This window comes from Culex quinquefasciatus, chromosome 2 (assembly GCF_015732765.1).
Source record: "Culex quinquefasciatus strain JHB chromosome 2, VPISU_Cqui_1.0_pri_paternal, whole genome shotgun sequence".
In the NCBI taxonomy this organism is placed as follows: Eukaryota; Metazoa; Arthropoda; class Insecta; order Diptera; family Culicidae; genus Culex; species Culex quinquefasciatus.
The window spans coordinates 175981055-176053143 of NC_051862.1; the positions used below are offsets into that span (position 1 = coordinate 175981055).

General features: G+C 34.7%; 2 protein-coding genes across 3 annotated transcripts in view; one reads left to right on the plus strand and one right to left on the minus strand.

Annotated features, from left to right (window-relative positions):
• The window catches only part of LOC6040013 (exocyst complex component 3), a 2379-nt gene extending 2131 nt beyond the window's left edge, over positions 1 to 248 (minus strand). The window contains exon 1 of the mRNA XM_038256462.1: positions 1 to 248. This exon is cut by the window's left edge and continues 819 nt beyond it. Coding sequence (XP_038112390.1) covers positions 1 to 153 — 153 coding nt within the window. The 5' untranslated portion in view covers positions 154 to 248.
• A 13391-nt stretch (positions 249 to 13639) lies between these two features.
• Positions 13640 to 42947, plus strand: LOC6040014 (CCR4-NOT transcription complex subunit 1). Of its 2 annotated transcripts, none has more exons than XM_038250091.1 (9): positions 13640 to 14374; positions 22093 to 22314; positions 28217 to 28397; positions 28460 to 32949; positions 33011 to 34552; positions 34610 to 34851; positions 34911 to 35121; positions 41937 to 42085; positions 42155 to 42947. In XM_038250091.1, the coding sequence occupies exons 1-9, from the start codon at positions 14273 to 14275 to the stop codon at positions 42282 to 42284; spliced, it is 7269 nt and encodes a 2422-aa protein (XP_038106019.1). In that variant the 5' UTR covers positions 13640 to 14272; the 3' UTR covers positions 42285 to 42947. The 2 variants fall into 2 exon arrangements, with proteins under 2 accessions (XP_038106019.1, XP_038106020.1); XM_038250092.1 differs by having other exon boundaries at positions 28460 to 32943.
• Positions 42948 to 72089: the final 29142 nt, after the last annotated feature.

Below are 72089 nucleotides of genomic sequence, written 5' to 3' on the forward strand. Positions count from 1 at the left end.
AGTCTTCAGCATCGCTTCGATCGAAACTTTTTTGCGGTAGACACGGTGCCGATACTGTTCCACCTTTTCCAGCTGTCCCGGCCGCTGGAACATGTTTTTTATTTCCTTGATGGCCGCTTGGCGGGCCTCTTCGTCGATTTGTTTTAGGTCCATGGTTTAAACGCAGAAATTTTGACTAAAATAGTGGAAAACACGAAAAATCGGGAGGATTTGCAAAACTTTTTCACTTTTTTAACATAACTGTCAACTATGTGACGTAAACAAAATGGAACACGTTCATAAAACATTTTATACACGAAAATTGAGAATGCTTAAATTGATGTTTTTGCGTTATTTCCAGCAAAACAATTTAAATAGGCCAATGTGGACTGCTTGAGCTTGAGTTAAATTCTTGAATTCTTAAATTCTCAAATCTAGATTAAATTTTCAAAACAACCTATCCCTCATGGGTTTCCTATGCAGATAGGGCCTTTTGAAAATTTAATCGAGAAATCTAGATTAATTGGAGCCTAACATTTCAAAAGGGCACAAAACTTTTGTAAACAATAGTGTATCCCTTTCACTCAAATGACAGTTTGCATAAGGTGTGAGAGGGATACACTCTTGTTTACAAAAGTTTTGTGCCCTAATAAAATGGAAAGCACGAATTTTTCATAACAACCTTTCTTTAATGGGTTTCCTATGCAGATAGGACCTATTAAAACTGTAATCGATAAATTCTTAAATTCTTAAATTCTTTAATTCTTAAATTCTTAAATTCTTAAATTCTTAAATTCTTAAATTCTTAAATTCTTAAATTCTTAAATTCTTAAATTCTTAAATTCTTAAGGGTGCACAGCAACGAAGGAAGTTGTTGTCTTCTTATTTCAAAATTGTCAAACTTACGGACCCAATCCTGCAACATCGAGATTGTAAAATTGGCCAAACTTTGTTGTAAATTACTTTGTGGACAGTACTTTAGGGGATGAATAAAAAAATATGTCGATAGTGACCGTAGTTTTGAAGATACTAAAATGTCTGTAACAAAAATCTGGGTGCAAAAACTCTGGTTGATGTGCACCGTTAAATTCTTAAATTCTTAAATTCTTAAATTCTTAAATTCTTAAATTCTTAAATTCTTAAATTCTTAAATTCTTAAATTCTTAAATTCTTAAATTCTTAAATTCTTAAATTCTTAAATTCTTAAATTCTTAAATTCTTAAATTCTTAAATTCTTAAATTCTTAAATTCTTAAATTCTTAAATTCTTAAATTCTTAAATTCTTAAATTCTTAAATTCTTAAATTCTTAAATTCTTAAATTCTTAAATTCTTAAATTCTTAAATTCTTAAATTCTTAAATTCTTAAATTCTTAAATTCTTAAATTTTAAATTCTTAAATTCTTAAATTCTTAAATTCTTAAATTCTTAAATTCTTAAATTCTTAAATTTTAAATTCTTAAATTCTTAAATTCTTAAATTCTTAAATTCTTAAATTCTTAAATTCTTAAATTCTTAAATTCTTAAATTCTTAAATTCTTAAATTCTTAAATTCTTAAATTCTTAAATTCTTAAATTTTAAATTTTAAATTCTTAAATTCTTAAATTCTTAAATTCTTAAATTCTTAAATTCTTAAATTCTTAAATTCTTAAATTCTTAAATTCTTAAATTCTTAAATTTTAAATTCTTAAATTCTTAAATTCTTAAATTCTTAAATTTTAAATTCTTAAATTCTTAAATTCTTAAATTCTAAATTCTTAAATTCTTAAATTCTTAAATTCTTAAATTCTTAAATTCTTAAATTCTTAAATTTAAATTCTTAAATTCTTAAATTCTTAAATTCTTAAATTCTTAAATTCTTAAATTCTTAAATTCTTAAATTCTTAAATTCTTAAATTCTTAAATTCTTAAATTCTTAAATTCTTAAATTCTTAAATTCTTAAATTCTTAAATTCTTAAATTCTTAAATTTTAAATTCTTAAATTCTTAAATTCTTAAATTCTTAAATTTTAAATTCTTAAATTCTTAAATTCTTAAATTCTTAAATTCTTAAATTTAAATTCTTAAATTCTTAAATTCTTAAATTCTTAAATTTAAATTCTTAAATTCTTAAATTTTAAATTCTTAAATTCTTAAATTCTTAAATTCTTAAATTCTTAAATTCTTAAATTCTTAAATTCTTAAATTCTTAAATTCTTAAATTCTTAAATTCTTAAATTCTTAAATTCTTAAATTCTTAAATTCTTAAATTCTTAAATTCTTAAATTTTAAATTCTTAAATTCTTAAATTCTTAAATTCTTAAATTCTTAAATTCTTAAATTCTTAAATTCTTAAATTCTTAAATTCTTAAATTTTAAATTCTTAAATTCTTAAATTCTTAAATTCTTAAATTCTTAAATTCTTAAATTCTTAAATTCTTAAATTCTTAAATTTTAAATTCTTAAATTCTTAAATTCTTAAATTCTTAAATTCTTAAATTCTTAAATTCTTAAATTCTTAAATTCTTAAATTCTTAAATTCTTAAATTCTTAAATTCTTAAATTCTTAAATTCTTAAATTCTTAAATTCTTAATTTAAATTCTTAAATTCTTAAATTCTTAAATTCTTAAATTCTTAAATTTAAATTCTTAAATTCTTAAATTCTTAAATTCTTAAATTCTTAAATTTAAATTCTTAAATTCTTAAATTCTTAAATTTTAAATTCTTAAATTCTTAAATTCTTAAATTCTTAAATTCTTAAATTCTTAAATTCTTAAATTCTTAAATTCTTAAATTCTTAAATTCTTAAATTCTTAAATTCTTAAATTCTTAAATTCTTAAATTCTTAAATTCTTAAATTCTTAAATTTTAAATTCTTAAATTCTTAAATTCTTAAATTCTTAAATTCTTAATTCTTAAATTCTTAAATTTTAAATTCTTAAATTCTTAAATTCTTAAATTCTTAAATTTTAAATTCTTAAATTTTAAATTCTTAAATTCTTAAATTTTAAATTCTTAAATTCTTAAATTCTTAAATTCTTAAATTCTTAAATTCTTAAATTCTTAAATTCTTAAATTCTTAAATTCTTAAATTCTTAAATTCTTAAATTTTAAATTCTTAAATTTTAAATTCTTAAATTCTTAAATTCTTAAATTCTTAAATTCTTAAATTCTTAAATTCTTAAATTCTTAAATTCTTAAATTCTTAAATTCTTAAATTCTTAAATTTTAAATTCTTAAATTCTTAAATTCTTAAATTCTTAAATTCTTAAATTCTTAAATTCTTAAATTCTTAAATTCTTAAATTCTTAAATTCTTAAATTCTTAAATTCTTAAATTCTTAAATTCTTAAATTCTTAAATTCTTAAATTTTAAATTCTTAAATTCTTAAATTCTTAAATTCTTAAATTCTTAAATTTTAAATTCTTAAATTTTAAATTCTTAAATTCTTAAATTCTTAAATTTTAAATTCTTAAATTCTTAAATTCTTAAATTTTAAATTCTTAAATTCTTAAATTCTTAAATTCTTAAATTCTTAAATTTTAAATTCTTAAATTCTTAAATTCTTAAATTCTTAAATTCTTAAATTCTTAAATTCTTAAATTCTTAAATTCTTAAATTCTTAAATTTTAAATTCTTAAATTCTTAAATTCTTAAATTCTTAAATTTTAAATTCTTAAATTCTTAAATTCTTAAATTCTTAAATTCTTAAATTCTTAAATTCTTAAATTCTTAAATTCTTAAATTCTTAAATTCTTAAATTCTTAAATTCTTAAATTCTTAAATTCTTAAATTCTTAAATTCTTGGAGTTCTTGGGATTCTTAGATTCTGGGATTCTTGGGATTCTTAGTTGGGATTCTTGAGTTCTTAAATTCTTAAATTCTTAAATTCTTAGGCTGGGTTTTGGGTTCAAATTAAATTCTTAAGGGTGCACAGCAACGAAGGAAGTTGTTGTCTTATTTCAAAATTGTCAAACTTACGGACCCAATCCTGCAACATCGAGATTGTAAAATTGGCCAAACTTTGTTTGTAAATTACTTTGTGGACAGTACTTTGGGGATGAATAAAAAAATATGTCGATAGTGACCGTAGTTTGAAGATACTAAAATGTCTGTAACAAAAATCTGGGTGCAAAAACTCTGGTTGATGTGCACCGTTAATTCTTAAATTCTTAAAGTTCTAAATTCTTAAATTCTTAAATTCTTGGGATTCTTGGGATTCTTGAAGTTCTTAAAGTTCTTGGGATTCTTGGGATTCTTGAAATTCTTAGAGTTCTTGGGATTCTTAGAGTTCTTGGATTCTTGGGTTCTTGGATTCTTGGGATTCTTGGGATTCTTGGAATTCTTGGGTTCTTAGGTTCTTGGAGTTCTTGGGATTCTTAAATTCTTGGGATTCTTGAGTTCTTAAATTCTTGGGTTCTTGGGATTCTTAGATTCTTAAATTCTTAAATTCTTAAATTCTTAAATTCTTAAATTCTTAAATTCTTAAATTCTTAAATTCTTAAATTCTTAAATTCTTAAATTCTTAAATTCTTAAATTCTTAAATTCTTAAATTCTTAAATTCTTAAATTCTTAAATTCTTAAATTCTTAAATTCTTAAATTCTTAAATTCTTAAATTCTTAAATTCTTAAATTCTTAAATTCTTAAATTCTTAAATTCTTAAATTCTTAAATTCTTAAATTCTTAAATTCTTAAATTCTTAAATTCTAAATTCTTAAATTCTTAAATTCTTAAATTCTTAAATTCTTAAATTCTTAAATTCTTAAATTCTTAAATTCTTAAATTCTTAAATTCTTAAATTCTTAAATTCTTAAATTCTTAAATTCTTAAATTCTTAAATTCTTAAATTCTTAAGTTTTCTTGAATTCTTAAATTCTTAAATTCTTAAATTCTTAAATTCTTAAATTCTTAAATTCTTAAATTCTTAAATTCTTAAATTCTTAAATTCTTAAATTCTTAAATTCTTAAATTCTTAAATTCTTAAATTCTTAAATTCTTAAATTCTTAAATTCTTAAATTCTTAAATTCTTAAATTCTTAAATTCTTAAATTCTTAAATTCTTAAATTCTTAAATTCTTAAATTCTTAAATTCTTAAATTCTTAAATTCTTAAATTCTTAAATTCTTAAATTCTTAAATTCTTAAATTCTTAAATTCTTAAATTCTTAAATTCTTAAATTCTTAAATTCTTAAATTCTTAAATTCTTAAATTCTTAAATTCTTAAATTCTTAAATTCTTAAATTCTTAAATTCTTAAATTCTTAAATTCTTAAATTCTTAAATTCTTAAATTCTTAAATTCTTAAATTCTTAAATTCTTAAATTCTTAAATTCTTAAATTCTTAAATTCTTAAATTCTTAAATTCTTAAATTCTTAAATTCTTAAATTCTTAAATTCTTAAATTCTTAAATTCTTAAATTCTTAAATTCTTAAATTCTTAAATTCTTAAATTCAAATTCTTAAATTCTTAAATTCTTAAATTCTTAAATTCGAATTCTTAAATTCTTAAATTCTTAAATTCTTAAATTCTTAAATTCTTAAATTCTTAAATTCTTAAATTCTTAAATTCTTAAATTCTTAGGATTCTTAGAGTTCTTAGAGTTCTTAGGTTCTTAGAGTTCTTAGATTCTTAGTTCTGAGTTCTTGGATTCTTAGGTTCTTGGATTCTTGGGATTCTTGGGTTCTTGGGATTCTTAGGTTCTTGGGTTCTTGGGTTCTTAGAGTTCTTGGGATTCTTAGGTTCTTGGATTCTTAGATTCTTAGGTTCTTAGGTTCTTAGGTTCTTGGATTCTTGGGATTCTTGGATTCTTAAATTCTTAAATTCTTAAATTCTTAAATTCTTAAATTCTTAAATTCTTAAATTCTTAAATTCTTAAATTCTTAAATTCTTAAATTCTTAAATTCTTAATTCTTAAATTCTTAAATTCTTAAATTCTTAAATTCTTAAATTCTTAAATTCTTAAATTCTTAAATTCAAATTCTTAAATTCTTAAATTCTTAAATTCTTAAATTCTTAATTCTTAAATTCTTAAATTCTTAAATTCTTAAATTCTTAAATTCTTAAATTCTTAAATTCTTAAATTCTTAAATTCTTAAATTCTTAAATTCTTAAATTCTTAAATTCTTAAATTCTTAAATTCTTAATTCTTAAATTCTTAAATTCTTAAATTCTTAAATTCTTAAATTCTTAAATTCTTAAATTCTTAAATTCTTAAATTCTTAAATTCTTAAATTCTTAAATTCTTAAATTCTTAAATTCTTGGGATTCTTAGGTTCTTGGGATTCTTGGGATTCTTAGAGTTCTTGGGTTCTTAGGTTCTTAGGTTCTTGGGATTCTTAGGTTCTTAGTTCTTGGGATTCTTAGGTTCTTGGGATTCTTGGGATTCTTAGATTCTTGGGATTCTTGGGATTCTTGGGTTCTTAGGTTCTTGGGATTCTTAGGATTCTTGGATTCTTAGGATTCTTGGGATTCTTGGGATTCTTAGAGATTTTTTGGAATTCTTAAATTCTTAAATTCTTAGAATTCTTAAATTCTTAAGTTCTTAAATTCTTAAATTCTTAAATTCTTAAGTTTGATTCTTAAATTCTTAAGTTCTTGAATTCTTAGAATTCTTAAATTCTTAAATTCTTAGGATTCTTAAATTCTTAGAGATTCTTAAATTCTTGAATTCTTAAATTCTTAAATTCTTAGAGTTCTTAAATTCTTAGGATTCTTAGAGTTCTTAATTCTTAAATTCTTAAATTCTTAAATTCTTAAATTCTTAAATTCTTAAATTCTTAAATTCTTAAATTCTTAAATTCTTAAATTCAAATTCTTAAATTCTTAAATTCTTAAATTCTTAAATTCTTAAATTCTTAAATTCTTAAATTCTTAAATTCTTAAATTCTTAAATTCTTAAATTCTTAAATTCTTAAATTCTTAAATTCTTAAATTCTTAAATTCTTAAATTCTTAGATTCTGAAATTCTTAAATTCTTAAATTCTTAAATTCTTAAATTCTTAAATTCTTAAATTCTTAAATTCTTAAATTCTTAAATTCTTAAATTCTTAAATTCTTAAATTCTTAAATTCTTAAATTCTTAAATTCTTAAATTCTTAAATTCTTAAATTCTTAAATTCTTAAATTCTTAAATTCTTAAATTCTTAGATTCTTAAATTCTTAAATTCTTAAATTCTTAAATTCTTAAATTCTTAAATTCTTAAATTCTTAAATTCTTAAATTCTTAAATTCTTAAATTCTTAAATTCAAATTCTTAAATTCTTAAATTCTTAAATTCTTAAATTCTTAAATTCTTAAATTCTTAAATTCTTAAATTCTTAAATTCTTAAATTCTTAAATTCTTAAATTCTTAAATTCTTAAATTCTTAAATTCTTAAATTCTTAAATTCTTAAATTCTTAAATTCTTAAATTCTTAAATTCTTAAATTCTTAAATTCTTAAATTCTTAATTCTTAAATTCTTAAATTCTTAAATTCTTAAATTCTTAAATTCTTAAATTCTTAAATTCTTAAATTCTTAAATTCTTAAATTCTTAAATTCTTAAATTCTTAAATTCTTAAATTCTTAAATTCTTAAATTCTTAAATTCTTAAATTCTTAAATTCTTAAATTCTTAAATTCTTAAATTCTTAAATTCTTAAATTCTTAAATTCTTAAATTCTTAAATTCTTAAATTCTTAAATTCTTAAATTCTTAAATTCTTAAGTTCTTAAATTCTTAAATTCTTAAATTCTTAAATTCTTAAATTCTTAAATTCTTAAATTCTTAAATTCTTAAATTCTTAAATTCTTAAATTCTTAAATTCTTAAATTCTTAAATTCTTAAATTCTTAAATTCTTAAATTCTTAGATTCTTAAATTCTTAAATTCTTAAATTCTTAAATTCTTAGATTCTTAGGATTCTTAGGTTCTTAGAGTTCTTGGGATTCTTAGATTCTTGGATTCTTGGGATTCTTGGATTCTTGGATTCTTAGGATTCTTAGGTTCTTAGGTTCTTAGGATTCTTAGGATTCTTAGGATTCTTAGAATTCTTAAGTTCTTGGGATTCTTAGGATTCTTAGATTCTTAGAGTTCTTGAGTTCTTAGGATTCTTGGGTTCTTAGATTCTTAAATTCTTAAAGAGTCTTAAATTCTTAAATTCTTAAATTCTTAAATTCTTAAATTCTTAAATTCTTAAATTCTTAAATTCTTAAATTCTTAAATTCTTAAATTCTTAAATTCTTAAATTCTTAAATTCTTAAATTCTTAAATTCTTAAATTCTTAAATTCTTAAATTCTTAAATTCTTAAATTCTTAAATTCTTAAATTCTTAAATTCTTAAATTCTTAAATTCTTAAATTCTTAAGTTCTAAATTCTTAAATTCTTAAATTCTTAAATTCTTAAATTCTTAAATTCTTAAATTCTTAAATTCTTAAATTCTTAAATTCTTAAATTCTTAAATTCTTAGATTCTTAAATTCTTAAATTCTTAAATTCTTAAATTCTTAAATTCTTAAATTCTTAAATTCTTAAATTCTTAAATTCTTAAATTCTTAAATTCTTAAATTCTTAAATTCTTAAATTCTTAAATTCTTAAATTCTTAAATTCTTAAGTTCTTGGGATTCTTGGATTCTTGGATTCTTGGATTCTTGGATTCTTAGGTTCTTAGGTTCTTAGGATTCTTGAGTTCTTGGGTTCTTAGGTTCTGGGATTCTTAGGTTCTGGTTCTTAGGTTCTTGGGATTCTTGGGATTCTTAGGTTCTTAGGTTCTTGGGATTCTTGGGTTCTTGGGATTCTTAGGTTCTTGAAGTTCTTGGATTCTTGATTCTTGGGATTCTTAAATTCTTAAATTCTTAAATTCTTAAATTCTTAAATTCTTAAATTCTTAAATTCTTAAATTCTTAAATTCTTAAATTCTTAAATTCTTAAATTCTTAAATTCTTAAATTCTTAAATTCTTAAATTCTTAAATTCTTAAATTCTTAAATTCTTAAATTCTTAAATTCTTAAATTCTTAAATTCTTAAATTCTTAAATTCTTAAATTCTTAAATTCTTAAATTCTTAAATTCTTAAATTCTTAAATTCTTAAATTCTTAAATTCTTAAATTCTTAAATTCTTAAATTCTTAAATTCTTAAATTCTTAAATTCTTAAATTCTTAAATTCTTAAATTCTTAAATTCTTAAATTCTTAAATTCTTAAATTCTTAAATTCTTAAATTCTTAAATTCTTAAATTCTTAAATTCTTAAATTCTTAAATTCTTAAATTCTTAAATTCTTAAATTCTTAAATTCTTAAATTCTTAAATTCTTAAATTCTTAAATTCTTAAATTCTTAAATTCTTAAATTCTTAAATTCTTAAATTCTTAAATTCTTAAATTCTTAAATTCTTAAATTCTTAAATTCTTAAATTCTTAAATTCTTAAATTCTTAAATTCTTAAATTCTTAAATTCTTAAATTCTTAAATTCTTAAATTCTTAAATTCTTAAATTCTTAAATTCTTAGAATTCTTAAATTCTTAAATTCTTAAATTCTTAAATTCTTAAATTCTTAAATTCTTAAATTCTTAAATTCTTAAATTCTTAAATTCTTAGATTCTTAAATTCTTAAATTCTTAAATTCTTAAATTCTTAAATTCTTAAATTCTTAAATTCTTAAATTCTTAAATTCTAAATTCTTAAATTCTTAAATTCTTAAATTCTTAATTCTAAATTCTTAAATTCTTAAATTCTTAAATTCTTAAATTCTTAAATTCTTAAATTCTTAAATTCTTAAATTCTTAAATTCTTAAATTCTTAAATTCTTAAATTCTTAAATTCTTAAATTCTTAAATTCTTAAATTCTTAAGTTCTTAAATTCTTAAATTCTTAAATTCTTAAATTCTTAAATTCTTAAATTCTTAAATTCTTAAATTCTTAAATTCTTAAATTCTTAAATTCTTAAATTCTTAAATTCTTAGATTCTTAGGATTCTTAGGTTCTTGGAATTCTTAAAGTTCTTAGATTCTTAAATTCTTAGTTCTTGATTCTTAAATTCTTAAATTCTTAAGTTCTTAGGATTCTTAGGATTCTTGGGATTCTTGATTCTTGGAGATTCTTGGGATTCTTAAAGTTCTTAAGTTCTTAGGATTCTTAAGTTCTTGGGATTCTTAGAGTTCTTAGGTTCTTAGGTTCTTAGAGTTCTTGGATTCTTAAATTCTTAAATTCTTAAATTCTTAAATTCTTAAATTCTTAAATTCTTAAATTCTTAAATTCTTAAATTCTTAAATTCTTAAATTCTTAAATTCTTAAATTCTTAAATTCTTAAATTCTTAAGTTCTTAAATTCTTAATTCTAAATTCTTAAATTCTTAAATTCTTAGAATTCTTAAATTCTTAAATTCTTAAATTCTTAAATTCTTAAATTCTTAAATTCTTAAATTCTTAAATTCTTAAATTCTTAAATTCTTAAATTCTTAAATTCTTAAATTCTTAAATTCTTAAATTCTTAAATTCTTAAATTCTTAAATTCTTAAATTCTTAAATTATCTTAAATTCTTAAATTCTTAAATTCTTAAATTCTTAAATTCTTAAATTCTTAAATTCTTAAATTCTTAAATTCTTAAATTCTTAAATTCTTAAATTCTTAGATTCTTGAGATTCTTAAATTCTTAGATTCTTAGATTCTTAAATTCAAATTCTTAAATTCTTGATTCTTAAATTCTTAGATTCTTGATTCTTGGAAGTTCTTAGAGTTCTTGGATTCTTGAAGTTCTTGGAGATTCTTAGGATTCTTAGATTCTTAGGTTAGTAAGGATTCTTAGGATTCTTAGATTCTTAGATTCTTAGGATTCTTGAGATTCTTAGAATTCTTAGGTTCTTAGGTTCTTAAAGTTCTTAGATTCTTGGGATTCTTAGATTCTTGAAGTTCTTAAGTTCTGGGATTCTTAAGTTCTTAAATTCTTAAGTTCTTAAATTCTTAGGATTTTGAATTCTTAAATTCTTAAATTCTTAAATTCTTGAAATTCTTAAATTCTTAAATTCTTAAATTCTTAAAGTTCTTGGGATTCTTAGATTCTTAGATTCTTAAATTCTTAAGTTCTTAATTCTTAAATTCTTGGGATTCTTAAATTCTTAAATTCTTAAATTCTTAAATTCTTAAATTCTTAAATTCTTAATTCTTAAATTCTTAAATTCTTAAATTCTTAAATTCTTAAATTCTTAAATTCTTAAATTCTTAAATTCTTAAATTCTTAAATTCTTAAATTCTTAAATTCTTAAATTCTTAAATTCTTAAATTCTTAAATTCTTAAATTCTTAAATTCTTAAATTCTTAAATTCTTAAATTCTTAAATTCTTAAATTCTTAAATTCTTAAATTCTTAAATTCTTAAATTCTTAAATTCTTAAATTCTTAAATTCTTAAATTCTTAAATTCTTAAATTCTTAAATTCTTAAATTCTTAATTCTTAAATTCTTTAATTCTTAAATTCTTAAATTCTTAAATTCTTAAATTCTTAAATTCTTAAATTCTTAAATTCTTAAATTCTTAAATTCTTAAATTCTTAAATTCTTAAATTCTTAAATTCTTAAATTCTTAAATTCTTAAATTCTTAAATTCTTAAATTCTTAAATTCTTATATTCTTATATTCTTAAATTCTTAAATTCTTAAGGGCGCACATCAACCAGAGCTTTTGCATCAAGATTTTTGTTACAGATATTTTAGTATTTTCGAAACTTCGGGAATTATCGAAAAAAAAATCCATTCATCCCCTAAAGTACTGTCTACTTAGCGATTTACAACAAAATTTGCCTATTTTTACAATCAGATTGTTGCAGAATTTTGTTGGTAAGTTTGTCAATTTTTCAATTAAAAGACAATTTCTAGATTTTTTTTTATTAGGTCAATTTTCCTTAATTTGGCAGCGATGTCAATTTTGTTTATCATGTGCCTTTTCTTTATTTATCTATTTGAATAATTTCTCATCTTCCCTGTAAATTGCCCTCAATACAATCTATGCTCTATTTATTAACTATTGTTAATTTCTTTATCTACTTCATAAATTACTAGCTTTCTTTTACTATTGATTCTTTACATAGTATATTTCCTTCACTGTCAATTGTTTTGAAATTTCACCTTTTACTTAAGCTAGTGAGGTTCGAGCCCTTACTCAATTTATGGAATGATTAAAGGATTAACACAAATATTACTATTGTTCTTTTGAAAAACTTTTCTAAAATGCTTAGGACCAAAATATTGTAACAAAACACCGTGACAGAAGAAATAGCAACAGATTAACACGATTTAACATTAGGGAAGATTTCAGGACCAAACAATACACAGTAAATAACAATTAGTTTTCGAATTCAAACTAAAAATAAAACATTTTTCGCACACTATAAATGGTAAGTATAAGCTTACATCAAACCCTACGTAATGTACCACCCCCGGCCGAGTTAAAATGCGTAACCGGAAAAAAAGGTGTGCATGCCTGGCACGAACACTCAAAGCGTGTTCTAGCGTGTTGCTCGTACTGACTCAGAGCAAGGGTGATATGTAGGTGTAAGGGCAGTGCGTGTTCGTCGGGAACCTGGTGCATAAGATCGGTCAAGGCCCGTTCTTACACTGAAAATTGCGAATTGCGAAAACCAGGGATGGAATCATCGCAAAAAAACATTTTCGCTTGCGACCTTTCTTCACCAGCGAAAGAGAGAGGAGGTGAATCACGCAAAACAATATCGCTCCCGAAATTCTCAAATAAAAACAATCTGTTGAAGAATTTTTGTGAATTTTCTTGTTAGCACTACTTATGAGCGTCAAATGATTTTCTTTTGAGGGTTCGTTCAAAAATTACGTCCATGAATAGAGGGAGGGGGGGGGGTCTGTGGTTTGTGACAGCCCATGTTAAAGGTTTAGGAAAAGTGCGTGACAGGGGGGAGGGGGGTGGGGTTCTGAAATCCCGAAAATCTCTGGACGTAATATTTGAACAAACCCTGAAGATGATTCTTCAATCGCTGATCAAAACATATTGCAAACAATTACCGCGCGAAGAAACGTCAAACGATTCTTGCTTTTGAAAGCTGTGAGTCGATCCAATTGGGTCTTAGGAATTTATAATAGCTATAATTTAGCTTAGTCCATAACGATTTGGCTTATTATTTTGAGGGTTCAAAATGGATTCGAATTCGCTAATTCGAAGGCAGTCATTCGAATTGGGTCCTAAAATGAAGCTTAGATTGCTGATATTATTGTTTACAGCGATAAAGCTTATTTTTCTGAGTACAATGACCCTTTGTGCGACCACAAAGGGTTTAAAATGGATTTTTAAATCAATTTTGAAAAATTTACCTCGCGGTCCTTCTTGACAGAAAAGCTCCTACTTGACAGCTCGTTCCAAGGGGACCATAGTTAATCCATCGAAAAAATGTTGTCTCGTCAAAAAAAAAATTTGCGTTAAAATGAAAAAAAGTGATCAAAAATGGTTTTTAATTGTGTTTTTTACCGTTGTACATAAAAATTGTCAAAGGGCTTTAGTACCCAATTGACGAATCCGCTCCGTACTCAGTTTTGGGTATGAATCTGTCCTATTCCCTCGCAGCGTACACACCTCCTTGCGATCACCCCGCGAACGCACTCCTCCCAACTGATCGCTCATCTGTCAAAATAGACGAAGAGAAGAAAAAAAACTTACCGTCATGTGTCATCGCACCTCGCCACCATCATCGCGCACTGTCATAACTCCATCCATCCATCGAGGAAGTGGTCGTGTCGTGAATCGGTCGTGAAACTGTGCGCGCTTTCGGAATTGCAAAATCCGCTACCTTGTCACGCCTGCCCGTCGTCGGAAGCGGGTGCAAAGGGTGCGCCAGGTGCGCGGGTGTCCGGTACGTGCGGCGAATCGTGCCCCAATGTGGGCCAAGTGTGCGAAAATTGCGATCGAAAAAAGTCAAAATCGTCCCGCGAGCGAAATTTTCTTCCCCCGCCGACCTCGTCGTCACGAGCAGCAGCAGCAGCCCCTTCAGCAGAAGGAGAGGGAAGAAGGCGACGTCGTGTTTGTGTTGGTGGCGGTGGTCAGCGGAAAAAGAAGAAGACGACGACAACGGTGTGGTGGAGAAACGTCACCACAGCAGCAGCTGGCCGTCAAAACAACAGCGAGTGAAGCAGCAGCTGGTGCTGACGGGCATCGTCGTTTGGGAGCAAAACAAAAGAAGATTCGGAGTAGTTGTAGACTCGGACGTCGGTGGTCCATCGAGATTGCTGTTGCTTCTTCCCACATCCACCGCAAGTGCCAACAAACTCAGAGGGCTTCAACCGCGGAAGCGTTGAACGCGCTCGTTGGCCCCCGTTTGATGGAAGTATGAACCAAGAGCCCTGCTCATACGCCCTCACGCAGATCACTGGCCTGGTAGCGAACTTGAACAAGAAGAACTTTGCCGCGAGCAGTCGCCAAATAGCTCAGGTGAGATTGAAAAATAAAAGCATTCGGAAGTGTCCAGCCGTGTTTGTGTGATTTAACCCCCCCTTCATCGATCATTTACTACTCCTGCAAATTTCATCCAAGTGTTTTGTCGTAATTTTGTGCCTTGAATCATCCAACTGTGATTAACTACCGTCAGAAAAACATCATCTACACATCATTATTTGTTACGGTAGTGCGATTAACACACGAAAGCGTTACGTGTTTGGAGGAATTTCCAGTCGTGGTGCCGTGGCGGATGGCGACGAAAGAAGATGGACGACGGAAATCGATTTCGGAATGTTGTCGTGGGTTGGTGTGGCGAACGGGGGTGATTGTGAAGAGTGGGGGAAATGTGTTGCACTGAAGGAAATCGAAGATTAATGTGTTTTAAGAATTTTGTTACAATGATCACTTTCAGGGAATTCCAAATAACAAAACTACCCCTGCAAAGCGGTAAGTAACACTGAAACAAGTAATATTGTTTAGTCGATTTTTTAGTGACATAAATTTTGCGTTAAATTAAATTAATTAAATAAATATGACGAAATTTTCGTTCATTATTCCGAAAAAAAGCAAAAAAATTAATATATCTAAAAAGGCTGCAAATAAATGTTAAACGAATGTTTGACAACTAAATGTAATTTCTTTACGAACTTTCAGTTTGTCATGGTTTATTTAAAACTCGTTCCAAACCAGGTCCTAGTACCAAAAAGGTTCCAATAAAAATAAGTTTATGCAAAAAATGGTTTATTTGAATTTACACAAAAAATAAACAGAAAACATTATGTCAACCAGTCAGGAAACTTTTTTCTTTTCTATTTAATATGAAAAAAATGATAACCTAAAATAAATTTAATGGTTAAACAATGCGAAGCTTACTGTACACTCAGTTTGTTATGCCCAAATTCGGCAAAATTCTGCCGAAAGCAGAACAACTTGCTCGTCAAAGTTTTTGGCAGAATATTAATCTGCCTAAAACTCGTCAAAAATATTATTTCTGCCAGATTATTTTCTGCAAAAATCTTCACCTTTCTGATTTATTTGCGTTTCTGGAAATTACATTTCCTCAAAAGCACAAATTCTGCACGAATTTTGTCGAACAGTGGGATCATCATTTTTTTTTTTCCTTGACGGTTTCCACGCGAAATCGACCACTCAAAATCAGGACCATTTCCGACCTTAATAATACTTGCTGGAGCGTTTGTCCTACTCAAATCAACAACTCCTGTGCACCAGGGTGGCCACCTCGGGAAAAAACCGGGAAAACCGGGAAAAATCCGGGATTTTTATCCACCGGGAGAAAACCGGGAAAAACTCGGGAATTCGACTGAAAAACCGGGAAAATATTTTAAGTTTAGTTAAAATTTGACAAAAGCCTCTTTAATGCATTCAATATGTTCTTTTCTCAAATAGAATATTGTTCCTGTTATTCTAAATGAAGAATTCGCGAAAACTATGTTTTAATTTGTGTAATAGACTTATGCTTCTTGGCTATGGATGTTTTTTTCTGTTGTATCATATGATATTTTTACTTGACGAGTTTGTTTTTTTTTAAATAAGGCATTTTTTTTCTCTACAGCAGCGGTTCTCAACCTGGGGTACATGTACACCTAGATTTACCACGAGCAGTCTCAGGGGTCCGGAAGAAAAACCCTGTAATGGCGGACATTTGTCCACAAAATATTTAAGAGAAAAAAAAAACAAATTGATTTGAAGCAAAAAAACTAACCAACATATTTAAGGTGCATTGATTTACGGGCGAATTATATTTGACCAATCAGAAAATGTTTTACAAAATATTTGAATGATAAACCTATAATTTGCATTCGTTAAGAAATTTTAAGAATTTAAAGTAAAGTGCACCGATTTAGAGTTTTATCTTTTTGTTTTTTTCTTCGAATATTTTTTTCAAATTTGTAAATTGTGCCAACTACCATTTAATTAAAAACATTCAAAATATTTGTGAACAAAATCTTACGTTTCATTATTTGGATATTGTCATTTTGACCTTTCTTTGCTAAAATATTAGCTTTGCATAAAATTAAAATCAAGATTTTTTTTTATTTAAAGATCAAGATTTTTCCTCCAAAGAAAGCACTAAAAAAAATTCTCAACCATTCGATTTTATAAAGATAAAATAGAATTATTTTTTATTGAAAATAGCTACGACTCCTTAAAAGTACTATTAAATAGCATGTTTAAGTTTGGGCAGTTTCAAAAATCTCTGTTCCAAAAACTATTCGTCCGTCATCAGAAATTGATATAAAATAAAAATAAAAATTAAAATTATGGGAGATGTTTTTAGAAATGAAAAAGTCGATGAAAATTTAATTTACAAAAGGAATATCTCTAAATTTATTGGCATTTGCAGTAGACAGTTTAAAAGAAATACCGAAATTAATCTTTATTAAGCAAACTGATTTGAAGAAATGTACATGGACGTTGTGTAGGGGCCAAAAAATTATAAAAATATAAAATTTCAAAGAAAAAGCCATAGTCTCAACATTTGAATGCAAAAAGTGTTTAAAAATGCATTTTACTAGTTCAGTTGTTTTGCAATTATTAGTCTTCCAAAAATGTAATATTTGATGAAAACTAATATTTCAACAAAAAAAAAACTGCTTGCGAAAGAACGAAAAATTTAAAAAATTCAAAAGATTATTAAATCAACCCAAACATGCTTAAAAATGATTTCCAACGGTAGGGAATGGATTTTAAATAGATTTCAGCTGATTGCACTTAATGTTCCATTAAAATTTAGATGTTTTTTTGAAAAAAAATAAAATAAAATATAGTTTTTGCCTCCTGATTTTTTAAGCAACTTTTAAAAGACAAAAACTTTAAATAAAATTTGTACCAGCCTTATGTGTTGTTGAAAAAATCGCAGCACGGTCATTTTTTACGAATTTTTACCATTTTGTGTTTTGGGGTTTTTAGACAGTTTTTTTTAATTAAAATTATTTTCGAAAATTTATCCCATCAATACATACAAACATAACATCATGATTCGAAATCCGGACACTTAGTAGCAAATCATTTTCATTATAGCTGTCAAAAAATCATGTAATAAGTTGGAAATGAAAAAATATCATCAGGATGTAGTATTAACAGTCAGTTTTAAGAGAATGCATGCAAAATTTGTCTCTTCTAACAATTTTCCATCAGAATTTGAAAATTAAAATGACTTGTTGTGCTTCGATTCCCGGACACTGATAAAAGCTGATTCGAAATCCGGACACTTTTGCTTCGAATTCCGGACACTCGTTTTTGCTAATGAATTGCACAAATTTGGACTGAAATGTTAGTGAATGGCATACTTTAGGTCTCAAAAAAGCTGTTAACATCAAAACAATCGATATTTTATATGAAAATTTGCTAGAATTTAAGGAAATCAAAACCATAAATTTCTGCATTGCCTTCCTGGTGCTTCGGACGCCTATGAAATATTTCACGCGAAATGTTTCGCATTTTTGGTAATCTTATAATTTAATTTAATTTAATTGTTTTGACATTAACTACAGCGTTCAAACAAACTTTAAATGAAAGTTGATGTTAGAATTCATCAAATAACACAGTTTTGACATTCATAATGCGAACTTATATCCAAATAATTGATAAAACAAGATGAGATGTCCAGGTTTCGAAGCGTCCGGGAATTCGAATCATGACGTTACCGAAGCTACTAAGTCGATAAAAAAAGTTTCAAGCTACCGATTTTTTTACATTTGTATGGAACTTTTCTGCTGCCAAAGTTTATACATTTTTGTTTGGACTAATGATTCAAAAATACTTTTTTGGTTAAAATGAAAGTACTCACATAATTTTAGCCAAAAATAATAATAAAATAGCCTGTATATAAATGTAGTTAACAATGTATTTTAGCAAATCTTTTCTACAAAATTAATAAATTATAAATGCCATTTCCTGCTTTCTTATAATAATTTATGTTATTTTAAAAAATAAAAATAAAAAATTTTAATTTGTAAAATCTGTAGAGCATGATGATGAAAAATCCCAATCATAAGGGGAAATAGGAAACAGATAAAAACGGCTTCGTTTTCAACTTACACCCAAAGGATAAATATATCTCAAAATCTGCAACAGTGAATTTGCTGCAGAAAATGTCACATTTTATAACATTTTTTGCAGCAATCCTGTAGATCATTTTTGCCCGCGTGTAAACATTTCAGCGATCTGCAATTCTCACCAACACATATAATGCTGGCCCGTCCCCGAGCAACACTCCAAAGAGAAGAATATGTTGGTGCTCTTTCACTCTCATTTCATCAAGCGTCCATGGCGCGGTGGTAGCGTGTCGGATCAATAACCAAGAAGTTGGTGGTTCAATCCTCGTTCTGCTAAGGGTTTTTTTTGTGAAATACAACCAAAAAGCCGTCGGTAATGTCGATAATTGTCGGTAACGGGCAAAAATGTCATACCCCTATATCGCAAAAAATGCATGAGGACAGTTTTCATGCAGATTCTGATATACTTTCATGCCGCCACGCATCACAATCATGCGACTGCCAGTTGGGTGTACTTACTTTGTATTCAAGATATTAGAAAGCTTTCTTGAGGAGCTCAAACTTTGAACCAAATGTATGCGTTCCAAAAGTATGTTGATACCAACGTTAGCCTAAAAAAATTGTAATTTGGTTTAAAAACATTCCGGAAAATTCCTTCTAGCCTCGGGAGAAAACCGGGAAAAAACCGGGAAATTGAAAATCGAAATGTGGTGGCCACCCTGTGTGCACTCAGTTTAGTAATTCACAATGGCATTTGAATTTTAGGAACTTTTTAAGTTTTAAATTATTTGTAATTACGTTTAAATTGAAAAATTCATATCTTTTCAATGAAAATATTTGCAAAAGCTTAAACTTTCATTTTCAGTAAAAAAAACAGCAAAAAATCAAATTTTCTTCGGAAATCAGGCACCTTTTGATTCAATTTTTGCCATTACCATTCGAAAGAGCGGACAATTTCCTACTTTTCTTCCATAGACACAAAGTTGGAGCGAAAGCATTTTCGAGTGGTTTTTTTTAGATAAAACTTTTTTCGGTTTTTTTACTTTTTTCCAAAAATCTAAATTACATGTTTTATGACAAATTTTTATACCAGATCCCATTTTTAAACATGAAACAAAGTTCTGCTTCCGTGTTTTTGAGTTTTTGCCTTCCTCATCTCTTACTAAGGAAAGGCTTTAAAATAACTCGAGAAATGAACTTATTAATTTGAACTTGTAGACCCACCTTCACGTATACATAGACTCAGCATCACGTTCTGAGCAAATGGCTGTGTGGATGTGTGTAGGTGGGTGGACACAAAAATTGTCACTCAATTGTCTCCGGACTGGATGAACGGATTTTGACCGTATTAGTCTCATTCGATCCGTCTTGGGGTCCCATAGGTCTCTATTCAAAATCAGCAGGTTTAGTTAAGTACTTCAAAAGTTATGCTAAAAAAACGAATTTTGCGTATGTCTGGATGATTGTAAAAAAGGTGGTTTTTGCAAGAAAACCTATCATGTTATACATTTTCAGAAAGGTATTGAAAAAACCATTCTGACAACCCTATCAAAAGTTATTAGCACTTAAGTGTTATTTATCCACTTTATGGAGGCCGGATCTCAGATATTTCAATGAAAATGATGTCCGGGTCCCTTATGCAATCCGTCGTTAGTTAGATAATTGAAAGACCTTTCAAATCCAGAGTTTTTTTTGAAAAGGTCCTATAACCTATTGTCTTTCATATGTTTATAGGACCTAATAAAAAAAAGTCGAGAAATGAGCCTAAAACATCTAAGATCTGACAACCCTATCAAAAGTTATTAGAACTTAAGTGATATTTATACACTTTTTGGAGCCGGATTTCAGATAATGTGATAGAAATATTGGCTGAATCTTCCATCAAACTATCGTTGGATAGGGTTTTTATCAGACCTTGCCGATGAGTCAGAAATATTGAAGGTCTGCGAACCCTATCAAAAGAAATGAGTAATAAAGTTGTTTTGTTAAACATATTAAGAGGGAATGTTGCTATTTTTACTGCATGTATTGACTTTATGAATGTGAGGAATACACCAACCACCTAAAGGTGGATTAAGTAACGTTTTTCATGAAGGACCAGTTTTAAAAACATATAAAAGGAACGAAATAATTACTAAAGATAACCAAAAAAGTGCACTTAAAATAACATTTCCTGAACCACTTTTATTAAGGAAAAATGTTTATCTCACTCGTCAGTGTTGTTAATACCTGCAAAATAATTTGTTTTCCTAAATTTTTTTTTTCCAAATTCATCTGGAAACATCAACTTTCTTCGTATTTATCAAAACTGTTTGCGTAGATTTGTAGCATAAAATACCCAGAATAAATTTGTTGTTGAGATTAACCCATTGATACCCGAGCCTAAAGTTGGTGAAAAAAATGTTTTTCATACCAAAATTACTTTTTTAAATCGCTAATAACTTTTCAGTATCGAGTTTCACAGCTTTGGTATGTTCTACAGAAAATTCCTAAAAAATGTCCACGTGGTTTGTGGATGGTCCCCTAGATATAGATATATTCATTTTTAGGTAACTTTTTTGGAAATAATAGCAGTTATTCATTTTTAAAACTAGTGCCCATGCTTGCTCACTTTTGGAAAAAATATTATTGAAAAGCTTTTTTGAACATTGTTGATACGACCCTTAGTTGCTGAGATATTGCCATGCAAAGATTAAAAAACAGGAAAATTGATTTTTTTTGGGTTTTGATCACCCAAACAACCCACCATTTTCTAATGTCGATATTTCAGCAAGTAATGGCAAGCAAATCGTGAAATTTTCCGATCTTTTTGAAAAAAATATTTTTTAAAATCAAAACTACCATTTCAAAAGGGCCAAACATTCAATACGTCCTTTTTAAATGTTAGTCTTAAAAAAATTTAAAAAAAACAAGTACTTCTGGAGGCTTTCAGAGTTGAGGGACATAAACTTCAAAAAATATTTGCAACATTTAATTTTTAAATTTTAAGTTGCTTTTAATATTAAATACTGTTTACTGTTTTCAGGATTTCGGTTACAAACAATGACACCGACTTAAAAAAAAAAAACACGGGTAAACATTTCCTTCAGTGCAACACGTTGTTTTCCTCTTCATTTTCCGTCTCGCAACATAAATAAACAAATATAAACAAAGCTGGTGCTCACCCTCACTCCCCATTTTCGCAACATAACTTCTGGAGTACGTTCACGCCTCGTTATCGTTTTGCTGGAAACGCTGAAGCTGGTGCTGCCTGTTCCTGTCAAACAACGACGCGCCGCACGCGCGTTCATCCGAAGTTTGGCAGAAGCAGCAGTGCAGCAGCAGCAGCAAACACGAAGTTCATTCGGCCATGTTTGATCGGAAGTGAAAGACAGCAAAGTCGAGACCAAAACGATCGGGGCTGGAAAAACCGTAAAAATCCGTTCCGTCGCGACCCGCCGCCAACCATGGAAGCTTCCCCGACGCGTACCGCGAGTGGCCACTTGTGACGGAGTGTTTGGAAACCGTCCTGAGCCGCGTCACCGTTCGGGCTTTTTGCTGAAGAATTTCGCTGAAGAAAAATTTTCTCTTTCGTTCTTTTTCTTTTTCTCTGCGACGACGACGACTGCTGCCGCTGCTGGAAATCCGGGTTTTACCGTTTTGATTCGGGGTCACCTGCCGCCGGTTCGGTTTGGTTCCCTCCCGCACACACAGTTTGTGAAGGACTTTGGTGTGGAAGCGGACCGTCATCTGCTGCGTGCCCTGTTTTCGGCGATTGACTTTAGCTCGGACGCCCCGCCGAACCCGGCCCAGGCCCAAACGCAGAACGGCCTGCTGATCCGGCTGCTGTCGGAGGAACTGACCGGTCTGCTCACCAAGCCCCAGCTGGTCGGGAACGTCTGCTACGCGGTGGACAATCTGCTGCCGCAGCAAAAGGTAAGCGGAGAAAAACCTGCCGAAAGTTTTCTTCTTTTTTCTTTTTTATCGTGTATGTGCGTGTTCGTGTGTCTGTGTTCATCTTTTTGTTCTTGTTTGTTGCTGCTGCGACTGCGACGGCTGGGAGTTTTCAACTTCTCTCCGGTCGGAGTTTTGCACATAACCTCAATTTTTGCACTCAAAAAAATCCACATGTAGATGCTACGTGAAAAATCACGTAATCCCAATTTTCCCCTCCATAGGTCCGTTTTACGTGACACACGTAAAAATAATGTGAAAGTGTACCGGCAAAAAAAAATATTTCACGTTGATATTACGTGAAAAACCTTATAGTATTTTTCCACTAGGTTTTTTCATGTAGCTTCTATGTGTTTTGGAATGTAACTTCGACGAAACTTCTTTTACTCGAGTGGGCCAAATTTCTACGTGATTATTTTAGTATGAAAATTGATGGCGAACGGTGAAGATCAGAAGCCGAACTTGTGCTCGTCAAAATGTAAATGATGGTAAGTTAAATTAAGTTGAACAGTTTTTTTTATTTATAACTGACGATTATTTCTGACGATATTTCAGTTAACTTCTGGACCTAACATCTTCTTATACGACGGCCACCGGAATTCTGACTGGTTCTAGGCGGTGACCCAGAGATCTTTTCGAAGGTAACAACCTGGCAGTCTCCCTGACGCCGGTATCATGGATCGGAATGGCAATAACGGTGCCACTGTGGTTCTTGGCGCCACCGGAAATGAAATAGCCAACAAGTGGGTCATTCCCGAGTGTGTGTCTCCGACTGGTTCCGCCGTGCGGCCATGCAGACCAACAGGCCCGACTACAAGAGCGATTCCGCCGAGCATGAGCAGTATTTTATCGTGGTGCCTGGAGGTATACCTATCGTGGCGATCCGCGGCAAGGAGACTAGGATCAAGCACATCGGAAGGAGCGATGACCTGGGGGAACAACACGTCCCGCGACCTTGGGTGATCTAACCGTACGCGTTTCATCTGAATGTTTTCCGCAAGAGGCACCAAATTATGTTTTAATTTATGCTGCAGGACTTCAAAGGCAAGATTGTTCTAAAGATGAATAAATAAAATAGTTTTCTGCAAAAAAAATCTTTTTTATATTATTTTTTGAAAAAATGCAACCAACACCAAAATTTTCAACAAAAAAGTTCATATAAAGTTTACTAAAAAAAATGAGTAAAACTCATCGGTTAATTCACTTAGCTTTTACGTGTAAAACACATAGAATCAACGAGAAATAATCAGGTCAAACAAATCCCATTTCTACTAGGGCCACCTCGTAGAAGTTACGTGAAAACTGTAGTGGAAAAAAACCACATAGCTTTTCACGTAACTTCAACGTGAATATTTTTTTGAGTGTGCGCAAATTAGCGGAAGGGTTGCCAAATGCCTAATTGACTTGAAAACATTGACATATTTTTGCAGATCAGATGAATTAAAATGTTTAGGCAAATCTAAAAATCTTTGATATCTTAAAATCACTGGCTTTTATAGACCTTCTGTAAAATATTCTTGCAATCCTTAAGTTTTATGAGCGATATCAACAAATTTAATGCTTTTTTCTGAATCATCTGGGAATGAAAAAGCTATTTCAGTAATTAAAAATCCTAACTTAAATTATAAAAAAAAATTATACCAGCCTTATTTTAAATATAAAAAAAGGAAAAAGCAGAGAAATTCATAAATGCTTAATTATGAATTTCTCTACTTTTTACTTTTTTTAATATAAAATAAGGCTGGTATAAATTTTATTTTTGCAATTCCGTCGTGAAAATACTTACTTTTCCTGTCATTCTTGAACGACGAAATAGCCTACTTTTCTGTACCAAAAATAACAGAATCGAATAGCAACACTTTTCAAAATAAATGTTGAAAAGTTCTACTTTGCATTACTGAAATGGGTGCTGAAAAGTTGAACTTTTCAGCACTTGTTTCGAAAAGTAACACTTTTCATCATTTTTTTGATTTATTGACAAAATACATGAAAATTTGACTTAAAATTTCACTCAATGGGTGTTTTTACGGAATTGCAAAAAATGTTATATGGAACTCGTTGCAAAACTTGATTTTGTCAGCACTCTAAAAAAATCCTCTTTTGGCCCGAAAAATCAAGGGCAAAAAAAATCAAAAACTTAAAATTCAATGGAAATTGAAGTGCAATCAGCTGAAAATAATTTAAAATGAATCATTTTTAGCATGTTTGGGTTGATTTAAAAATCTTTTGAATTTTTGAAAATTTTCGATGTTTGTTATCGCAAAATGTTTTTTTTTTCGGTAAAATTTTTGGTTTCGTCAAATGGAGCCTAACATTTCAAAAGGGCACAAAACTTTTGTAAACAATAGTGTATCCCTTTCACTCAAATGACAGTTTGCATAAGGTGTGAGAGGGATACACTCTTGTTTACAAAAGTTTTGTGCCCTTATGAAATGGAAAGCACGAAATCTTACATTTTTTGAAAACTAATGATTGCAAAACAACTGAACTAGTGTAAAATGCATTTTAAAACACTTTTTCCATGCAAATGTTAAAAGTATGGCTTGTTATTTCAATTTTTTTGTATTTTTTGATCAATTTGGTGTCTTTGGCAAAGTTGTGGGTAAAGACTATTGAGAAAAAAAGATATACGAAAGAAAAAAATCCAAAATTCGTATTTTTTGATTTTTTTTTAATGTTTTAGAGAAGTATGGGCAAAAAATCTGCCGCTGAGTTATGATTTTTTGAAAAAATAGTGAGTTTTGGGAATAAACGATATATTATGCAAAGTTTTGTTTGACTTAATATTTTTATGTAAAATTAAATTTGCAATCGAAAAGTACTCTACAGATTTTTTGATATAGGGCCCCTTTTTCAAGTCACCGAAACTTTGATTTCAGTGATATATTTGCAGTTTTTCGATTTTTAAAAATGGTCACTATTTTGAGTTTCTAGAAGATTAAACCAAAATAAAAAAGGAAACCTGAGAAACCATTTCTTTAAGCAACTTTGAAGAAATTTTGGTTTTTCTTAACATATTTTTAATTGTAATCATGATTTGAGATTTTTCTTCAGTACTGAATTAAAAAGCGAGGATATGTATTACAATTTTGTTTTTTTTTCTTTTTGTCAATTATTTTTAATTAAAATATTGTGAAAAATGAGTTTTTCTCTGTGTCATCTCGGTCATTTTATATCTCTAAAAAGTGATTACTTTTTAAAGTTTCTGCTCCGAATATACATACAGTCCAGACTCAATTATCCGAAGGCCTCGGAAAAAATTCACTTCGGATAATCGAATCACGAAAAAAAACTTTTTTTGTTGTCTTGCTTTTAATTGTTATGCTTAAATATGACCTCAAACATGCCCTAAAGTGATTTAGAATTTTTAAATCCAAGGTTGGGGCCAAAATGGTGGCGGTGGGGTTAAAATACTGAACAAAATATTTGGTATGCTAAAAGGCAATCAACAACTCAAATTTGATCAAAATGGGGTTAACAAACTCGAATTTGATGTTCAAAAATAGAAAATATTAAAAAAGGTTTTTTTTGTTCGTGATTCGAAAGTCCCATACAAACCTTCGGATAATCGAGTCTGGACTGTATTTCAAAATTTAGCAATCTAGCCATTGAAAGAGCTGAAAATTTCTCAAAAGTTTGAATTTTTATCATTGAAAATAGTTACCGAGACTAGAAAAAAGGTATAATTGGTTGACAATAAAAAAAAAAAAATTACAAAATTTAAACCGAATTTTCAACTGCTGAACAGTTCGGTAAACTGAAAGTTACCGAATTCGGTAAAAACTGACCAAATTTCGATACTGAAGTTCATTAATGTTTGTACAACCGAAATTCGGTAAAAATTTGTTAATTTTGACAGATGGTTTACCGATCTTAACTTTACCGAGTTTTCAACTACCGAAGTCGGTAAAAAAAAAATCCAGGTGTGTACTGTAATTTTCGATTGCAAATTTGATTTTGTATCTAAATCTGATGTTTTGTGCCTGATTTTTACCACATTTTACTGTTTTTTTTACCACTTCGGCACCACATTTTACAGCATCTTACCTTCTTATATCTCTTAAAACACACACATAGATTTTTTTTTACCGAATTCTGAGGTGGAAAATCGGTAATGTTTAGATCGGTAAACCATTTGTCAGAATGACAAAAAATACCGAAAATCGGTTGTACGATGAACAATAATGAACCTCATTACCGAAGGTAATGAGGTAAGGTTTTACCGATCTCAGTAATTTTTCAGTTTACCGAACTGTTAGCAGTTGAAAAATCGGTAAATTAAAATTAAATCAAAAATTAAAGAAATGCGAATTTTGGAATTTCAACGTTTAGTGATAAAAACTCTAACAGAAAAAAACTACAAACTGGAGCGTTCGGTACGGTATGTCCACGCATCCTTCTTTCCTTGTAGATTCTGTGAAATGTGATCCGTTCACAAAATCCTCTCCGCGGTAAACATAACGCAGTTGGGCTGGCCGCTTTACATTTTTTTAATGCATTTTCGAATGTACTCAGAAGTACTGAAAATGTTAATATTGACAAAATGAGCTTGGGACTTAATCTGACCCAAAGACTTTCCAGCGTGCTCCCATCGGATTCGTAGCGTCTATGTTAGATTTAATTTAAAAATTCAAATAAAAAACATTTTTTTCACCAGTTAACCTATGTTTTTCTGGGTAGTTTCAATTTATAACCTACTAAAACTTTTTCGAGGACACCAAATCGATCAGAAAATCCCTTCTCATGAAACAGATTTTTGAATATTAGAATGCCTATTTTTTATGACCACGAAAATTGTATGGCTTCTTTTGACATAGAAAATGCCTGGACAATGTTTAATTCAAATAAAAAAAACGTTACTTAATGCACCTTTAGGTGGTTGGTGCCTTCCTCTCATTTATAGAGTGATTACAATCCCCTGAAGTGTCCACATGGTTTATGGATCTCCCCTAACGTGATCGCAGCAACTAAGAGGTCCAAATAAAAATAAGTGACGAGTAAAAAAACAGACTTCCTACAGACTTTTTGTCAAGGTTATACATACACCGCCTTTCAGGAAAATGGCATCCCTCTACATAGCTTTTTTCGTGGCGATCAGACGGGACCATTTGAGGTTATGTAAATTCAGACCATTTTTTAAACTGCTTGTAATTTTAGATAGGTAAGTCAGAACTTGAAAATTCTTAATCCACAAGAAAGGTCTTCTCATATGCTTTCTAAAAATATATAACATGTGAGGGCTTCATGAAAAAAGCACCCTTTTTACCATAATTTTAATTTAATATGGAACAGTTTTTTCAACATAACTTTTTAAATACATGATAAAACTGCATGAATTTAAATAGCAACTTAAGGGACGTTAAGACGGATCGATTAAAACCATTCCGGCCAAAATCGGTTGAGCCTGTGACAAGATATTCCAGTGACATTGATTTGGTACACATGTCTACATACAGCCAAATACACAGACATTTGCTCAGCTGGTGATTCTGAGTCGATATGTACAAATGAAGGTAGGTCTAGGAGGTCTAACCAAAAAGTTCGTTTTTCGAGTGATTTTATAGTCGGCGGAATAAATAGGAATCTTTAGAAAAAATCTAAAGAATTGTTGCTCAGAACTTAAGTTAAAATTTAGCCGAAAAAAAAACAGAAGATCTGACAACACTGCAGAAAGTAACGAGCACTTTAGAACTTAAACTGGCATCCATTTCTTGTGGTATATTCCGATAAAAATATCATATATTTGTAAGGAGCACATTACTCTTAGGGGTTGTTCAAACATTACATCCTGAGATTTTGTGTGAGAGTAAGCGAAAGATTGAGAGCGCTGAATTCTGCTTGCTAAAATACGAAAACTCTAACAACCTCTCTACTCTTCTTGCAGACCCTAAAGTCGTCGCCGCATCTGGTCGCCCAGGTATCGACTGCTCTCGGCTGCTCGCCCATCCAGGAGGGTGCCCTCGCGCTCGCGCTCCTCAACTCGGCCCACTCGGATACGGTGCTGAGTGCGGAGAACCACGGCCGAATCTGCCTGGCCGGGCTCATTGAATCGTACATAAATTTAGGTTCGTTTTGAAAGTTTGAAGTTTCGAGTGAAGCAATTATGAATTTCGTTTATCTCCTGTAGAACCAAGCCAATCCAGCCAGGAGGGAAGTCTCAACGACGTCACCCCGGAGCTACTGCAGCACATTCTATCGGTGCTGTCGCACGGCAAGCATCGCGAATTCGGACTCGCCGACTCGACGTACGCCCGCTTCGTGCAGCAGCTGTGTCGGGACTTTCCGCGGGAGCGCGTTCCGGTGGTGCTAGCGCCGCTGCTCTACCCGGAGGACTCGGAAGTTTCGGCCGAAGCGGTCAAGGCCAACTCCCAGTCGCTGCTGCGGTCGTCCGTAATGGACACTGCCTGGGGCAGTCTGGTGATGGAGATCGGTTACACGTTTACGGCCTCGCTCGAGGACTGCAAGAACCACCTGCTGAAGGTTGGCGGCCGGGAGATATCGGCGCAGGATGTGGCCAAGATCATTTCGTCGATGTGCTTGACGCACGCGTCGCTGTCGGAGAGTAGCATCAATCTACCGACGCCGAGCAGCTTCTGGCCGCAGGGAGCGGATCCCGGGGGGAAGGGAAAGGATGGTCAGAATGGTGGGTCCGGGTCGGAGAACAGCACCTGGAAGCCGGAGATCTTCGTGCAGGCACTGAAGGAGGTGGTTCCGGGCTTGAACTGGAAGGATGTGTGTTTGGCGTTGGACCATCAGGAGTTCCTGATCAAGGACCGTCCCGGCCTGTCGCTGCTGCTGTCGATTGTGAAGATGGGCGTGCAGTCGAGTGGGCTGGGACAGCACTTCCCGGTGGAATGCGTCTACCAGCGATGGACGAATGTTGAAGGTCAGCTGTCGTTGATCACGATGATCCTGAAGAATCCGGATCTGTACTCGTTTGCTGATCACATCTACACGAGCGTGTCCGTTGATCTGCTCAAAACGCCACCCGAGACGGACAACAAGGAGGTGGCTTCGTGGATGTCCCTGCACCTGGTGGACGTTCTGCTGTACATCGCCGACAACGGCTTCTACCAGCAAGTGATGGAGATCTTCAAGATTCCGATCCAGCTCTGCCCAGACATTCTGTTCATGGCACTGCTGCAGATCAACCCCCCCGTCACGATGTCCCGCCAGGAGCTGTTCACCACGTTGATTCCGATCTTCCTGGGAAATCACCCCAACTCCGGAACGATCCTGCACCACGCCTGGAACAACACCAGCTTCAACCCGTCGCTGCGGCACATCATTCTGCACTCGATGAGCGAATGGTATCTGCGCGGCGAGAATGACCAATCGCGACTCTCGCGGATTCTGGACGTGGCGCAAGACCTGAAGGCGCTTTCGAACCTGCTGAACGTGCGTTCGTTCATCTTCATCATCGACTTGGCATGCTTGGCCTCGCGCCGTGAATATCTCAAGCTGGAGAAGTGGCTCGCCGACAAGATCCGCGAGCACGGAGAACCATTCGTGAAGACGATCATCAAGTTTCTGCAGCGTCGCTGTCCGCAGATCATGGTTGGGAAGTTTGCCGACGAGCAGATCCCAAAATCGGCGCAACTTCCACCGGAGACGCTGAGCACCATCCTGACGTGTCTGCAAGCCTGCGTGGGAAATGTTAGTCCGGACGTGGCCGAAGTTATCATGGGAATGTCGCAGTACAATCTGCTGTTGACCAGCAAGACTCGTGCCCAGCAGGCGCCCCAACAGCAGCAGCAACCGCCGCCGGGAGTGCTGCGTCAGCATCGTGGTCTGGAAGCACCCTTCACGGCATCCGCGCTGGGAGGCCAGATCTTCCCGGGACCTTCGGTTGAATCGCTGTCCGGATTGGCCTCGAACATGGCCGGGTTGAACCTGGGAGCGCCTGGAAACAGTGCGTTCAGCTTCGGAAGTGCCCTCGGCAATCTGGTATCGACTCCGGCTTCACCTTCGCGACTGCTGGCCGGTGGTCCCTCGAACAGTCCGTTCCCATTGATGTCGATGCCGCCGACTGGAACCGTTGGTAATATCGGACGTCTGCCGCAAACTCCGACCGGAGACAAGCTGAACATGGCGGGTGCAGGACAAGCGAGTTTCCCCGAGATCGGAGGTCAAGCGGTTTCCAAGGAGGTTGAAGACGAAGCCAACAGCTACTTCCAGCGAATCTACAACCATCCGCCGCACAACAATCTGTCGATCGACGAGGTGCTGGACATGTTGCAGCGCTTCAAGGATTCGCCGATTCGGCGCGAGTGCGACGTCTATCAGTGTATGCTGCGAAACCTGTTTGAGGAGTACAAGTTCTTCCCGCAGTATCCGGACAAGGAGTTGCAGATTACGGCACAGCTGTTTGGTGGAATGGTCGAGCGCAACCTCGTGACCACGTACGTTGCCTTGGGTTTGGCCCTGCGTTGCGTGCTGGACGCGCTGAAGAAGCCGGAAGGTTCCAAGATGTACTACTTTGGAATTACGGCGCTGGATCGGTTCAAGAACAAGCTGCACCTCTACCCGAAGTACTGCGAGTACGTCCACTCGATCCCGCACTTTGACCAGTTCCCGCCGCACCTCATCGAGTACATTGAGTACGGAGCTCAAGCGCAAGAACCGCCGAACAAGACGCTCGGACCGGGACCGCTGCCCGCATCCATCACCCAACTGATCCCCGGCCCCGCGGTCGTCCCAGGTGGCAACCCGCTCTACCGCAGCAGCTCGGTGGCGAACGCTAGCAATCTGACCGCCACGGCACCACCGCCGGTCGCCGCCAAAGTCAGCGGAGTTGGCGCCCAGCTCGGCAACACGTCCGGGCAACCTCCGCGCGTCAAGTCCATTGCGAACGCGACCAACATCGACACGCTGCTGGTGGCCACCCAGGACCGGGAGGAGAAGCTGATTACGCCGCCGGACACGATGCAGGACAAGACGGCGTTCATCTTCAACAATCTGAGCCAGCTGAATCTGCAGCAAAAGTGCGAGGAGATCAAGGAGATCATCCAGAAGGACTACCACGCGTGGTTGGCGCAGTATCTGGTGCTGAAGCGTGCCTCGATCGAGGTCAACTTCCACGTGCTGTACTCGAACTTTTTGGACGCGCTCAAGATTCCGGAGATTAACCGGCTGGTCACGAAGGAGACTTTTAGGAATATCAAGGTGCTGCTGCGTTCGGATAAGGGAATTGCGAACTTTTCGGACAGGAGCCTGTTGAAGAACTTGGGTCACTGGCTGGGCATGATGACGCTCGGAAGGAACAGGCCAATTTTGCACCTGGACATTGACGTGAAGTCGCTGCTGGTGGAGGCGTACAACAAGGGCCAGCAGGAGCTTCTGTACGTGGTTCCGTTTGTGGCGAAGGTGCTGGAGTCGTGCGCGAAGAGCAAGGTGTTCAAACCTCCGAATCCGTGGACGATGGCGATTATGAACATTTTGGCCGAGTTGCACCAGGAGCCGGACCTGAAGCTGAACTTGAAGTTTGAGATTGAGGTGCTGTGCAAGAACTTGAACATTGATGTGGCTGATTTGAAGCCGGCGATTTATTTGAAGGATCCGGAGCGGGCCCAGAACATTGAGTATCAGTTGTCGCAGCCGAAACCGGTGAAGGAGCTTCAACCGATGCCACCGATGCAGGTCCCGGAGGAGATTGTGTCCGCTGGGCCTTCGGGATCGCCAGCGATCCCCGCGATGGACCCATCGCTTGCTGTTACGGGTCCGCCGGAGCCCCGCTTCCACTACTCGGACATAAACATCTCGAACTTTGCCTGCATCAACCAGCACGTGACTTACTCGCCCAACATTGCCCTGCTGCACACGCATCCGCACCTGAAGCAGATCATCAAGACCGCGCTGGAGCGAACCATCACGGATTGGATCACTCCGGTGGTGGAGCGCAGCGTCAAGATTGCGTCCAAGACGTGCGAGCAGATCATCCGCAAGGACTTTGCACTGGACTCGGATGAGCAGCGAATGCGTACGGCGGCGCACAATCTGGGTCGCAACCTGGCCGCCGGAATGGCCATGATCACGTGCCGCGATCAGCTGATGCAAAACATCCAGAACAGCATCAAGAGCGCGTTCATGACTACGCTGAGCCCGGCCCAGAAGGAGGTGGCCGATGCTGCGGCGAATCAGCTGGCGGCGGACAACATGGAGCTGGTGTCGGCGTTCATCCAGAAGACCGCGATCGAGAAGGTCGTGCCCGAGATGGACAAACTGCTGGCGTCGGACTTTGAACACCGCAAGATCGCTCGCCAGGAGGGTCGTCGCTACTGCGAAGCTAGCGTGTTGACCTACCAGGCGGAGCGAATGCCCGAGCGGATTCGGCTGAGCGTGGGAGGCGTTTCGCCGAGTCAGCTAGCGGTGTACGAGGAGTTTGCCCGGAACATCCCCGGCTTCAAGCCGATCACCGACATGGACAACGTGATTTTCGCGCCCAAGATGGACACGATTCCGCAGGTAGCGCAACAGTTCTCGGCGGCGGCCGCAGCAGCTGCAGCAGCAGCCGTTCAGGTCACGCCGGACGAGATCGGTGTGCTGTACGACGAGCTGGCCAGCAAGATGGAGGCGTTCCTGAACGCCGCGGTCAACGTGCCGCAGCTGCAGGTTAGTGTACGTGTTGTACGAAGGTGTTGTTGAATGAATATTAATCAGTTTTGTTTGTTTCTTGCAGGTTCACGTGACCAACATGCACAACCTGTTGGAGTGTCTGATCTTGGCGCGTCGTTCGCGGGACAACCTGACGGCGTGCAATCTGCTGAACAAGGCCGTCGAGGGTATTATGGAGGGATTGATGAACATCCCGGAGCACATCGACCAGATCAAGCTGTACCGAGATATTCACCTGCGGGTGATGCGTCTGCTGCAGGATCCGCGCGCTTTTGGGCCGGTTTGGACCAACAAGGCCATCACGCGGTACATGCTCGAGTGCCGCGAAGAGATTCGCTACAACGTGGAGGCGGTTGACCTGCTGATTTCGTCCAACTTTGTCAACATGCCGCAGTACGACATGATGCTGATGCAGCTGATGGACAACGGAAACAACTACGTCGCGGTGGTGTTTGCCATGCAGCTCGTCCAGACGTACTTTATCGACGAGCGTCCCAACTCGGTCATCACCGAGAACGACCTGTTGAACACGATCGATCTGCTGGCGAGACTGGCCGTGCATCCGCGTGCCCCCGAGGGATTGGCCCACTTGATTGAGATGCTCCGCTCGAACCATGATCCCAACACCTTCCTGGTGGACCGTGCGCTCGCTGGACCGACGTCGTACATCCACTCCGGAATCATCCAGGCGCGAGCCACCGACATTGAGGATCCGCCGGGCTTTGCCGAGCGTACCGAGTTTCTGCTGAAGGACTGGATCACGATCTACCACACACAAGCGGCCGGTCGTGACCCGATCAAGGCGTTCAGCATCTTCGTCAACAAGATGAACGCGTACGGCATCCTGAAGGGCGACGAACCGCTGACCCGGTTCTTCCGACATGCCACGCAGTGCTGCATCGATCTGACGTACCGCAACATGACCGATCCGGGACTGAAAACGAAGATCTTCCAGTGGATCGACGCGTACGTGCGGTTGATCGCGCTGCTCGTAAAGCACTCGGGAGAAAGTGGCAACTCCAGCACCAAGTTGAACCTCCTCAACAAGGTTCTCGGAATCGTCGTTGGTATCCTGCTGCAAGATCAGGAAGTCCACGGAACTGCCTTCCAACAGCTCGGATACAATCGTATCTTCATCATGCTGTTCCTGGAGCTGAGCGCACACGATCCCGTCCTGGAGAACATCAGCCTCTCGGTCATCACCGCGTTCTGCCACACGTTCCACATCCTGCGACCTTCGCTGGCCCCAGGCTTCTGCTACTCCTGGCTGGAGCTCATCTCACACCGTGTCTTCATCGGCCGTATCCTGGCGTCGATCCCCCAACAGAAGGGCTGGTCCATGTACTCGCAGCTGCTGATCGACCTGTTCAAGTATCTGGCTCCGTTCCTGCGCAACGCCGAACTGGCCAAACCCGTCCAGCACCTGTACAAGGGAACGCTGCGAGTGCTGCTCGTCCTGCTGCATGACTTCCCCGAGTTCCTGTGCGATTACCACTTTGGCTTCTGCGACGTAATCCCACCGAATTGCATCCAGATGCGCAACCTGATCCTGTCGGCGTACCCGCGAAACATGCGCCTGCCCGACCCGTTCACACCGAACTTGAAGGTAGGCCACCCGCACCTTCTAATCTCGAACACCAGCCCCTAATCCCTCTCATTATAGGTTGACATGCTGACCGACATTGGCGGCGCACCGCGCATCTTCACCAACTACGCGGCCGCCATCACGCCGCAGAGCTTCAAGAAGGACCTGGACTCGTATCTGAAGGCGCGCTCGCCCGTCACCTTCCTGTCGGAGCTGCGCAGCAACCTGCAGATCTCGAACGAGCCCGGCTCGCGCTACAACATCCCGCTGATGAACGCACTGGTGCTGTACGTCGGCACGCAAGCCATCGCGCACATTCGGTAGGCTTTCATTCGTGCCTGTAGATTTAACTAAATTCTGACAAATTTACTTCTTAAAGTTCGAAGAACCTGGGACCCACGATGGCGACGATCGTGCACAGTGCCCACATGGACATCTTCCAGAACCTGGCGGTGGACCTGGACAACGAGGGGCGCTACCTGTTCCTGAACGCGATCGCGAACCAGCTGCGGTACCCGAACAGCCACACGCACTACTTCAGCTGTGCCATTCTGTACCTGTTCGTGGAGGCCAACTCGGAGGCGATACAGGTGAGAGTTGGTTTAGTTTTGACGAGGAACTTCGTCTTGGGGTTCTATACAGGGTAGCAATCCAAAATTTAGATGAAACCTATGTATTGCTAATTAAAAAAATAAAAAATGTCGAAAGTTCAACAACTTGCTACCCAATTTGGTACTGTCATCAGGGGTGACATTGGGTCTGGGTGTGAGATTGGGTCATACAAAAATGCAGAAATTTGTATGACCCAATTTCACCCCTGATGGTGGTAGCAAATTTAATCTCAAGTTCATCAGTAGAGGAAAATTTAGAAATTTGAAAAAAAATCTTAAATTCATCTGGCAACCTGGCAACTCTGCCTATCCGATGGTGTCTTAGAGCATTTTTGAGGCCATATTTTAGCTCAACGACAAGACAACAAAACATGTTTTTATTTCGTGATTTGATTGTCCAAAGATATTATTATCCGAGGTGAAATTTTCCGAGGATTTCGGATAATCGAGTATGGGCTGGTATATACAGTCCGAATGTTCGGTTATCCGAAAGTTAGTATGGGACTTCAAATAATTAAATCATCAAAAAAATTGTGTGTATTTTTTATTTTCTTCGAGTTCTGCGACTCAATTTTAGTCAAATGAGCAAGGCTCTACAAATTCGGCCGATTTCGACTATTTTATTTCCTATGACCAAAGAAGCCATTTCGTGTCATTGGTTCGCACATATAAGCCTCCATACAATTTTGGCAGCTGTCCATTAGGGTGCCCAGAATATGGGACTTTTTCTCAAAACCTCGCTCCACAAGCTGATTATTGTTTCTTAAGCTATTTTAGGATTCTGGGCTAAATATGAGCAAAATCGGTCAACATTTAAAACGAAGTTGACTTTATAGCTGTCGGCCACCATTGCTAGTACCAACCACTAGTGTCTTCCTTTTTATCTACAAGGACTTCGCCGCCCTGGGCTCCTAAGTGTATGGAAGTATGGCACGGAGCGACGGCGCCGAATACCCATATTTACACAAAGAATTTTAGAGCGCCCGCCGCGGGATTTGAACCGGCGACCTCTGGATTGGAGTCCAGTGTGCGGTCCGATTGATCCACACGGGCGGGACAAACATTTACCCATTGATACTCGAGGGTGAAGTTTGTATGGGAAAAATCCAAAAAATGTATGGAAAAGGTAGTGCGGTGCCTGTGGGGACGTGCAGTCCTGTTTTTTCGTGTTATTTTCCGTCTCTTTTGTGTCGCAGTTCGAGTGCATTGGGTAATTGGTCATTATAATTAAATAATAGTATCATAGGGTGGTGCTTTTCGGGACGCGCATTTCTCTTTTTTACCTTCTTCTTTTTTTCATTGTTTTTTTTCACTCGCGTTCGTTGGCCGATGAGTTTTTTTTGTGTTGTTCTCTTTTTATAGTTTTCTATAAAAAATGAACTAATTTTTTGAGACTAGCAAGTCGTATTGCTGGATTAAGTCCTTTCTATATTATCGATGATTGGAAGGCACGCCGTCGAATATTTTGTAAGGCTTATGATATAAAATCATTTCAATAAATGAAGCCCTTCCTACATCACCGTTGATCGGAAGGCACGCCGACGGAGAATTTCTGGAGAATCGCGGTCGAATTAATACTATATTTAAATCCCTAGATAGCTATCTTTCCGCAGCCGGCTGCCTAAGATTTTTAAAATTTCAACCGATAAACAAATTGCTTATGGTCGCATCACCTACCACAGTGAATCCTGACCTCATACCCATCTTACTAACCCCTCAAAACTCATGTGATACTTTGTCGGAGACGCAGCCGATTTAGCGGTCCCATCACTCAAGTATCGGCTAACATTCCCATCCACTTCCCCGTGTCTTACCTCTGGTCGTGGCCGGCGTCGGTATTGATCAGCATGATAGGGACCTTTGAAAATTGCGAAGGGGTGATGATTGGTTCCTACTTTTCATCTGTGGTCCACGGAGCAATGTTTGGGGGTCCTGGTCAATAACGAAGTAGCAGCTACGGGTAGACACCAATGCTATGCTATGCTATAAAATCGAAAAAATGTATGGAAAACCCAATTTTCTTACGGGTTTGTCTGTAGGGGACCATCCATAAACCACGTGGACACTTTAGGGGGTTTTTGTATGGAGAATTGTCCACGAAGGGGGGGGGGGGTTGAGATTCCCAAAAAAGTGTCCACGTGGTTTATGGATGGTCCCTAGGGCGCGCTACTTCCATCCAAATATTCCCAAAGTTAGATTCTTATTGAAAATTTAATGTTCTACAACTTTGTAGAACATACCAAAGCTGTAAAACTCAATCCTATTAAAAATATCATTTTTGTATGAAAAAACTTTTTTTTCATCAACTTTTGGCTCGAATATCAATGGGTTAGCCTAAACAAATTTCGCCCAAAATTTACACAGATGCTTAAAATAACCCAAAAACCTGTTTTCCGCTTGTGGAGCAGGGGGTCATTTTTTCTGGGCACCCTACTGTCCATACAAAAATGCTACGTAATTATTCCAAAATCTGTAATTTTCGAACGATTTTTCTGATCAATTTATTATTTTTGGGAATGTTTTTGGTATTGATGAGGACTGTTAAAAATTAATTTTTATACTTTTTGTTTTGCAATTTGAGAACTCCCGCGCTCGACGATCCCTTCAATATCGTCAACGAGAGAGTCCTCTGTATAAAATATATAAGAAAAAATCAAGCAAATAAGAGCAAAACGAACTAGATTAAAGTACAAAAAATACACAAAAGATCATTAAAGCAAAAGAAAAACAAAAGCAAAATGTAACGAATAAAGAAAATAGTAAATTAAACATGCCGGAATAATTGAAGCAATATAAAAGCAAAATCATATAAAAAATATTTTGAAAAAAAAAAACGGAGATTCTTGTTCTGCATTAATTTGAGTTGATTTTTGGTGGCACATCCTACTTTATTAAAGAGCAATTCCAGCTTAAATCAGGAATTTTTCTGGTACTTTTGTACCCGACCTTCTCCGATTTCCATGAAACTTTGTAGACATGTTATCCTAGGCCTACACAGAAAAAAATATTTCTGTAAATTTACATCATTTATCATGTACCAAAAGGTATCATGATAAATGATGTATATTTACATCGATTTCATCGGAAATTTACATGAGTTTTATTGTAAATGAGCCTTTCCCAAATCACTTCAAAACGTGTAAATTTCCAATGAAATCGATGTAAACCTACACGACAAAAAATTTTTTTTGCTCCGTTGAGTCTAGAATCTGATACTTTTTCAGATTCTAGATACAACGGAGCTAATTTTAGTTACACGCCTAGTCCATAGCTTCAAAATTGTTTTTTTTTCGTAATAATTGACTTATATTTAAATTTTGGTTCGAAACAAAGCACGGCCAGCTCGGAATTTTGGCCTGAAGTTAGTTTAAAAGTCACCTTACTGGGCCAAATCAGGATTACAGCCTAAATAGAAACAACAGTTTTGTAAGCATTTAAAAAAGCTTCAAATGAGGAAATCGATGCACTATTTTAGTTGATCTGTACCTGTTCTAATCGAATTCAATAAAAAATATCGAAATATAGGGTTAGGAACCTGGCCAAAACAGCTGTCCCAATTCGCCCCAGATGAAAGTACATAAACATATGCAAAAACAGTACCGTCATCGGGGGTGCCATTGGGTCTGGGGGTGAGATTGGGTCATAATAGAGCACTGTTGCTACCATGTGCATTAATGGGTTAATTCTAGAAAAAAACAACGCGTTTTTTACGTGTCAAAGAAAGTATTTTTGTGAGTTTAACACTAAAGAATGTATTTACCTCATAGTTGAAATTTTTAGGCTGAGATTTGGCAGTTCTGCTCCAAAATACAGCAAATTCTGAGACTGCTTCTAAAAAGAATGATGGCCTTTGTTTCCAATGACCGCTGAGTCAACATGGTGATGATCTGGTTTGTTTACAACGCTGCTAGCTCACGAACTGTCACTTGAAAGGGGCGTTGGAAAATAGGTCGAAATGCCATTTTACCGCACAATTATGGGTGAAACGGTGCAACCTTACACTCTAATCCAGAACTGCTTCTAATTTAAAAACATGAATGATTAAATCACTCAGATTATTTTAACGTTCAGCTGTAATCAGCGGAGAAAAGTCAACGAAAGATGTAAACAAAACTCCCGCGACCTCCAGCCGAACAAAAGTTGAACAAAATGTGTTTTGGGAAGAAATCAGTTGAAACTAAAATCTCGTTACCAACTGTATTGTGATAATTGTAATATCTACAGGAGTGCGAGACCGGATAGGGTTACGGAAGTGTCTTACGGCAGCTGGCTCTGGCATATAAATGGAATTTCAATTTTGATGTTATAGTTTTTAGCCTGAAAAAGCTTGTTATTTATGAAGAACTCGCCGTCTTGAGCTGCCGGGCACCTTAAGAAAGTTCTCGACGTCTGCGGGCGCATTTCCGGTACGGGAATGCTCATTGAGTGTGGCAAAAGATACAACTCCGTCTATGGGATGATCAGCTACTCTCCCGGCAACGACGAAAGATCCTCTTTGATTGGTGACAACCATCGCCAACCTTTATACTGGAAAAAAAGCTTGAAATTATATTTTTCGACATCGAATCAAAACACCAACCTACAAGACTTACTAAACTTCGATTACCAATTGCTGTTCCTGGATTATTTGGTAGCCATCCTGGCCTTCCGACTGTGTAACATTCCTCCAGCAAGCCGATTAGCGACGAATCAAAAACACTTCCGTTGACAACGATTTATTTTGATTTGAATGCTAGCGAAAGATAGCCCGGTTGCTGCACTTGAGCTAACAGCGCATAATTGCATAAATGAAAGCGCATTCAATTAAAACCATTTTCACGACCGCTTCCAAACAACAACTGTTTTAAGTTGTCCAGCTGTCACTCAATGAACAGCAAGGAAGTTTACACGTTTCGTAATTTACATATGATGATTTTACATTTATTTCAAGATTTACATGAATCGATTGTCGCCAATAATAGCTAAATCAATTCCATTTACATTAGATTTATGAATTACATGCAATTTTGTTTTACATTATCGCTTTTTACATCGAATTTAGCATTTTACATCTGATTTTATTTGTACATGTACCAAGTTTACATTTGAAACATAGTTTACATGACGTGGAAATTTACATATTTTTTTCTGTGTATATAAGCCATTTTTGTGTATATGGAGCCAATTGTACTCGAAAATAACATTTAAGTAGGGCGTATGTTATTTAAATATTTTTGTAATTTAAAAATTACTGTATCTCGAAGCCGTTGCTTCGTATCAAAAAGTGGTCAAAGACAAACTTGTAGGAAATTTGACGGGCTTTCCGAAAAAACACACTGAAAAAAAATTACACACCACTTCTATGAGATTTTATGATGTTTAAGTATAATAGTTAAATTTTAAGGTGATGCCACGATTTTTTTCGTTCCAAATTTTTGAGGAATAGTATATTTGTTGATCTTACAAAAAGACTCAGAAAAATGCAGAATGGTATGTCTGTCCTAAAAAATACAAAAATCATTTACTAAAACTGCTTTTTTGAAAAGTGGTCTAAACGTAATTTTTTTTTAATACCGATAGTGGTAATCGATTTTCCAGACAATTTTATGTAAAAGTCTCCATATTGACCATTGTCCTATGTCCAATCCTTGGGAAGTTATAGCGGTTTTAAAAATAAAAATTTCGAGGCATTTTTCGAGACGAGATTTGTCTGATCACGCCTTCCGTCGGACGGGAAGTAAATGTTGGCCCCGGACTAACCTACAGGTTAGGTCGTTAGCTCAGTCCAGGTGTAGGAGTCGTCTCCCTGGGTCCTGCCTCGGTGGAGTCGCTGGTAGGCAGTTGGACTAACAATCCAAAGGTCGTCAGTTCGAATCCCGGGGTGGATGGAAGCTAATGTGTAAAAAGAGGTTTGCAATTGCCTCAACAATCAAGCCTTCGGACACCTAGTTTCGAGTAGGAATCTCGCAATCGAAAACGCCAAGGCAATAGGGACGTGGCGTTACATCGTGCTGCCACCTGTTTTTTTTTAAGCGCAAGAGTGTAAAAGTGCTGAGTCATCGTCTAAAAATAGACGGCCTCCTATCTCGCCCAGCAAAATGAAGTCGATAAAGTAGTCGGTTTCGATGAGAAAAAGTGGAAAACGTGGTCTAAAAATAGCGACGCCATCCCCCTATGCTGTAGAGCGAATAATTTGATTTTTTTTGAAAAATAAAAATGTCGAAAAAATAGTGTTTTTTTTGTGGTTTTTGGCAATTTTTATATGACAGAATTGCTTTTTCAGTCTTGTATATATTTTTCCGGAAAGCATGTCCAATTTCCCATAAGTTTTCCTTTGACAGCTTTTCAATTTGACTCGTTTTAATATTTACGTAAGCTTATTTACTATTCAGGTTTCTACCACACTGAAAAAAATATTCTATTTTCAGTTATGAGCAATGTAATTTAGCTTATATCTGTACGCCAATACAACCAATTGAAATGCAGTAAAAGACAAACTTATGGGAAATTGGACGAGCTTTCCGGTAAACATATTTACGTGGATTTTATAAATGTTCTGTAATATGAAATTTTGAGATTTTCTACATGTATGTAACCCCTTAATCTGGCCTGGTTTTATGTTAAAAGTGAACCGATAGATTTAAAAGTGTCCAATTTTGTCGATTTAGTATCAGTGAGCAAGAATGAAATAAAAAAAGTAAAATAGAAAAAAAAATATCTGAATGAATCAACAATAATCCCTTGGTGTTTTGAAAATCACCCATCAAGCCTATTTAACGAAGTCTTCCCTTTTGTTCACCATCCTCTTCTTACAGGAGCAAATCACGCGCGTTCTGCTCGAACGGCTGATCGTGAACCGTCCGCACCCGTGGGGCCTGCTCATCACGTTCATCGAGCTGATCAAGAACCCGCAGTACAAGTTCTGGGACCACGACTTTGTGCACTGCGCGCCGGAAATTGAAAAGTGAGTTTGTTGATTGATTTAACATTTTTTTTTTCAAAATTAACGATTGTGAATTGTTTTTCCTTTCAGACTCTTCGAATCGGTGGCCAACTCGTGCATGGTGGTCAAGTCCAAGAGTCAGCAGCAACAACAGCAACAGCAGCAGCAGCAGCAGCAGATGTCGAACGTCGGCGAGTCGGAGATTGCCGAGTGCAACTAGGTGTTAAGCGGTAAAGAGTCGGAGCGTGGTTCAGGAGGTTTCGTTTAGGACTTGTTTGATTGTTAGTTTTGCTTTTAATGCGCGTTTTTCTTTTGTCACTGGCTAGAACAGAACTGATGATTTAGAAGAAGTTTATTTTTTTAATCGTTTCATCAATTGATCCTGTAAATATTACACCTTTACAGTTTTGTAATTAGAGTGTGCAAGTGTTTTTTTAGTGGAAAAATTATGCAAACAGAAAACACTCAAATAATTAGGTCTTGAACGAATGGTCCAAACACACTCGCGCACACTCTCTCTCTATCGATAATAAGTGAATGTAGTCCTTGGCGTGTCGGTGTATTGACTATAAACATTTGTCTAGCGAACAGGGTTTTAAACTCTTCTAAACGCGCGTAGCTTCAAAAATGCAAACAAAACAACAAAAAAATGTGCGTGCTGTATTCAAACAAGTGAATATGCTCGCAGTCGAGGAATGTGAAAAAACAAGAAAACACACAAAAACTCAGCAAAAATCGAGACGAAAAAGGCGGACGAAACTGTGTTTTATTAGAGTTAAGGTTGCGTTGCGTAAATGTGCGTATAATATTAATCCCCCCTCCCGCATACTTGTAATTATACTAAACCGATTAATCATTCATGAATACATTGCAGAAAAATGAAAAAATAAGCCCTTTTTCTTTGGTTTCGTTCAGAAAGCTTCCGGATGATAAAAAAAAAGCTTTCATGCTTCCCCTTTCTCCCCTCTCTTTCAAGCTTTTTAAGAAAATAACGTAAAAGTGCGTCGCTGCTGCTTCTTGGTGCGTTTGCGCTCGATTCCCCCCTCCTCCTCCACCCAAGAAAGAAAATCATTTCCAAGACGTTCTCGGGGCGCTTTCGCTGTCATGAAAAATTTAACTCCGAAAAAGGTTTGCCCTCTCTCGTTGGAACTCAGAACTGGACGCAAAACGCAAACATCGGTCGGTTTCTTTGTTCCGGTGCTGGGTTGTTGGTTCGTTACTGCCAGTGTTGGCCGAATCGTTAGTTCCCATGGCGATGTGCGGGGCCACAACTCAAGGAATTCAGTCGGCCTATTTTTAGGAGCGCGGATATCGATTTTTACTTTGTTGTGCTGGTGAGGCGGAGGGGGAGGGGCGGTTGGTTACTTGGCTTTTGGGGGGGTTGGAGATTGGGTTGGGTGGACTTTGCGCTGGAAAGGAGAAGCTTTTTTTCGATAGGGGTGTGTTTGATTGGGGGTAAACTTTAGCGGAGAGGGGAAGAAATGTGATTGGATATTTGTGGGTGCGTGAAAGCTTATGTTTATTGATGAAAAAAGGAAGTTTTGAATAGTTTATGGAAAATGCCTTGCGTTCTTAAATGACAAAAAGTTAGTTTCGCAAAAGAGTATTCATATTTTCAGAGCTTTTTAACTGTAATAATTATCGCAACATTTCAAATGATGATGACAGTTTAAGCCCTCAAGTCGGGAAATCAAAACAGTTTGGAATTCGCATATTCTTCAAAAACATAGAAAATCCAAAATTTGTGATTTTTAGACAACAAGTCGGGAATACTAAGCTTACTCGTTTGAAGATTATTTTCTAACTCTTGAATGCTTGTAAAAGTTTTTGTACAAGCATCAAGTCAATTGCACTAAATTCGTTTGGTGCGCTTTACTACTAATTATAATTTTAATAAATCAATTTTATTTAATGTTACCAATGTTTTTTTAATTAAAATAAAAAAGAAAAATGTAAACTTTAATCATGAAAAGAGCTCTTGAAAACCCAATTTGAATAAACGAGCTTAATTTCGAAGATTTTCATCAGCATAAATTATTATTTGACACGTTTTGACAGGATGGCCACCCAAGTCGGAAAATCGGGAAAGTCGGGAAAAGTCTCAAATTCGCAAAAATCCGCAAAAACAGGAAAAAGACGGGAATTTGCGAATTTTCGTCAAAAAGTCCGGAATTTTAAGCATATTTCTCGAAAAATTGCACTCAATTTGTCTTGATCAATTAACTCAATATTCAAAGGTTCCATTCACTATTTCTATATACTTGAGACTATTTGAAACATTGTTTTGAACTTCTCAAAAAAATAATAAAATATTTAAATTGTAAACAGACAAAATAAATTCCTTATCTTATCAACAAAAAGAAAAATTATAATAGAATGAGAGTTGAAGCAAAAATTCTCTGAATTTTGCATTGAATAAAAACACGAAATTATACAACTGGATAAACCAACATCAAATTTCAAAATTTAAATATCAAAATCCACAAAATTTTAAGGAAAATTGATAAAAAAAACATTTTTTATCCCAGATTTTTGTTTTTTTTTAAAGAATAATACATAACTGTGATCATGTTTAAGCGTTTCAGTAAACAATAGACAATCGCCTTACCCCCTTCCCCACTAAGGTGTCCACGTGGTTTATGGATTGTCCCTATACTTAGTTGTATAGTTTTATTATTGTTATTTTTTTGCACTCCTTTTTATTTTCCATTTAAAATTGAGGAACAGAAAATGTATGTTTGCCAATTTTTTAAATGAGCCTTGAAATTGAATGTTATTGCTGCTAAGAAGCTGACTTGTGATTTGTCATGTTTTCAAAATAAAAAAAAAATATCAGAATTTTTTCAAAGTGATTTTTTTACAAATTTGCTGTTAAGTTTCCTTTTTTCTATAATTGTCAATATTTATTTTGTTTTAATTTGAGTAGAAATTTTGTTCCTCGGTAGACATTTACTTTTTTATTGTTTTATTTATTGTTACTTGGGTAAAAAAATCATTCATTTTTTGAAGTTCTAGAAAAGTGGGGAATTTGAAAATGGGATTTGAGTGGCCATGGTCACCTTGCACTGACATTGCTTAAGGGTGCACAGCAACGAAGGAAGTTGTTGTCTTCTTACTCCAAAATTGTCAAACTTACGAACCCAATCCTGCAATAACGGGATTGTAAAATTAATCAAACTTTGTTGTAAATTGCTTTGTGGACAGTACTTTAGGGGATGAATAAAAAAATATTTCGATAATACCCGTAGTTTTGAAGATACTAAAATGTCTGTGACAAAAATCTGGGTGCAAAAGCTCTAGTTGATGTGCACCGTTAAAACTAAATTTCTAAAATCAACAATAATTTTAAAATATGTTTATTTTTAACTTTCTGAATTATAAACCCCTTTATTGCCAATTTGAAACAGAGCAATAAAATGTATATGTTTGGCATTTTTTTTGCTAACACTGTCAACTGTTTGATTTTTTTGTTTTATTTAAAAATTGTGTTTAATGGTTAATATTGACTTTTTTTGTAAACAATTTTTAATTTTTAGTTATTATTTGAGGTTAGGAATTCAATATTTTTATAGTAAGTCACACAATGTCCATCTACGTTTACAAAAGGCTACAATTTAAAGATAACTTTGAATTCTGTTTTTAAAACATTTGAAACTTAATATTTAGAAATTAATTTTAACTGTTCTTAGTGTATTTTTTGTTTGTAAAAAAAATCCGATAAAGCAGTCCATTTTCACGTGTTCAGGAGGTCATTTTGAGCAACTTTTGTTCTACGAAAAACTTAACTTCTCTTGTTTTATGTTTTTGTTGTTTCATTTTTAATATTTTAATTTGCATTTATCTTGTTTAGTTTATGTTGTTTTTGGTAGTATTTGGCCTACTCTACTACCTCCTTTCATTACATTTTGCCTAACTAATTTTTTCATGTTTTTACAGTAGTTTTTTCAATTTTTTGCATGTTTTTCACATTTTCTGCTATAAAATGGCACAATTATCATTTAAATTGTAAATAAATGCGTAGAGGCATAGTCTGGGACACTAAAAAAATTACTGCATACTTCTTTTCACTTAAAATGTAAGAAATGTTAGTGAAAAACACTGCCAAAGTTGACCTCCTATAAATGATATTTTTAAAAACATTGGCAAAGTCACATAAAACAAGTAAAACTTACAACCCATACATTTTCTAAAATTTGAAGAGTTCTTCTTTACAATGCTTTTTAAAGATCAAAAATTGGTTGAAAAACTGATTTTTGTCGATTTTTTAAATCGAAGCCCGTTGAGTTGTAGAGGGTTAAACAATTACCTACCAAGTTGTAAGTTTTAGTTGTAGTGCATGTTGTAAAACACAAACCTTCAAATAAAATTTGTACCAGCCTAATTTATGTATTAAATAAAGAAAAGTTTACATAAACTGGTGATAACGCTAAATTACAAAACATAAACATGTTGAACACTAAAGAGAAGGATGACTTAATATTCAGAAAAGACGTTTCGTTTTTATTTATGGCACTAAACAATTGTTTGAGGTGATTGTTTCTGATTTGAGGTAAAATCACATCATAAAAGAGGTAATATTCATCCTTCCAAAATTACACATTCCAAATTTACACAACTTTTTACTGTGGATATCTTGATATAAAATCATGAGGTATTCTCATATAAAATCTTTCACAGATTTAAAACGCTTTGCTCGAGCTTGATACTACTATAAATCAGCTTAAAATTCAATCCTTCATTAATTGCGAATCTTTTGCATTCATCTTCATAGTAAAATTTGCACTCCTAATCCATACTTCCCAACCATCAATGACGACGCATCTCGCGCAATGCGCAATTGGCGGTGGCGCTAAAGACGATCTGAAACGCAGTATCCACACTCCGCACTCCGCGAGTTCTGCTAAGCTAAGACGCAATTAATAGACACTCTTGCTGGCTGGCCATTCGAGTTATATAGTTGAGTCGTCATAATGCATTGCATACAGTGTTAGTTCGACTATAACTAACAAAGAACAAAGAACAAAAAAAAAAAAAACTATCTCGAGACAATCGATCTTAAGGGGGTACACCTATGTGAATGTGACACGCACGCAAACATCATGCAACGAAATCAATGCTGGTGCGTAATAAGCTACAATTTTTCCCTTCTTTTACGGAGGGACGGAGGGAAAACCCAACACAATCTAATAAAACTGCATTCGTGTCGTGTCGACGCGCTAAACAAAGAAGCAAAATTTTCGTCGTCACTGTTTGGGTTTCCCCCCTTAAAATGCTGCCACATATCGCTGTGCATCGAAATTTTTCCCCTAAATTTGGTTTGACTTCATATTAGGGACAGAGAGTGACAGGTTTTCTACGCATTGGAAGTTTTCTTTATTTGTTTCGTTCCCTACGTCTTTTTTTCCCTACGATGGGCCCGTTTTCCTCGAGACAGGTTCCTTTCTAAGCAACCAACAAACTCCAGCTATGGCAATTTCCCATTGACCTAGTTTTGTGTTGCCACACTGAATGCTTCCGCTGCTGTTGGCCTGGTGCTGCTGGTTTATGAACATCCAGTGGGGGTGGTTCAGAACGTATAATTGAATTAGTTGAGCTATTATTTAACGTATTATTTAATAAAAAAAATGACGTCTAAGGATTTATTTTTTAATTTTTGTTTAATATTTTGATTAGGCCACAACTAATTTGTATTTGTCCAAAAACATGATTAAACGTTTAAAAAAATCAGGATTAAACTATATGTAGACCAATTTCGTGTTCACCTATTAAAAACCTATGCCAATTTACACATTTTTCTGTGCAATTTCACTTTTCTACAAAAAAATGGGGTAAAATTACATAGTATTTTTTTTCTCCTGTTAGATAAAATATTACAGTTTTTAATGCTAAATACAAAAGATGGAGATGATGTGGGATGAGACATCTTTTAGGTCACAAAATCTAAAAATGTGAGCAAATCTCTGCGATTTCAGCCTTCGGTTATTTAATGCATTTTTCTTATCTGCCTGAAACTGTGTAGGAACTCCATGTGACCAAAGATGACATTTCTGGAGTTTTTTTTTTAAAAGGTCAAATAAACCAAATTTCCAGTTTTTGCTTTTTGGGTGTTTTTGAAACCGCCTTGAGTCAGGGGTATGAAAAAATCTTAAAAAGCAAAAACTGAAAATTTGGTTTATTGAACCTTTTTTAAAAAAATCTCCAGATTTTTTGCCATCGGTTCGTCCAGCACCTAACTCCAGCGTGCCTCTAATGTTGTCATATCAGAACTTAGACATTCGATTACAGTTCATGAAAAGCGTTTTCAACTGAAATCGAGTGATAAATCACTAAATAGGAAGTGAGCAAACAAGTTTCTATCATTAGTTTTACAAAATATTGCGCAATTCTCACTAACTTGGACTTTGCACTAAATTATTGCTATCGATCGCACTATTGCGACTTGTCAAACTGGCTTGGAAAAATTAAAATTTTCGCAAAAAGGTCAAAGCGAGCCGCGGTTGCCGATCGTTTTTCAGCTGTCAATCGCAATTTAAAAGTGCGAAACGTCCAGTTTGGTGGAAATGTAAATAAACAAAAGCTGGTTGCCTATTTTTTTTAAATCTCGATTAAATTTTCAAAAGGCCCTATCTGCATAGGAAACCCATGAGGGATAGGTTGTTTTGAAAATTTAGTCTAGTAATGTTGTTGTCAAAAGTGAGGGAAATAAGTGCGGGCAAAATCCAAGTTACAGTGAAAGGATCAATAAGTTGTTTAAATAGTGAAAATATGCATAATGGATGGAGTTAGGGGCGAGTGCTTAACCTGCCAATTATACGAGAATTTCCCCTGGTTCTCCATACAAATTTGACAGTCGTTCAAAAATGCAAGTAAATATTCAAAAATCTGATTGCCGCTTGGATTTTTTTGATGGATTGTGTGTCTTCGGCAAATTGTAAGTATTAATAAGAATTTAGTGAACAAATAGATACACGGTAAAAAGGCTGATTTTTAATTAACATTTTGTCAATAAAAAAATGAATTACTCAATTTTTCAATTCGGTTTTATTGGTAAATAATCATAATACAATAAGTTCTTTTGCAATTCATAACAGAGTTTTGGAGTTCCTTTCAGCTGTGTGTTGAATCATAATCTATTTTGGAACAATTATTTCTATAACTAAGGCACTAACAAGAGCAAGAAAAAATAAAAAAAAAACTTGCTAAAATTGCAAAGGAAAGGGGAAAGAAAGAGAAAAAGCTTATAACTAAATCACAGTATTTTATCCTTTGTAGATGTGCTTAATCATCAGCTCCCCGAGGGCCAGAAATTGCTCCGCCTTGTTACGGCAGGTCCGAAACCGCGTCATCATCTCCCCCGCGAGAGCAAAGAACTCAGGCAGGGTGAAGAGATCTTCCCCGGTGATTCCTTGCTGGGCCGCATCGCCGCTTCCGCTGGAACCGTACGCTGGCCAGCTGCAGGAACGGCTGCACTCGTACTTCGCTGAGGAGGGTGGGACGCTGCTGCTTTCTTTTTCCTCTTTTCCTGCTCCTCGAGGTAGGACTTGCGCGCAACGCATCCGCGGTAATTACCGGTATGGTTACCGCCACAGTTCGCGCACTTTACGCGCGGCTTGGTTTGTTCTGCATCATCTCCAAGATCCGCTTTTCGTGGCAGTGCACACACCTCCGAGAGATGTGTTTCACCGCACTTCACGCAGCGGGGCGGGAGGTTGCAGTTCCGCGAGCCGTGGCCAAATTTCTGGCAACGGTGACATTGCGCTGCGTCCGTCGGATTTTTGGAGTAAAACCGCCAGTTTACCCAAAAACCGTCCAACGCCTTAGTCCGCCGCAGGTCTTGAATTTTAACGGTGCCGCGGTCGAAGTACAACAGGTACAGTGTGTGTGTACCTGTGACGGTTGTCTTCCGCGAGAGGACTTTTATGTCTCGCGGCGTTATTCCGACACCCGAGAGGTGCTCCTTGAGGACGGAGATCGGGCGGTCTTGGTACCCCTGCAAGACGATCTTAACAGCGGTCTTCTGCACGGGGTCGAATGTGTAGAACTTGAAGTTTTTACGCTTCAATTTCTCCACAACCAGGTCGAAGTTCTTTTGGTCAAATGTGAACACTTGCACTGACGCTTTACCTATTTTGAGGCAGTACACGAGGCCTTCCAGCTGCTCGTCAACATCGTCCGCCAACGTGTCCAAAACAAAAATTGGTGGTGGTCGTCGTTCCTTTGGAGTAATTACTTTTTTTTGGCGCCGGCACTTTTTTTCCGTGCACGACCATCGTCGTCGTCGTCGTCGGTAGTGCTACCGTCGGTGTTGTTGTAGCTGCTTTCATCGTCACTCAGCCTCGCGAACTTGTTACTGGTGGGAATGTTGGCGGATGTTGAAGCGCCATCGGTCGACGGATTGCCGAAAGTAGCTGAACGGAGCCTAATAGGGCTGCGATCCTGGACGCGGTAATTAGCGTGTAGTAACTTGGGGTCGAATCCTTTGGCGCTCACACTCCCCGGCGCGATGGCGGTCGACGCGGCGTTGGTTTGTTTACCTTTTTGCACACGGCCGGTAGACGAACTTCGCGGGTTTTTCGAGGCCGCACTCGAACTGCCACGGCCACGGCCGGCCCTTGGCATGCTGGTGGAGCAAACTCGCGGCGAATCACGGTAAATTACGGCAAAAAAAAAATCGGAAAAACGATGGAGCACTTAGCACTTGACTGCTGCTTGCACTCGTGCGTACACGGAGGGGTTGAATTACTCAAAAACACTATTTTAGTTTTTTTTTAATTTTTGGATATGTTTTAGGGTGTAAAAATTTCCATCTTTCAAGATATGGATCAGCATGGTTGTTGTCCACGATCCATACAAAAAATATTTGTTTTGTATGGAAACTGTCCATTATTTTAATTTTTTTAAATTTAAATTTAATATAAAAACGTTTTTGCAATCAAAAAGAACTATTGAGATTTTTTGATAATGTGCAACGTTTCTTAGGGACCCATCCATAAACCATGTGGACACTTTTTTCAGACTCCCCACCCCTTGTAGACAATTTCTATACAAAACAAATATTTTTTGTACAGTCATTTAAAAGTTTTATTTAAATAACTTACATTTTCGGCTTGGAAAACATAGTGCCCATCCCTAAAAATATGTATTTTTAAGATCAGAAAATTTCGCATAAAAAAAACTCTTGGGTTAATTTTGTCCATCCCTACTTTTCAATGAATTTTTTTAATGCAAAAAAATACTGTTCTTACAGAGAATTGCTTATGTGTAAATTCACATCTTTTACGTTGTAATGCTATTTCCAATTATTTTTATTGTGTGAATACAAAATCTAACACCGTCTCGGTGAAACGAAGTATACATTTTTCAAAACTTCTAGATTATTTCTGGAGTTTTTTTTAAAAGGTCCAACAATCAAAATTTCCAGTTTTTGCTTTTTGGGTGTTTTTGAAACCGCCTTGAGTCAGGGGTATTAAAAAACACCCAAAATGCAAAAACTGCAAATTTGGTTTATTGGACCTCCAGATTTTAAACAAATATGAAACAAAAAAAAACAATTCATCAATATTTGAAAGTAAATATGGCCGCCGCATTATTTAAATTTTATGTGTCTGCTCTCAAAGGACAACATAAAACAAATATGATAAGAATTTTACATGTAAAATGCATTTTTGGGCCATGTTTTTGAATAACGTCTCTCGAAAGTTTGACAAAATAGTATACAGTTGTCATTACTTCAAAGGTATGATGCAAATACGTGAAAGGAAGGTGTAAAAATTAAAAAAAGTAAGAGTAAAAAAAAATAAACATAACATGATGATGATTTACAACAACTAAAGTTACAAGAAAAAGCATAAAAACATTAGAAATAAAAACAATTGGAAAAATTGATCTTCACGGGATTGATTTCATAAAAGCAATCTGTTTCAAGTTTACTTTATTATAGTTGAAGATTATTTTGTAATATTATCCGCTTTTCAGTATGATTAAGGGACTTATCTCAAATATTTAAACAATTTTGTCTCAACTACTAATAAATTTAATTTTTTTTCCCGTGTTCATTTCGTGGAACTTTTGTTCTATCAATAACTTACTACTTTTGTTTTATGTTTTTTTTGCTTCAATTTTAGTTTTTTTAAATTTCATTTATCATGCGAGTTTATGTTTATTTCTGATAGTATTTGGCTTATTTTACAACCTCTTATCATTCTTTTCCTTTTGCCTTTTTAGTTTTTCTTATTTCTACCATAATTTTTATATTTGTTGCTTGTTTTTCACATTTTTGCTGTCGAAATGATACCAATATAATTTAAATTAAACAAAAAATAATGCTTAGAGGCATATTTTGGAAATTAACAAAAATTACAGGAAACTTATTTTTACTTGAAATATACGACACGTTAAACTTGACCCCCAAAAAATACATTAAAAAAAACGATGGCAAAGTCCCAAAAAAGGGCTAATTTCTAACCCATAGATTTTCTAAAAACATAGTGTTCTTACTCCGATGGATATTGACATAAGGTGTGAGAGGGATACACTCAATGTTTACATTTGTTTATAGGACCTAATCAATAAAAGGCGAAAGTTCTTCTTTCCAATGCTTTTTAGTGAGCAATTATTGGTTAAACAATTGAGGGGTATTGATGAACTGCTATTGATAGAATGGAAAAATTTTAAAACATATTTCAAATTGTCAAAACTTTTCAAGCCGAACAGACAAAACAACCATCGTTAAAAGCTTCAGCATCACAATACAATCAATTGTAGCACCTACTTCAAAAAGCTAAATCCCATGTTTTCCAAGCCGATTTGTGTGCAGACTAGAGGAGCTTGTTTGCTTGCCGTTTTAGTATTTGGACTTGTGCATCCCATTGTCCTGATTTCGATTCTGGTCCATGCTGCTGTGCAAATAAAGTCCAGCTTTTTCGGCTGCCGCATTCGACGGGTCGTCGAAACGACAGGCTGGTAAGTATTTATGCAAACTCTTGTTTATTCCTAGCCCCTCGATTGGCTCGGTACTTATTGATGCTGTTATCCCTTTTTAGGCAATGGTATTGTAGATTGGTGTTTTGGTGCGCTTAGTTTTACTGGATTTCTTTGATTGATTTTTTTTGAAGATAAAATAAAAAAAATGTTTAGCCTTATTTTTGAATCTTTCACTCATGTATCATCGAAAGGTATTCACAATTTTTAAGTTAGATTCAATCTAACTTTTGAACTTAATTCTAACACAAAAATCCCAACTTGCTGCTCCTTCGACAATAAATTTGCTCCAAGCTGCACATGTAAAGGAATAATTACATTCTGGCTGTGTACACGGTCATGAAAAATGCATGCATATTTGCTACTGCTACTGAAGTTCTACGTCTCGTTTATTAACTTTAGGTCAATCCACGTTGAAGGGAACGAAAGCGAACACAAAATCTGAATAAATATTTTTTAAATTTTTTTTATTTTTTTCCAAGTCATTTTTTCTTGGAATTTACGTCTTTCGATAAAAAGGGCCATGAACCAATTATCTTCAATATAAATTTCCAAATCAATTTTAACCGTTTTCTAAATGACAATAACCGAGATAGAAACATTAAATAAAATTTTAATTGCGATCATATTACTAAAGGATATGTTATTTAGTATTAGTATTCTTTTAATTTTAGTATTTTTTCTTATCTTTTGTGCAACTGCAGCTTTTCCACTCCGAATGCAATGCATGTCCTTCCTGGAGCCAAAAGCATCGCTTCTCCCTGGAAAAGATTTTTACTCCGTGAAAATGTTCCTCGCAATCAACCTGACGATATGTGGGTGTGGCGTGGTGTCAGCAAGTGATCCCCAACCTACCCCTTCCTGACATAAAATCGTAAATAAGTCATGCTTTCACGTCCAACGGGCTTCCATCATCACACCAAGCAGCAGCAGCAGCGGGAAAAGCGGTTTAAGCTTTAAAGATTGAAGAGAAATTTAATTAAAGGGAAATTAAATTTTCTAACTCAAAGTTAAAATGGAATTATGCAAGAATTTTGAAAAATTTACAAAACAAAATGCAACTTTAAAATTCTTAAAAATTCTATTTAAAAAATAACAATGTTGTTATCCAAGCCCGTTCCCCCTTTGATGGGCGCCTAACATTGTCATTATGGACGGCCGTTATCACACGGAAGTTTATAAATTTTTTATCTCCGGAACGTGTCTCCTGGTTCTGTTCCGTGTGTATGGTGCTGCAGTTGGTTGCTCTGTCTAGTGACGAGTGAATTGATAGCAGCCCAGCAGCAGCTTACTTGCTGGCACGTGGTATACGAGGTGGGGCGGTTGTAAACAGTAAAAGTCCTGTCCTGTCCGAGGCAGCTCCTGGGCTGGCCTGATTGCATGACACGGAATGGATAACGGAAGCAGGGCGTTTTAACGGAGCCGTAATGTTTAGAGCGGGCTATCAGCGGCACGCAAACCAGGTTGATAATGGGTTTTATACAAAATAATGTTGTGCGTCAATGTTCTGAAACCCTTATAGATTGATCCTGGATACCAAATTGTAAAAAATGTTACTTTAAAAAAAATGTAAATCAGGTATTTTCTAATTGATTTTCCAAGCTCATAAATAAGCAAATTTCAAGGGGACCGTAATTCTCAAACACATAATTCAACGTAAATTTCACGGATGAATGTAAAAATTACCAAGAAAATCTCATACAGTAAAGACAGTATTTCTACACTTTATTTTTTTATCTGCTTTTTAATATGTTCTTAAACTCAAAGAGTAAAAGTGAAATTTTGAGGCTGGCTTATATCAGGCATTCTCGTTCCAGTAAAAGTAAATAAATTAGAATTATCTTAAAAGAAATATATGGACATGGGCATGCTAATTTGAAGCTAATTATTAATATTCCCTTTATAAAGCTTTAAAGTTTTAGTTAAAAGTGAGCCCCATTAGTGTCTATTCTGTATTTTAAAATTATTTGAATACAAAATCAAAACAAGAATTGACACCGTTTTCAAGTCAGAATGCGTAAGTTTTCTTTGAAATCATTATAGAGATATTTTCAGACATTCCTCAAATTTCGTTCCTATTGATCATGGAGCTTAAAAATAGTATTAAAATCTAAACTGTGTATATTCTTTTACATTCAAATTTTACATGTTTCTTTTTTATCCTGGAAAATAATAAGAATAAAGAACGGAAAAAATTATATAATTGTTTTCATTGACACAGAGAAAATATGCTTACATTTGCAGAAACATCAATGGAATAATATTTTAAGCATCTTTCGACACTCTATATGCATCATTATTTTGCAAATTAGGCTTACAGTTGGAATTCTTTTTTTTATTTCCTCATTATGCAGAACATAATGAGGAAAATATTTTTCACAAATATAAATAAAATCACGGATACAAACAAATTTAAAATTTTACGGATTTCACGTGTTCCACGAAATTGTTCAAATTCATTAACCCTAATTATTAAACTCAGTGATTTTTCACGCTAAAAAACAGCAATTCTTAAGGGAACCTTAATTCCAAAACTCTAAATATCACGGAATTTCAAGGGGCAAGCGCATAATCATTATTTGTAAATTTTTTCTCAGCATATTATGGTTATTAAGCTAAGTAGTTTTCTCTAAATCACTTCTATTATATACATTCTATTTAAATCAAAGCCAAAACAAGAACCAACAGTCTAATCTGAAAACTTTTAAAGACCAATATAAATATTCCTTGAAATTGAAAAATAAAATCTGTAACAAAATAAATAGATTAAATTTTTTAATACGATTACGATTTCCAAGGGGGACCATTTACACAAATTATTGTAAATCGTGTAAATTTTACGGGATAATTTAAAGTCAAAAATAATATTATGAAGCAAAAATTCATTTAATCTTGAACTAACAAAGTTTTAATCATAAAATTTCTACCTACCTACAAAAAAAACTGTTGAATTTTTACTTCATGAGTGAAAATGTGACTTAATTCAGTAAATTTTCGAAAAAAATAATACTATTGATGCTACAAACAACGATCACTGGTGTCTCAATACTTTTACCGGTTTCTGTAAAATAGATTCAGAGAAAGTCGACTATAACTACTGAATGTTGCTTTTTAAAGACAGTTTGCTACTGTTCGGTCATTGAAAATCAATTTATTCACTTGGTAAAAATGTGAGCAATCTTCTAAGTGTAAAGACAATTAAAAAAAAATATTATGAAAGTTTAGCAAAATAAACAAAAATTCACAAATTTAAAGCAAATTTGCAAAAAGAATTTGTGGTTGAAATGGTACTGATAATGGACCTAGTACTTTTATTTGACCATAATCCTTATTTTACGAAATTTTTATTTTTATAAATTTTGATGAACCATGATAAAACATTGTTTGCTTTTAGCTTAGAAGTTGAAGAACAACAATTATTTTTTTAAATTTCAATATAAGGAACAAACGACGAAATTTTTTTATGGGTAATTCTGTACCAACTCACACGAAATCTGGAAAAGTTGCCCGTCCCCTCTTCAATTTGCGTGAAGCTTTGTACTAAGGGGTAACTTTTGTGCCTGATCACGAATCCGATGTCCGTTTTTTGATATCTCGTGACGGAGGGGCAAAAATGCGAAAAAAAGAGCTGTTTTCAATAATTTACAGCCTGAAACGGTGATTAGATAGAAATTGATCAACGACGACCAACTTTTTAAAAACACTTTTTCGTAAAATCGAGATAGATCTAGATGTTCATAAGCAAACCCCTTATGTTTATATACTTTTGTAATTGTCTGCTCTACAACTTTGTAGAACATTGTTACACTCTTAAAAATAATCCCGCAAAGTTAGAAAAACATGGTTTTTTAAATATTTTTTTTTTGTTTTAAATGAAAAAATGACCCTTCTGGGTTAATGTAGATTCGAAAAGTAAAATGACACGTTCCAATTTTTTTTACAGTTGAGTAACAGAAAATGGCAGAGCTTTTAAAACATTTTTTGAGTTTTTTTTTCGATAAAAAATACGTTTTTTCATTTTTTGAGTACGACATCAAATCGGGCGTTCAATTTTACATAAAAGTCTCTTTGACACCAAATTTCTATCTCATCACCTTTTGAGGCTGCAAATTCTTGAAAAACATGTATTTTTTCGCATGTTCAAAAATTGAAGGGGTCGTACCCCGGGCGGAAAGTGAGTTGGTGGATATAACTTCGAACTATCTTGGCTTGTTTATTCGCATCTTGCTGTAAACTCCTCGAGTTATGACGACTTTTGAAACCGACTGCGTATCATGGAAAGTATATTCCATGATCATACTGCATTATCTACAGTTGATATTGAGGTGTTAGTGGTAGTTTTTTTGGACTTAGCAAAAATTTCGAAAATTTTATTTTTTCCAAAAATCTACCCGAACATCATGAAATGATTATTTTGACTTTATTTCAAATTTATGCTGGACTTAGAAAAATTAGCATTCACTGACATAATTTTCAATTTCCGACAATTAGAATAATTTTCATGAGCTGATATTTTAAAGTTTGATTTTATTTATGCTGGACTTTGAAATTTTTGCGTATATTTTTCAATTCTTTACTTTTACAGAAAAAGCATTTTTTTGGGACTTAGAAAATTTTTGGGAGTTTGGAAACATGATAAATAATTTTGATGTTTATTTTTGCTTTGAACCAAAATTTCGGAAAAATCGACGAAATTACAGGAAATTTTTGTCCGATTTTTACAAAAACATCAGTTTGTTCCTAAAATAATGTCCCTAACAAAACGTCTTCATTGAAATTTTGAAATTCGAAAGTCGGTTTTTAATAATTATTGATATACCCCCTACAAAAATCGTTCCGGCACTTAGAAAATTTACGGGAACCGTATCACGACAAGATTTTTGGTAGAATTTATTTGATTTTTTGGACTTAGCAAAATTTTGGCTTTCGGCTAGTAAAATATTTTCAACACTTAGAAATTTTTCGAGACGAGGAAACCGAAAAAAAATTGGGACTTAGAAATTTTTTGGGAATTTGGAAACATGATAAAATATTTTGATGTTTATTTTTGCTTTGAACCAAAATTTCGGAAAATTCGTCGAAATTACAGGAAATTTTCGTCCGATTTTTGCAAAAACATCAGTTTGTTCCTAAGATAATGTCCCTAACAAAACGTCTTCATTGAAATTTTGAAATTCGAAAGTCGGTTTTTAATAATTATTGATATACCCCTACAAAAATCGTTCCGGCACTTAGAAAATTTACGGGATCCGTATCACGACAAGATTTTTGGTAGTATTTATTAGATTTTCAGGACTTTGCGAAATTTTTGCTCTCAGCCAGTTGAATATTTTTCAACATTTTGAAAAATTATTTTGATAGGCTTTTTGAAATTTTACTGTGGATTTTTGGACTTATGCAATTTTAGGAATATTTTCATAAACTTTTATTTTTAATTAAAAAAAATGGAATATAGAGACTTTGGATTTTTCGTGATTTGGAAAATTATTGAGACATTTTGGCAATTCAACGCTTTCTCCACAATTTTTTAATGAGTTTTTAAAGTAAAATAATTTTTCAACTTTGAAAAATCTTGTTTTGATGTGAGTGCGTATATTCCTGCAATATTACTCATATTTGTGAAGAGGAAGAAGGGGGGTCTGAATTGTGGCGGGGTGCATTAAAAACCAATAAAATTATTTTTGGGATCAAAATCTACTTTATGAACTTGATATGATTTTGGAAGATTTCAGTTGTTTGCTACTATAAACTCAACTTGATGTGGCATTGTTGGTCAAATAAACTCAACAAGATTTTTCGCAGATACGCCTCGAACAATTTATGTTCGTGGCCATGTTCGGTTATCTCTTAACCATACCCTGGGGTGAACTTGACTTGTTCGTGTTTTTACGAACATGGGTAGATTTTTCCAAGATGCAACTTTCTGCCCGGGTAACCATACCCTGGGGTGAACTTGACTTGTTCGTGTTTTTACGAACATGGGTAGATTTTTCCAAGATGCAACTTTCTGCCCGGGACCGCCCCTCCGTTGTGAGATATCAAAAACAGACCTCGGATTTGTGATCAGGGACAAAAGATACCTTTTTGGACAAAGTTTCACACAAAATGGAGAGGGGTCGGGGCAACTGTGTAAGTTGGCGGAGAATTACACAGGTAAAAAATAATGGCTTAAACTAAAATCAAATCAAATTATTCGCTCTACAGCATTGCCTTGGCGTTCTCGATTGCGAGATTCCTACTCGAAACTAAGTGTCCGAAGGCTTGATTGTTGAGGCAATTGCAAACCTCTTTTTACACCTTAGCTTGCATCCACCCCGGGATTCGAACTGACGACCTTTGGATTGTTAGTCCAACTTCCTACCAGCGACTCCACCGAGACAGGACCCAGGGAGACGACTCCTACACCTTGACTGACGACCTAACCTTTTTAGGTTAGTCCGGGGCCAACATTTACTTCCCTGTCCGACGGAAGGCGTGATCAGACAAATCTCGTCTCGAAAAATGCCACCGGGACCGACTGGGATCGAACCCAAGCCGACTGGGTGAGAGGCAACCACGCTTACCCCTACACCACGGTCCCGGTGGCTTAAACTAAACAAATATATAAAATAAAAAATGATGATGAAAACATAAAATAAATAAGTGGAGCTTTTAGTAAAACAAAAGTTGCTTGATCAGTTAAATTTTATTCCATATACTTTAACCATGTGAACAAATCTGTTACTGCGTAAAGATTTGCAATATTATTCACATTAAATGACTGAGTAAGCAACAGGTGCACGGCGAACTGTTAAACCACAACAGTACAAAGGAACCGCTCTCGTGCATTAGTAGTTGCCAAGAGGAGGTAGCAATATAATAGCTTCCTCCCTCCTACACTCAGACTTCATCCGCCTGCATCAGCCAGTAATTGATCGAAACAACTGATATGATGAGTCAGTTAAAAGTAATTGCAGTTGCAGTGTTTTTATTGTATTATTTATAAGAGGAACCTGTGACTCAACTTTCGGCGAAAATTCTACGCTTCCTGTAATGGATTCGAGCGCAAAATGTTGATTAATTTTAACAAATCACTCCTCCAGGAGTCGTGGAGCAAAAAATTCCGAAAAAAGCGTCATTGTTTTCTTCTTTTTTTTTATCCAAAAGCATCATTATTTCACCCTGATGACTCACTTTGGATCGCAGTAAAGAGCTTTGTTTTCGGGTGTTACAAATTGCCACCTCATTGGCACCATTAAGGGTTGTTGTTTGGGTTTTGGGTAACCGAGAAATTACCACCCCACCTCTCGCGTGTCACATTGTTGTAACGGGCATTTCCGTTAAAATATCTCGATAAAGTGCTCCCATCGGAAAAATGTGGGGGTGTGTTTGAGTTTTCATTTCCTTTTTGGTGGAATATTTGGACACAATGTTTTTTTCCTCAATTTTCTCTTTCAAACTAAATTTTCTGATTTCAAAATAATTTCATAAAATAAAAAAGAAGTGTTCGATACAGGAATTTATTTTTAAATGTATTTGTTTCTAATCTTGGTAGATCTCATCAGATTTGCACGCAAAGTTCATTGTTCCAATTTCGCGGGTTCGTCGCTTCAATATTCCTGAATTGATTTGCACCAAATTTCAATTGCTCAAAAAGGTTGATGCATTAAACATGTAGGAAAAAAAGTCAACAAAAAAAATCACCTCCCAGCTGTGAGGCCACATTGACATGTTTCGTCCATTCCCCGAGGGAAGCCAGAAGAAAATCGTACCCAAAAAAAAAAAGAAACCAAAACCAAAAAAGAAGAAAATCCGCTCCCAGCAACTGAGGCTGTGGAATGAGACAAAATAGAATAAATAACGAAATGAATATTTCATCCCAAAAGCGGGGCCACACCCAATCGGACTCATCTCCTTCGTCGTGTCATCTTTTTTTTTCTCTCCGAGTTCCCTTTCGGGGTCCGAAGGAGGGTGCCATCATCAGATTCGGGAGGATCAACTTTGCGCTTTTGCACTCCTATGCTTTGCTTGGAATTCATCGGAGATTTCGCTACTGCCACAGGGCCAACCGTCAAGGGTACGCTCAAATTTGTCACTGACAGTCTACAGAAGTTGTGAGGTTAATGCCCAGGTAAAACATTTTTGTAAATTCTGCTACGAGTTCATAAAGAAATGTGGTCGATTTCAACTGACAATTTCACCCAAATAACCTACAAAACAAAACAAAGCAATCAAAATCACCTGGTTACTGCGCCACCACCCCTACCCAGGAACCTAGGTTTGATTGATTCCACGTGGCAAAGCCGCAAAGTACCGAACAAAACGGCCCACTCCACTTTCCTCATTTCCGGTACAATCTAGGACATCTCAAATTCTAGGGAGACGAACGAGGCAAAAGAAAAAAAAATCCGGAGCAAAACGAAATGCCGTAAAAAAATTTATTGCCAACCGGAATGCAATATCGTTTGATTAAACTTAACCACTTTATTGCTTCTCTCCCCTTGCCCGTTTACCTGGGGTTTAATTTTGGTTAATTCTAGCACCGCGATCAAATTGAGGTGTTATGGTAAAACAGATTTGATTTTGGTTAGGAATTGCTTTGTTCAAAAACTATATTAAGCACAACAAAATAAACCCTTTTAGTTATCAAACTTTAGCATTTTTTTTATCATTATATTGATAAGTTATGGTCAGATAGAATAATGGAAATTTGTTTTAAAATATGTCAATTGTTTACAAAAGGTAATGAAACATTTTTACTAACATATATTTAATAATTTAAAAATATTTATAATACCGTCATCAGGGGTGACAATGGGTGTAGGGGATGAGATTGGGTCATACAAATTTCAGTATTTTTGTATGACCAAATCTCCCCCAGACCCAATGTCACCCCTGATGTCGGTAGTTAAAATTTTATCCAATTTTGTTTATTGCATTGCATTCTAAAGAGATCTAATTAATCCTTATTTTGAATAGCGTAAACAGGGGTGACAATGATAGCCACGGTGACTTTGATGGGATAGAAGAACACAGAAAAAAATAGTTTAATTTTGGAATGTTGAAAATTTGGTAGATTGAATATTACCCAAGATATTACCTCTTTTTGAGTAATATTACCTAAAAATGTGTTAAAAATGTGAACTTCTGGAGTTTTTTTTAAGGTCCAATTAACCAAATTTCCAGTTTTTGCTTTTTTAATATTTTTGAAACCGCCTTGAGTCAGGGGTATTAAAAAACACCATTATTAATATTATATTATCTATATTACTATCTTTTTTCTGTGAAAAAAAAAAAGTGAAATAAAGAAATGGTATGAATTCATACAGACTGTGGTAGAGAAGTGTAAAATGTACTTCAAGAAGACGTTTTCATCAAATTTGTATAAGTTCAAAATTATAATTAGGTAATATTTTAATATGCTCAATGTGTCATAATTTTCTATATTTTTTTCTCTCTCATTTTGATTTAGTTCAAATTGAAAGAAAGGTATTTCATTTTTGAATTCATTGAACAATTTTACCCTAGGAAAAGATAAAATTAGTTTCTTAAAATGATTGTTAAGTGTTTTTGAACACACAATTCGTTAAAATCTTTAAATTTATTTGTATGTTAAGTAGAATAAATTTCAAATAAAATTGGTAAACTCTTGATTTGTGATTCGTCTGCAGTTTAAAATGCAATATAAATCAGTATTTTTATAATTTATTGTTTTTAAGAATTGTAGGAAAATTTTAACTAATCATCATTAACTACAATTTATATGTAATTTCTTGAAAAGTTATTTTGGCAGATGTCCAAAGTTGGGGTACGTATTTGGCCAAAAATGACCTCTCGAAAAATCATTTTTCTAATATTTTTGTTAGAATTGCTCGAAAACTACCCAAATGTTTGAAAATCTCCACTTCAAACATTGTAGCGTGTCAATACGATTCCCTCGACCAAGAAACACTGTTGGATGATTTGTTTTGCCTTCCTCACTGAGGTAAGGCTGTAATCCTGCTCTAAAAATGAATTTTGTAAAAAAAACGTCGTAGACCCACCTTCATGTATACATATCGACTCAGAATCGAAAACTGAACAAATGTCTGTGTGTATGTGTGTGTGTATGTGTGTGTGTGTGTATGTGCGTGTGTATGTATGTGTGTGTGTATGTATGTATGTGACCAACAAACTAGCTCATGTTTCTCGGCACTGGCTGAACCGATTTGACCCGAACCTGTTGCATTCGACTTGGTTTAGCGTCCCATAGTTCGAGTTTTATACATATTGAAGTTTCGATAAGTAGTTCAAAAGTTATGTATAAAAATGTGTTTTCACATATATCCGGATCTCACATAAAGGTATGTAAACTATGTCCGGGTCCATCATCCGACCTATCGTTGGATAGGTTATCAAAAGACCTTTCCAAGGAGTTCAACACATTGAAGATCTGGCAACCCTGTCTCGAGATATGGCCCCTTAAGTGATATTGGTGTACTTTTTGAAAGCCGGATCTCACTTAAATGTATGTAAACTATGTCCGGATCCACCATGCGACCCATCGTTGGTTAGGTTATCAAAAGACCTTCCCAACGAGTGCAACACATTGAAGATCTGGCAACCCTGTCTCGAGATATGGCCCCTTAAGTGATATTGATGTTTTTTATTCCGGATCTAAAAAATAGATGAAATTTGTGTACAGCCATTGTTGGTAATGAGTGAGGAAGGCTCCAGCCACATAGGTGGGTTAAGTTAGTTTTTACCATATCGTTGTATTTGAGCATCATTTTAGTTTCATTTGACCCAATGTCACCACCTCAAGGGTTTTTTTAGCAATAGCAACTACCTTTTTTGTCGAGCCATAATACCACTGCGAACAATTATTAGAATGTTGTGGTGTACTTACCTCCCTTAGTACATTTGACAACATTTGATTACTGAAAAAACTTTTTTTCCAAAAATAGTACATGGATCTCGTGTGGCCTACAAGTACATGTTTTAAAAATAATAATCTTGACACAAATCTTGCCAGTTGATAATGATTCCAAAAATAAATTGATCTACTATCAATGTCACCCCGGTTTAAGGTATAAACAATGTTTTGTTCTATCATAGAGTCGCTAAAGGGATTCACAATAAATTGTATGCCTAAAATCATAAATTTAATAAGGCTATTACAAATTTCTTTAAAATTGTATGTCCCAACGACCCAAGTTATGGTCGAGAGGAAGGGTGGAGGTAGAGACAAATATAAAAATAATTCCAAATTTCAAATTTTTTAAGCAATAGTATCAAATAATGCTTTATAATAGTTTTGCTGTTGAGTATTTCTATAGAATTCGGCATTTTTTCTCGAGTTTTCTTTCGTCAATGATGAAGATTTTGATTTGGATGAAACTTTGTCTATGCATTCCCAGTTTTTGAAAAAAAAAGTCTCAAAGCAAATGTGAATATTCGAAAATCTGTATTTCGGGAAGGGATTTTCTGATCGATTTGATGTTTCGGCAAAGGTTGTGTTTTATGATTGGGACTTTTTTTTATTGTTACGAGGAAAAAAAGTCAATATTAATTTTGCTTCTTTTTATTACTAAAAGTTGTATCTCACATTTTCTTTTTATTTCAAGATGATATATGATTTAGAGGATTAAAAAAAAGGCATATTTTGTGCTAAGGGAGCGTTCTTTTATTACGTAACGCAAAAAATCGTATTTTTAGACCAATATTTTGTTTTGATATTCAATTTGAAAAAAGCCAAAAGCAAATCCTATACCTTTCTTTAGTTCTTTAGTTTTGTGGAATTGTACGCTTTTTTCTATACAAATATTTTTTTTTTAGAATCAAGAGTAACACACGATAAGAGTGTTCCGATTGCAATCATGTCGACATAATGGCTTCCTTGTAATGTGATTTTTCAAACGACTTTGATCTGAATAGATAATGATTAAGATTTTTATATTTAATGATAACATTACTGGATCTTTAAATGTTCGATTTTATGGAATAAATGCGTTTATTAAATAAATTACTAGACAAATCTTGATAAATCAGTTTACCCCATCCTACGGTATTCTAACTAGGTCAAAGCGAAACTTTTTTTTTCTAATGTCGTCGTGCTCAATTGCACTCTTCCATGACCGATGTGATGCTGGAGGAAACGGCCGGTGCCAGTGATGTCAATGATGATGATGGGGTTTGTGGGCGGTTTAAAAAGTAAGCAAGTGGGTGTACTCGTATACGTGTCGCGATGTTGTACCTTAACAAAATTGAAGATGACAAAGCAGCAACGACAAGGTGATCACTTTCGATTTGTTTGGTGCTTTGAAGGTTTATCTTTGATCTTGGAAATGGATTTTCGGTGATGTGAAAATCATTATGCTTGGCGGTATTTTCTTAAATTTGTTTTTTGTTAAGGTTGTACACAAACAAATATAACAAGCAAACAATTTTCAAAAAGAATGCCTTAAACATTGCATCAAAACAATAAAACAAAGTGGGTTAACGTACACTTCAAACTATCAAGTGCTTCCGAGAACGACGATCGTAAACAAACCGAAATAGAATTCAAGTTGCGATCGGTTCGATCTTCACGTCGGCAAGGTGTACCCAACTGTTTTTCTTTCAGCAAACAACGAACACACACAAATACAGAAAACCTTGACCATTTTGCATCAGCAGAGTCCCGCGCGATCTTTAGAATAATAAAAAAAAAGATCCGCCACCATCAGCCCGCATTGAGTATCAAAGTTTTTTTTTGCTTCTTCTAAGCTTTAAGCTGATGTTGCAACTCACAAAGTTGATTTATAACTATCATTAAAACTAATGGGTGGCTCACTATTTCTTTGTGTGTACAAACGGTTTTTCGTGGTGCAGCTTTGAACGGGGTTGATGGAGTAACTTGCTAGTTATGTGGTCAAAAAAGCTAAACACTATTTAAAAAGAAAATCTTATTTCGCTCCTGTTTCATTTGAAAGACAAAACATTCAGAACACGCCAGAAAAGCAACAAATAAACTCTCAGAGGGGTTCAAATTGGCCAAAGTGGAATGCATTGACCTGCCAAATGACTGTGGCGGGAAGTTGCCAAGTCGGTGGCGTACAGATAGACAAAGTAGCAAATCGTTGTCGTTATCACTTGGCAGCGAGAGAACGACTTCAGCCAAGTGTAGAAAAGAGCTTGGTAAAGTCTCCTTCATTTAGGTGCACTGCTGAAACGGTGAAATACTACGGCAGAAATGAATAGGGTGAGCTTAGAATTGTTGATTTGAAAACCATTGCTTCTTCAAAAAAACTTGAATAAAAAATTAACGATTTAGTTCATATTTTTGACCTATATTTTAAGCGGCATTCAGTCATATTTTCCTCAAATCGATAAGAAAACCTTCGGTGAAGTTTCAATTTACTTGATATTTCTGTTAGTCCATGGAGACCTGTTACCCGCATCGACTCGGCACGGCATCGGTTGATGGCGTAGAGACACGCTACGAATTCCTTCGAGGCAATCATCCACATCGTGGCTGACCGGAATCACTCCGAGCTGGGGTGGTAGTTTTATTTTCTCGGTTTTTTACTTACTTTACTTTGTTGCTTTCGTTGACTTTTGATATATATTGTATTAACTGTATGTAATTATCTAGTTTTTTGATTCTTTTTTAAAATTGAGATTATTTTGTCATATCGATAAGCTTTTGTAAAGTCGTTTTATATCAAAGGTTTGCACAGAAAAATTTTGCCCGAAAAAAAACTGACAGATATTATTCAGAAAAAAATCTTTAAAAAAGTTATTTATATTATTTTTTAAAATATATTTTAATTTACCTTCTGCTCAAGTTGAAATCAAATTCTGCTGCTAAGGATAATAATCTAAATTAAAAAAGCAGTTTTAACTTAAATTCATGTTCAACAATTTTAGCAAAATGTGACGGATAGTTGCCCAAGACATAACCACAACTATCCGTGGGTCATTATCCGCCATCTCACACAGCAGTTGCCCTGATTTCTTTTAATTTTTTTTGTTATTATCATCTCTTCTTTATCTTTTTGAACATTGGAAAGTTACAAAAAACATAAAAATGAAAATCTTTTTTTGCTTGATTTTAAAACTATTTTTATGTAAAAGATCAGAAAATTTCACACAAGTTTATTTCTTTTAACATTGAAAATCGAACCATATAGTTTTCAAGATAACGTCAGTTGATAATCACAGGCTTATTATGTGACACTTAGAAACACTCATTTTCAACGATTTGAATTATTTGTGAGGTTGCATGTCAGAAACTAATTGTCCGATTTTCATAGTCTCAGAGAGAAAATAATTAGTAAATTTTCTCAGCATTTCAAAAAAGTAGTTTGTGCAACAAGTTGCAAAAAGAGGATTTTTTCAGCACGAGTCGTACATTTATCCAACGAGGTTCACCGAGTTGGATAAATACGAAGAGTGCTGAAAAAATCAAGCTTTGCAACGAGTTCCATACAACATTTATTTTGAAAAGTGTTGCTATTCGATTCTGTTATTTTTGGTACAGAAAAGTAGGCTATTTCGTCGTTCAAGAATGACAGGAAAAGTGAGTAGGGGAAAGTGGGGCAAGTGTAACAAGCTAAGGAAATGCTCGTTATAACCCATTAAAAACGTTAAAAATCTATCGGATTTTTTTTTATAATCATCTTATTCCAGGTCTTAACTAAGCATTTGACAGAACAAGTTTTTAAAAAATCTAATTTTTGAATGTAAAAAATTGATTTTAAAATTTTAGATTTTCCGTACATTCTATTCAACTAGTGGGGCAAGACGAACAACCCGTTGAGGTAAGAGGAACAATGCATGAAACAACATGTTAATTTGCAAACAATTGAACTGTTATCACTTAGATATATCAGATTAGAATGTATCTGAAACGTTTCTTTCATTTTTAGATTAAATAATAATATTTTACTAAAAAATTTATCTTTTTCACGAAAAAAAATTATTACTTAGATGATAAATAGTAAATTTTCATAATATCACTGTATTTTGCTTGGAATTTTTTTTAACAATTGTTTATCAGTGTTTAAGTACTTTTATGTATTTATTTCCCAATACAATATGTTGTTGTCACAATTCGTAATTTTTTCCATGCTAAAAATCCATATGGTACACTTGCCCCACCTAAACAAGATTTTTTGAAAGCTCTCAACAAAAATAATCAAAAGTTAAATCATACTTTATAATAGGTGCAAGTCATTGGTAGAGACACTACTGATCTAGGAAAAATAGAATTTTGATAAAATGAGCCTTAAAACGAACCCTAAGCCTTATTTTGTATTTTCCAAATATTATAAGAAAACAAATGTTTTGAAAAAAACTTCATTAAATCATATGCTCCGTGGCGTTCATATAATCAAAATTGAAAAAAAATAAAAAAAAATCTTCTTTTTTTTAATTTCCAAAAATTATTGCCTAAAAGTGATTTTAAATCCAAAACTGTGCATTTTATCAAAAATTGGTAATCTACTTTTCAAATGCAAATTTGAATTATATTGTACAAACAATTTTTGGACCAAATTTTTATGTTTTTTCTAAATTATTTTTTTTTTCAAAATAATCATATCTCTTTAACAAGATTTTGCACCATGATGCACTATGGCTCAAAAGATGTGTTTTGAGTCACAAAAAACAAATCAATAATTTCGAAAATTTAAAATACAAATTTTGGGAATACAATTTTAATTTAAAAAAAAAAAGTTATTTTCTATAATGGGTACTTTTTTGAGTGTTTGATAATTTACAACATTGCAGAAGCCACCAAATCGATAAGAAAATCCCATCTCAGATACAGATTTTTTTCTTTATATTTACGTACCCATTTTGTGAGAATAGCTGCCAAATTTATAGAGACTTGCATAGAAAAACTAATGATGCAAAATTGCTTCGTTTGACATAGGGAATAAAAATTTCCAAAAATTTCATCCAAATCGGAAAAATACAACAAAAAAATTATCTGCGAAATCGTAGAGAACTACTCAATAGAAAATTGTAAGTTCACTCGAAATCGTCAACAAGGAAAAATACAAGAAAAATACCTTAATATTACAATAAAAGAATAAATCTAAATCTAAAGAAGTTTGTTAAGTAAACTAGCGAATGTTACCGTAACACAAAAGTTGTTGAAATTTACCATCTGAAAAATTTAATAAATCATTTTCGGCTTCAGAAGGATCTGATCAAAAAATAACGATTGCTTGTAAAACTGCCCAAATGTTTTGCCTTCATTTTTGTAGAAAATATTTTTTTTTCGAAAACGTTGTATAATGTTATTCACGAATTTGATACCAATCATTTTTTGTCAAAGCCAAAAACAACAAACCATACATTTCAACAACCCCCAAATATTCTAATTTTCAAAATTTGTGAACCAAGCTAAATCTCGAATCCACTGTTGTGCATTTTGTCTCTAAGTTTGCCATATTTTAACCAAACCACCCTACTCGAGATTGTAGCAGATGAGTCGAGATTATTCACCAGGCCCGCAACATGTGCTCACAAGGCAAAGTCCAAGCTCGGAATCTCATCCTTCTTCCTCATCTGCACATGGCATGCAGCTCTGTAGTACCTCATCTGTGTAGTTCGAATGCGCTAATCTTGTCGCGGCTCGTTACCGTACTTGATGTTACAGAGTGAAAGTGTATTTTTTAAAGTTTTTTTAAATGGATTTTTGTCATAACGTTTGTCAACAGTTTGGTTTCCAACTAAAGTTATGATTTTTAATCGTGCACACAATAATGAGTAAACCATGTGTTGGGACTAGAGAGTTGGGATTCGAACACACGTCTCCCGAATCCCCTATGCACACTCAACAACTGCTGACCAACTTTCATTGTCATCGGCTTTGTCAATTAAGATAATTCATCGCGAGCCGCGCGCGGTTCTTTTTGTTTCGCTCGTCACACACTGTTGTGCAGTATAGGGTATAGTCCTACTTTTGATCTTCTACTACGTTGAGCACATCGGCAGCGTTTCAGTGAAATGGTTCGTTTCAGTTCTAGAATGTCTTCTCTCAGCTCAGTTCAAAAGTCAGCGACAGAGAGCTGAGGCTTGCCAGCGTTTAGCAAAGTAGATTAATTTATTAAATGGAAAGTCGTGCTCTTTTCACTGTTTCAGCGTTTTAGCGTGCGAGCTCTACGGAACCGATCGAACGTGTGTGTGTGTGTGTGTGTGCAACGCGCAGGCAAAGTTTTCCAAATGTTTGTGTCTCTAACTGTTACAGTGAGTTTATGGGGGTTTGCTCTCTTAGTAGTAATATCAGCACAATTTGTCCAATTTAGACTTGTTTGTTTGGCGTGCAGCACCAGAGCTGCCTGGTGGTGTAGAAGTAGGAGCATCCGTTCCGAAAAAAGCCGATGATTTTGTCTGTCTGTCTGTTGGTGGTGAAGCAAGTATACGAGAATGGCCCTCCTCCTCGAATCATTCATTACTTAATTGAATTGGAACAATGACCTCAATTACATATGTACCGGTGCCGAGTTGTACTTATCAATACTGTCGTCGTCGTTGGTTGACGAGGTTCGTTCGGGAAATTGGACTGTCATCGTTGGATGGGAAATGTGTTTGATTAGGTGTAGAGTTGAGTCTTTCTTATAAATATGATATGGGTAATTCTCTCCGAACTCACACGAAATCGGGAAAAGTTGCCCCGACCCCTCTTCGATTTTCGTGAAACTTTATCCTAAGGGGTAACTTTTGGGCCTGATCACGAATCTGAGGTTCGTTTTTTGATATCGTTCAAAAATGGAAGCGGTACGACCCCTTCCATTTTTGAACATGCAAAAAAAGGGGTGCTTTTCAATAATTTACAGCCTGAAACGGTGATGAGATAGAAATTTGGTAACAAAGAGACTTGTATGTAAAATTGTACCGCCAAAAAACGGACCTCGGATTCGTGATCAGGGCCAAAAGTTACCCCTTAGGATAAAGTTTCACGAAAATTGAAGAGGGGTCGGGGCAACTTTTCCCGATTTCGTGTGAATTGGTAGAGAATTACCCAGTTAAGTTTAACAATAAAAAATAAGACAACATTTTTTTTTCGATTATCAATTTGTCCGAAGCCCGATTTTTTTCGATGCCTTCGGATAATCGAGTCTGGACTGTTGTACCATAACTGTAATAATTTAAAACGCGTTTGTGTTAAAAGCAAATCCTTTCTTTAGTAAGAAATAGCAAAAAATGGGACCATAATAAAATTATTGATTGTTTTCATGATAAAAAATTAATACCTTTAAACAGCAAAAAAAGTTGTAATCTAGCTGCGTGTAAAAGGCCTGAGTGTAAAATAAATTTTGCATTATTTTATGAAATTCTATGTAATATTACACCCTGATATATGTAGCCAATCAGTATGGGAAACCTACTTGATCGAAATGTCAAGCTCATATATGCGATTATACTTTGGATTATTTATCGGTCTGATGGTCGAGCGGGCTAAGGCGCCAGTCCGTACTGTTGGTGCTGGGTTTGAATCCAGTCGGTTGCAACTTTTTTTTTGTGTTTACAAAAATTGTACATGCAGTGTGTAATATTAAGCGTCTTTTTGACGAAGGTGATGTGCATGCTTTTGCATGCGATTTTACCATCGGATTTTTTGCTGTGTGGTATACTGATTACAATAAATCTTCTTATTTTGTGTTTTAATTGTATCTATAAAAAAAACAAAAAAGAAAACATTGGACAACAACTCATTAAAAACTTGAACAAACGATTGTAAACTGTTGGTAAAACATTGTGAAACGTTTATCTTGTTCATTTAAATTAAATAGGGTACTTTTAGGTTATCCAAAAGTTGAGAAAATCAAAAGTCACTCCGGTCTACACTGAAAGAAAGGCGCATAGCAATATCACATGTTTTACACGTGAATCTGCCCCATACGACTTTGCTTGTGAATGTCACGTGTAAATCACTTCGAAAATTTTAAACGCGCGACGCGGTAAATTCAAAAGCAAAACACGTTAACCTCATGTGAAGATGCACATGAATTCGCAATGCTTTTCTCTTTAATGTTGAATGGTTTTGTAGTGTAAATTAAATGGTTTTCCATTGGTTTTCAAATGAGTAAAA

What these genes read in the sequence shown, in the direction of transcription:
- LOC6040014 (XM_038250091.1), top strand. Translation starts at nt 14,273, where the DNA reads ATGAACCAAGAGCCCTGCTCATACGCCCTCACGCAGATCACTGGCCTG. An exon ending in TGAATCGTACATAAATTTAG is followed by an intron (nt 28,398 to 28,459) that starts GTTCGTTTTGAA and finishes TATCTCCTGTAG; the next exon opens with AACCAAGCCAATCCAGCCAG. An exon ending in CGTTCACACCGAACTTGAAG is followed by an intron (nt 34,553 to 34,609) that starts GTAGGCCACCCG and finishes CTCTCATTATAG; the next exon opens with GTTGACATGCTGACCGACAT.